Raw genomic sequence first — 72089 nt, 5'->3', positions numbered from 1 at the left:
GTAATGAACTGTACAGTTGAAGAGGGTTTAAAAGATTTGATAGGTACTACTCATATCACGAAGGTGCATCTTCTTTTTTGTAACGCCTCAGATTCGATGATTGTCCTAACTGTAACAAGACGGGTCTTGTGGGGACCCGGACGCTAATCATGTTCTTAATCATCATTGGGACAATTTAAATAATTATAATAAACATGGTCTAATTTTTTTTTTAAAATACAGAATTAATTGCTGAGCGTAATGTAATATATTCGATTACATACATCGAAACCAAAATACAAATCCCGTACCATATACAATTCTTTTAAAACTAAGGTTTAACAGCTATAATTCAAGTGCTCAAACCTATCTAGTTCCAAGTCCGTAGTCTCCACTCTAATCACGATCTCTCTTCATTTCCTTGACCCTGAACCTGTCCCACCTATTGTCCTGCACACATACAAACACGACAACAACCGGATAACTCCGGTTAGAAATAAATCCCAGTATAAATCAACTAAACATTCAATTTTATAAATAATGTAAAAGCATGTAAAGCATGTAACAGATATCAGTAACATGTAACAAAATCGGAAACATAATCAATACAAAATCGCTAATCAAACTCGTGTCTCCACATTTCAGACTAGACTCAATCCTAGTCTAGGGATCCCGGTTTCCAAACGTTGGTATTCCTATATCGAACATCAGTAATAGACGAAACTCCAATTCTATACACTTCGATATAACCAAACATCCGGTGTCTTGACCTATCTGTCACAGACTTTGGCACTATCGCCAATACACTATCTTGTGACAACGTGCAATGTGCCAGTGACGATTCCATCACTATCGGCACTGATTTCACAAGATCACTCGATTAATACCTGCTTTCTATACATTCATAGAATAATCATATCAAATCAAATCAATGAACATAATAATAATAAGTATGTGATTTAGGGAAACTCAAGTATATCATACTCGAGTCGATCTCCCGATACCACATTGACTTATACCTTTGTCTTCTTGATCTGACTAAGTCGAAGTCTCGAAGTCAAATCTGTCCATATCAAATCTGAAATGACAATATCGAATTGACTGTGTCAATGTACAACTCAATTTCAGACATGCTCTGATCAATACTCAAATCAAGACATAATCTGATCAATGTCAACGATACATGATACAATCTCAATCAATAATGAATCTGATTAATATCAATCTACTGATGTTTCGACGACATAACAATACAATCTCAATAATCCGGTCAATCTCAATATCACAGATATAATACCACAACTCATAATCGATATCAATACGAATCATAATCTTTAATAATAACAGGTCATAATCTCAAATTTGTACAATCTCTCAATACCGGCAATACAATCTCAGTATATACGAATCAACAACTCATCTGATCCAAATTTGAATAATATCAATATACCCAGCAATACAGTATCAATCAAATATCAATCTCAACACCTCATAATCGATAACAACATAATTCTGATATCAAATCGGTATAATCACCATCAATTCAACTCTAAAAATTCATAATAATTTCATACGGTATCTATTCTTCGATCCGGTTTTGATTATACTATGTCTGATATCGCAAGAACAACATATATGGATCATATCTGATTCTGGCAGTATCATAATTTCAAATCGTATCAAAACGTAATAAAACTTACGTCCAGTTGTAGTTGTCGACGCTAGGATCACAGTACTGAAGTCGGATTCAAAGTCTGATGGACGGATCAAAATATAAAGGCATAAGAATTTCTGAAATATTTCTTGATTCCTCTCCTTTCTTTTCTCTGCCAAAGGAATGAAGTGTAGCTGTTTATAAATATCCCACGTTGCATGTCTAAGCAACGTGTTAACTTTTCCTCAATTCTGGTTCGCGCTCGGGCGGACATAAATTTCCGCCTAGGCGCGAAACGTTCGGCCCTCGCATTTCATACAGCCGCGCGCGTGCGGAAAAAAACTTCCGCCCGGGCGCGAGGTGTTTGACTTTCTTGCATTATTCAATGGCGCTCGGGAGGTTAAAAACTTCCGCCCAGGCGCCAAACCTTCGGCCCAAAATTTGTACATTTCATATACTTTGTCCAGTCTGGTCTCGGAATGGCCGGCTAGAATTACATCAGCTCATAATCAATAAATCATATCAGATTACAATAATCAAATTCTCGGGCATTACATTTCTCCCCCCCCAAGATCCGATTTCGTCCTCGAAATCATAGGCAATCAAATAATATATCAACGCAGATACCAAAGGAATTATATACAGAAGCCAACAAAAAACTCACCTCAATAAAACAATTTTGGAATCTCTGTCTCATTTCGGATTCTGTCTTCCAAATAGTTTCTTCGATATTCTAACCACTCTATTTCACTTTCAACAGCAGAATAGTCTTCATTCTGAATTATCTTTCTTTTACTGATTTTGATTTCACTCTGGAATAATAATTCAAAAAAATATAATATTATAACATAACTCGGAGTAACTCTGATAAAATCAATCTCAAAATACTGGCTATACAATTTCCGTATATACCACTCAATAGCTCATTACAAATCAACACTATCATCTGCTACTCGGTCTAGCTAATCCCAGTCAATTCAACATTCATTCTTCTGCCTCAAACATAAACGGTCATTGTCTGATGTAGACATCTTTAGTCTGTCGATTCTGAGCTGTCTGTATTTTCTTCTGAATCAGCTTTACTTTCTTTGCCATATATTTGATCATATCAGGTCCAATCTCAAGTGCCTCAGAGATATAATTCTAATAAAGAAGGGAATCTGCATTTCTTGTCGTATAATACTTCAAACAATGTTATTTCAGTACTCGTTTAATAACAGTCGTTGTACGATAATTCTCATAATTACAACGAATCTTGTTAGCTAGTGCTAAAATCAAGCACTACAGCTCTAATCATATCTCCCAATATCTGGATAATCCACTCGGACTGTCCGTCATTCGGTGAATGATATGCAGTACTCAGATATAACTTCCTATCCAACTCTTGCTGTACACTCTGCCAAACGTGCAAAGTCAACCAAAATCACGGTCTGATATAATCAACTCTCGACACTCTATGTAATCTGATCACTTTTCCGACAGAAATCTTAGTAATATAATCATATCTGTACATCTTCATGTACGAGCTAGCACTCGCAGACTGGGTCAGTCTGTCACTCCTAACTCAATCAATGCTCAATTCCGAGAGGAATGCGGTAGCTTCATCACGATATCCCTGGAAATGTAATCCTATTTCCATTCAGGAATCGATAACCTATATAACCAATCTCTTGGTTTATTTCTTTCTGTCTTTATCTGTCGGCAATTCGGACATTTCAGTACAAATTCTGTCATATCTAATCTCATCGGTTTCACCCAAAATCTGTCTTTTCAATCATCATACATCTTTCTATTATCGGAATAAATGTCAAATCAATTATTGTGCACTTCTGACAATACCTGTCATTTCAATCCGAAACATCTGGCAAAACAAATCAGTTATTCACATACCATACAATATCACATACCTGATTTTCTGATCGATACTCTGTTCTGACTGTCGCTATCGAGTTCTGAATATTCTGATCAACTTTCTGAACTGCTTTAATTATCAGAATCAGCTCTGATTCTGCCTGTACAATATAAATTCTCCAGTATCTACTATCTATTTCAAACACGGATTCAAAACAACAGCAATATTCAATCAGATTCAAAACATCACTCATCAATACTGATATGCTAACTCATAAAACTGTAATTTCTGACAATGCTATCGGTTTTAGCCAACTGATCCCAACTTCAACTGTGCTAAAATCAACCGACATACTATCTTTGGATATAACATACCTCGAATAAAACCTGTCTTAATCAAGATTCACAATTCAACAGTTTCTGTATACCACTTTCTAATTCTCAGAATATTCAATACAATACTCAGATATTTAACAAAATCAGTCATATTTTTCAAATTTACCAGAATATCATAGATCAAATAATCAGAAAATCATCAAAATATTCTGAACACAGATTTTATCAATTTACCAACATAGCTGATACATCCTAAAGAGAATCACTCAATCAGATGTAACTCTCGGTTAATATTCTTCTGACTGATCTTTCAATTCTTTCAATTCAATCAGTATCATTCGGCACGAAGTTTTAAAAATATAACAGTGCCTAATATCGAGTCAAGGCTGAAATCAATTTTCCTGATTAAAGGCAAACTCGGAAGCTCATCTGGGACAACTTTAGCAACACTCCTGTCACTGGCAAATCAGTCAATTCTACGCTTCATCTCAGTAAATCAACTGAATACATAAGGAATCACTCCATTCCTTTCGATAATCATCGAGTCATAAACATTACAGATATCAAGGAAATTCTAGATCTAGAATCCTTACCGTACCATGTTTATTCTTCAGCCATTTCAGGTCTGAATCTACCATTTCCTGGAAATAGTCTACGATAGCTATGTACTTGGCCAACACATCAATATCAAGAATGTAGTCACAATCAGACAATACAAGTACATACCAGCTAACCCAGTCTCATTCTCATCTCACTGCAGTATACGTGGTCACGCCTTGTTAGAATACATCTTTTGCAAAAATGTAACAAAAATTGGGCTCTTTAAAAAAAAAGAAAAATAATAAAAACCAAAAGTAAAACTAAAAATTGGATTGCCTCACAATTAGTGCGTCTTTTTATTGTCGTTGGCTCGACTTCATTCTTTCTTGTTGCTCATGGTGGTTCATATATGGTCACTTTTTCCACTTTATTCCACTTGAGTATTTTCATAGCAATTTTCAGCATGTGACTGTTTTCTTTGAATTTCTTGGAAATCCCTAGCCCTGGAATATTTCCTCCTTTTTAATGAGTACATGCTTGGGTCGATCTGGAGGAAGTTTTCGCGCAATTTTAGATGTCTGCGAATTAATGAGAGAAAATATAGTATTAGAATTTTCAACAGGTCTTTCAATAATCTTTTCTAAATCATTCTTATCAACAATTTTTGAATTTTCTTGTGACAAGTGATTAGCGATATTAAAAGTATTAATAGTGCTTTCTCTAACAGGATATTTCATGGTATCATAAATATTAAACTTAGCAATCTCACCATCAAATTTCATAGTAAGGGTACCACTATTAACATTTATGACAGACTTCGAAGTTTTTAAAAATGGTCTTCCCACAAAAATTTGACTGTCTAAATCATCATTTTTCCATGTCAAGCACATAAAAGTCAGCAGGAAAAACCAAATTTTCAACTTTCACAAGAACATCTTCAATTACATCTCTAGGATAAACAGTGGACCTTTCAGCCAATTGGATCACAATGTCGGTTTCAGTCAGAGGTCCAAGTTCCAAATAATTATAAACAGAATCAGGCATGACATTGATAGAATCACCTAAATCCAACATAGCCTTTTCAAGTCTAGTTTAGCCAATAAATAGTAAAAGGGATATAAAACATACCTGGGTCACTGCATTTGATAGGAACAGTTTTTTCAATGACATCAAAAACATGTTCTCATACTTTTTCCTTTTTACACCCTTCAAATTATGTATCTTTTTTGTAGTGCACAATTCTTTTAAAATTTTAGCACAACGAGGTATTGGTTTAATAGCATCTAATGAAGGAATATTTACCTCGCCTCTACAAAGAGTGTCATTCAACTCCTTAATACTTTCGCATTTCCTATTCAATGCAAGAGGGAATGGGGGAATAGGTTTATACTCAAACAGAGGAGAAAACTTACCTTTCGGAGCATCATCTTGATTGATTATTGTATTCTCAACTTTTATCTCATTTTCTTTCTTTTGCTTGGCTGATGCTTGTACCCCAATTTCTTGAACATCCAATTCTTTACAATTTCTCAAAGTAATTGCACTCACATTCTCTCTTGGATTCACCACTGTCTGAGAAGGTATATTACCTAAATTTTTTGCTTCCAACTTGTGAATTGCGGTCGCCAACTGTCCCACTTGAGTGCTCAAATTCTGAATGCTAGCCCTCGTTTCCTGTGGAAATTTTGAGTGTTCTCAGCTAAGGCCTGCACAATTTCATCTAGGGACATACCTGAGTTAGAGGCTTGCACAGGTGATGGATGTTTGTGATAATTTTGTTGTGGATATCCCTGTTGACCTCTGATAAGTGCAAGATTTGCACTTAAATTATATTAGAATCGAATTTGAATTATGCTTGTTTCGAACAGAATTATGCGTTTTTTGGTTTGTTTTTGTTGTCATTTCAGGAATGGTGAAAATCGCAGACACGAAGCCAAGAACCAAGAAAACACCTGTGGACAGCAGCTTGCGCGCCCCAGCGCCACAACTCGCGCCACTGCGCGCATACAGATGCAAGTCGTCAAACCCGAGAGCAGCGCGCGATAGCGCGACTTCACGCGCAGCCGCACGCTCGCAGCATCAACCAGGACAAGAGATAAGCGCGCGCCCGCGCGACATTATGCGCACCCACGCGCACGCATGCACGGCCAGACACAGCAACTAGCGCGCGTCCGCGTGACTTCTCGTGCCACCGCGCGCACGCCGCGTCCAGAAAGAGTATAAAAACGCGATCGCTAGGTCAGATGAAGGGGGGGCCGTTTTTGGACGAAAAAACAGAGAGAAGGCACGGAGCGCATACACGAGACGAAGATTCAGAGGGCGAAAAACAGTCACAAATACGAAGAACGACAGATCTGGAAACAGAGACGACACTTCGGATTTGTTATCTTTTCCTTTGTTTCTTTACTTTATGGTGTGTCGATGCCTAGAACTACAAATATGTCTTGGCTTCTCTTGGATTTCGTGATGAACTAAACTTCCATTCTAGAGAATGACGTAACTCTGTTGATACGATGATTTGACACCGTTGTTTATTTGATTGAAGTCTGCTTTCGTTTAATTGTGTTCTCTGTGTTTACTGTACTGCAATTTACTGGCCATAAATTGTTTGTTGTTTGATTAATCTTATAACTCGGGATAGGGACTAGGATTATAGATCATTAGAGACATGTCGTTAAATGTTTATAGCGTTCGGAAGGCGTATAACTTTAGCGAGGCTTAGTAAGAACATTGTTTGCATTTATCTATGAAACGTAGTTCTAATTAGGAATAATTGAATCGAAGTTGATAGATACACTTTATTCGTCACTTGGGAAAGGGGGAATAAAACAATCTAAGTGTTCTTGGCCATTAATTGATTGGAATTCAGAAATATAAATTAAACTGTGAATAATTATCGTGGAAACTTTGTGAAATCATTTCTCTAGATATTTTCTCTCATTATTATCTCTCAATTCGGTGACTTAATTAATTCATTGTTTTCAGCTAATTCATTCAAACAAACCAACCGTTTATTCAATTTCTCTAAATAAAGTTGAGACTATTTTAATTACAAGAATTGATATAAAATTTTATGCACACTCCTCGTGGGATCGATATCTGTACTCTAACCAATACTAAAACTTGACACCGTACACTTGCGGTAGGAAAACGCGCAACAAGTTTTTGGCGCCTTTGCCGGGGAGTGTCAAATTTGAATTTATATCAGTATTGTTACCAATTAGTCTAGATTTTAATTTAGAGCTTTTATTTTTCTTTTATCTTATATTGATTAAGCGTTTTATTTTTCTTCCTGTTTGACAGTGTGCTAAGATCGCAAAACTCAGACTTGCTTATTTTTTATCCGGAGATCGAAAGAACTGCGAGAAGATTAAGAAAAGCAAGAAGAGAAGAGATCCGAGCAATGGCTGAGAACAGAGAAAATGACAGACGCGACCAACCAGAGGCGATTCCTATAAGAGATCACTTCAGACCAGTGATCAACAATCATTACTCTGGGATTGCAAGAGGGACAATCAACGCCAATAATTTCGAATTGAAGCCCGCTCTAATCAATATGGTTCAGCAAAACCAGTTTGCTGGAACAGCCACATCTGATCCTCATGTTCACCTGAGAACTTTCTTGGAGATAACGGACACGGTAAAGATTAATAATGTTTCTGATGATATTATTAGACTGCGTTTGTTTCCGTTTTCTCTCAGGGATCAAGCACGAGGATGGCTACAATCGCTTCCCTAGGGAAGCATCACGACATGGCATGAGCTAGCCACGAAATTCTTAGCGAAATACTTTCCCCCTGCAAAATCTGCCCAGTTCAAGATTGAGATCAGCACGTTTAGGCAGACTGAATTCGAGCAATTGTATGAAGCATGGGAAAGATACAAGGAGCTGTTGAGAAAGTGCCCAAACCATGGCTTCGAAGACTGGGTGCAGATTGAGTTATTCTACAACGGTCTAAATGGGCAAACAAGAGGAACAGTGGATGCTGCAGCTGGTGGTACGATCTTTGCCAAATCTCCGGAGCAAGCTTATGAATTGCTCGAACAGATGACAATAAATAGCTACCAGTGGCCGTCAGAAAGGGCAGGAGTAAAAAGGACAGCTGGAATTTATGCTGTGGATCCTATTACGTCACTCACTGCTCAGGTATCTGCATTGACCACTCAAATAGCCGCGATGAACAAAGTGAGTACATCTGAAATCGAGGGTCCATCGATGGTTGCTGAAGAACTATCCACCCCTGAAGAAGCACGGTATATCAACAACAGAAATCAGGGTGGATATGGAGGATATAGAGGTAACCCTCCCCCTAACACTTATCATCCTAGATTAAGAAATCACGAAAACTTTTCTTATGAAAACAATAAAAATGTGTTGAATCCTCCACCGGGTTCAATACATCAAAGGGGGAGGGAAAGCCTTCATTTGAAGATTTGGTAGGTACATTCGTTGCTGAGTCTGGAAAAAGGATGGCGAGAACTGAATCTCGTCTTGACAATATGGAGACTCACATGGGAAACATGGGTGCCACAATGAAATCTTTGGAAACGCAAATCGGACAGTTGGCCAATGCTCTAAAAGATCAGAACAAGGGGCAATTTCCCAGTAACACAGAGGTGAACCCAAAAGAGCAGTGCAAGGCAGTCACTTTGAGGAGTGGGAAGGACTTAGAGGTACAGAGTCCCAAAGAGAGAGTGGACAGTGAGAAGACAGTTGAAGAAAGTGAAGTGGAGGGATCCACGGCTGAAATCAAAGTTGAACCACCTCCAGTGTATAAGCCGACTCTACCCTATCCTCAGAGATTCAAGAAGAAGAATTTAGATGATCAGTTTGCAAAGTTCTTGGAAATTTTCAAGAAGATACACATCAACATACCATTTGCGGATGCTTTGGAGCAAATGCCGAATTATGCAAAGTTTATTAAAGATGTGATGTCTAAAAAGAGGAAGCTGCAAGAGTTTGAGACAGTGAAGCTTACTGAGGAGTGCAGTGCCATCCTACAAAAGAAATTACCACAAAAATTGAAATATCCAGGGAGTTTTACTATTCCTTGTTTTATTGGTGGTTCTCATTCTAGTAAAGCTTTATGTGATTTAGGAGCAAGTATTAATTTGATGCCATTTTCTATTTTCAGGAAATTGGAGCTTGGAGAAGTTAAACCAACTACTATCACCCTACAGCTTGCAGACAGAAGTCTCACGTATCCGCGTGGGATCGTCGAGGATGTACTGGTAAAAGTGGATAAGTTTATTTTTCCTGCTGACTTTGTGATTTTAGTTATGGAAGAAGATCATGATGCTCCATTGATCTTTGGGAGACCATTCTTGGCGACTGGAAGGGCATTGATTGATGTTCATAAGGGTGAACTCACCTTGAGAGTTGGTGGAGAAGAAGTTATTTTTAACATCTATCACGCCATGAAGGGATCGAATGAGGTAAGCACTTGTAAAAGCATTAATGTTATAGACTCATGTATGTCTCTTGATTGTGCAGGAATGAGGGATCCCTTGGAGAGCTGTCTGATAGGTGCGGCAGGAACTGTTGATGAAGATAATTGGGAAGTGAAAGAGCAATTGGTGGCTCTTGAAGCACTACAAAAAGAAAAGAGAAAAGATGCACCGCACGAGGAGTTGGATGTAAATGAGAAACTAGAGGCAATACCACCTTCCCCTGAGTTGAAAGAGTTGCCAAGCCACCTGTGTTATGCTTTTTTAGGTGAGAAGTCGACGTATCCGGTAAAACGCAGGTGAAGTCTTTTAATAAGGCGTGATCACGCCTTGTTCGTACACTTCCTCGTATTCCCAATACAGTAGATGTCTTTTGACAAGGCGTGATCATGCGTTGTCCGAAAACATCTTCTGAAAAAATAAAATAAATAAATAAATAAATAAAAGTAAGGGAAAAAAATGGCGTTTACACGCAGATGAAGTCTTTTAATAAGGCGTGATAACGTCTTATTCGTATACTTCCTTTGTAGCCCCATCACAGTAGATGTCTTTCGACAAAGCGTGATCACGCCTTGCCCGAACACATCTTCTGTTTCTATTTTTTTTTAAAAAGAATTTACAAAAAAATTTTCTTTACTTTTTTTTTATCTAACCATAATTGTTCTCACCCCTTTCACATCTTCTCTCGCAAGCTTCGTCAAACCCGCAAGGGAAATAGAAAGCTTTGCTCCACGATGCCCAACAATTTTCTGGGGATTTTTCTAAATTCTTTTGCGTTTTTAATGTCTACATTGTGAATTTAATATTTGTGTCATTGAGGACATTGCCACATATAGGTGTAGGAGGAGGTATATAGCTTTCTTTCTTGTTTCAATTTCTATTTTTTCTATTTTTTTTGCATATTTATTCGGAAAATAAATTATGATAAAAAAGAGGAAATATGTAACACTCGTGACTAAAATGCATAATCAGTTCGGAAGCTTGAAATATAATTTGGAGAAAAGGTGTAATTTTAAAGAAAAAAATTCGGCAGCATCTCCACAAATAGGACATGCCACCTGCCTCAAGAAATACATAAAAACATACAAAAGATTTCCATATCCATCAAATACCATTTAATGCAGTAACTACACATATTTCTAATTCAAATACCAAAACAAGATTTTCAATGTTTCCCAAAATAACCAAAAGCTTAACATATCAAAGTAGCATCCAACCACTATCTCCAAAGTTTGGCATATTTTCTTCTCTCGCTTCGACAAATCAGGGATGATTAGTCTTTCTTACATATTCCTGCATCACATGAACATAATTGGAATAGAGATAAAACCCAGCAAATGGAATCAATACTAACAAGATACATATATATATATATATATATATCATTTTATTGTAAAACATAAAATGGATAGCCTCAATTTCATTTTCTTGAAAATATTATCCATCTCATTTCATAAACGTCGAATCATCATTAATATCATTTGTCAAGAATCATAATACAACAATACATACGATGATATTCATTTCATTGATTAACCGAAGAATTGATAGTTCTTATAAGATAGTTCATTTATTGCTAACCCTCTTCGTAAAAACGAATCTTATAGGAGGGACATGTACCTCTGCATAAAATGCATCTTATAAGAGAGCCCATTTTTTCATCGTTAATTGACCAATTACATTGCGAATTTAGAATTGCTAGAGGCAACACCGCTACTATCACTATCAATCCAATCATTCAATCATATAAAACTATCAAACATATTAGAGGCATCATTTAAATTTGAAATCCTTTCATTAAAAAATGCATATAATTGCACTAGCATATATAAATATTTACATATATATATATATATATATATATATATATATATATATATATATATATTATGAATGGAATTTGAAAGGAGTTAACGTCATAAAATCATCAAAACACATACATATAGGATCATGTGATGCATTGAAGAAATGATTCCACTTACTACACTTGGAGCACTTGGTTTCCTAAACCTTGACGGTGATCCTATAACAATAAATCCAATAACTAACCATCAAAACCCAAATAATAAACTTAAACTACCATTTTATCCAATACATCAATCACAATTATCATCCCCAAACTTCACCATCTATAAATAACTCAAGAACAAGAAGAAAAACCACTTACCTTTGCTCCTTTCCCTAGAAAGACGAAGTTACAACTCCAGATTGAAGTTTATTTGCTTGATTGAAAGAGAGGATAAGAAGAAGATGAAGAACCCTAGCTTAGAATCGATGGAGAAGAGAAATGAAGAGAAGGAAAATGAAGAAAATGAGAGTCTCATTCGATTTTATGCCTTAATTCACCCAAAACACGCTTTTCCACTGTACAGGGCACTGGGGCGATCAAGTTTTACCGCCCTAGTGCAGACCTTACTGTCCGGAACCCAAAAATACAGATCCAGGCGCGCTGGGGCAGTCAAAAATTTCCTCCCTAGCACGTCACCTTCTGTCCCGGCGCATGCTCTGCGCACAGCTTCTCCAAAGAATGCTCCAGATATGCCTCTTCCCTTCATAATTTGAAACAGTGGTAAGCACAAAGGTTGTTGCTCTATGTCTTGGCTTGCATCTCCAATTAGTATCATGTCATTTGAAGGTCTGTGTAAATAGTTATGCTTAATATCCCAACATGTGTCACTGGAGGAACGATGATACACACGACACACTTTGGGGCGCTTTTGGCTTGTCTTCCACAATGATTTGAATAAAACTCAAAACATGAAATTTTAGCCTTATGTCCTATCTTTCTAGTGAAAGTGGCCTCACATTATTCAGATCAATATATAAAATATTATGCTAAAACCCACAACTATTGTCACAGTTTCTTACCGTTTCAGCACTTCCATTACTTATTTGGCTAAAGATCAACTTTCTATTCTACTCATACATTCTGTATTTCATTTTATATCATTCAATACCATTCATATTATATCTTGAAGCCATAAACCATCACCATTACATCACATATCACAAACGATCATCATAATAAACCATAAAAGGAATAATGAACATACTTAATCATAATCATTACCTTACATCATAAACATACGAGTGTCTGGTCACTACAAAAGGAGAGTACAACAGAGTGAAATTGTTTGATCCACAAAGAATTTAATGTTTATTCGTTATCTCTCTCATTTGAATCTTGAATGCCTTTGATGCGAGTTTGAAAAAAAAAACTGATGTTTTTTTTTGTGTGCAACTGATTTTGCATTCTTACTGCTACATTTATGGGTAGTTGCTCTTGATGATGTGTTGAAATGACAAGTGTATGAGATCTAGCACACATATTGTTTTCTTTGTGGAGCTTTGAGACTATGAGCAAACATTATATCATGCTCCATTTATTTGATTGTGTGTTGGTCACGCATTGTTGATTTTTCTAGAACTTGCATTGTTATACATGTATTTGTTGACACCTTGTGATGGATTAGAGACATAAACAAAGTAAAGGGCATTAGGTATAAACCGTTTTCTTTCGCATCATCAATGTCGTTCTTTTGAGCCTACCATGATTCATTTACCCCTAGTGAGTCAATTTCGAGCCAGAGCCAATTCATTGGAAAATAACCACATTACAAGCCATGATAAATCTTTCTTTTGGTTATTCCTCTATTTTAACCTTGAATTGGAGAATCATACAAACTTTTCGCATTTAGCATCGCTTTGAGCCAATAAAGTGCAAATTGTTGTGATCGAGTGATTAATGCTCGAAGTCGTTGTCTCAAAAAACTTCTTCTGCAAAAGAAAAAAATAAAAGAAAAAAAAATGAAAAAGAGAAAATGAAAGGCGGAATGAGAAGGAAAATAAGAGCAACGAAGAAGAAAAAAAATCTCTTGGATATTATAATGAGATTGAAGATGTTATTGTTAGCTGGATGCAATTGTCTTTGTGAAAAGTGCGTATGATTTCTTCAATTCCGTAAACCCATTGTGCCTTCTTTCCTACTTGACCTCTAGCCATGGTACAACCCATTTACAGCCCTTGTATGTGCATTTTAATTCATTCATTTGATGGAGGATGTGATATATTTGCAAGTCTATAGTAAAATTTTTCAGTGTTTTGACATAAGAGCTCCTTGATACATACCAAGAGTGGATCCTTTAATATCAACTACTTAAATTAAAATTTGAACAATTGAAAATTACTGATTAAAGATTCAAACAATTAAAAGAAAAACTAAAATAAAAACAAAAACAAAAAGACATTGTAGTGGACTTGTAATTACCTTAGCTTCCCTGTGGATACGATATCTGACTCACCGAATTATACTACATGTGGACAACCTGCTCTTGGGACTGCAACAATCAAAGTCGCAACAAATAACATAAATCATGCATCAATATATATGTAGATTAAATGTGAAATGCATGAACGGGGCTCAATATCAACGCGGTAAATGAGGCCAAACGAATGATACGATCAACAAGAATAATACTTGAGCAACACACGGGAGAGCTACATCATCATGTATCTAAACTGCCCTGCCAAGTATGCTAGGTGTGCAAGGCTTTGCAAATCAACACCCCCAAATCACCCTCCATACAGCTGTAATGATATATAACAAGAATGGCACAAAACAACTGGATGACACAATCCCAGCTCTCACCTCAAAAGGCTGCACTAACCACGAGATTGTTCAATCATAACTACGGTCTCATGTGTATCAATGTATAAAGGTGATGGATCCATTTTGACATATGCGAGGGTGCTTCAAACACAATATTCTCAATGAACTACAATAGCTCGTGTTCTAAGAATGTAAATACCGATAAATTAAATCGAGTTTGGTTTTAAACCAAGTGGAAAATACTCTAAGTAATCATTCGTTAAGAAAGCTAATCAGAAAGCTTTTAGTTTGTGTAAACAGATTAACAGATATAAGGGGATCAGTTCCTGCATATATCGGTTCAGTTGCGGTGAAAACTGAACTGATTCAATCTCGAACTGATCAAATAAGTTTGAAAACAATAGTTAAACAGTTAAGTACACAAGATATATTTATGGATGTTCGTAGACTTCAACTGCTCTTACATCATTCCTTCTACCACCTTGGGTAGGCTCCACTAGAAGACTTTGATTTATAGAATGCCTTGTATAAACCCTGTAAAGGCCTCTAATTTCGTACTTGAAAATATGCGGAAAAATTTGAAAATTTCTTTTAAAATAAGTAACATGCCTCATTCATAAATTAAACTAATAAAAAGGTTTAACGTTCAACATAGCAGCGGAAGTAAATGTCTGTTTTGAAACAACAATTAAAAAAAACAATAATGAAAAAAATGTTTGAGTATCAAAATGGTAAATGAACTGAAGCATGAGGTCCTCGGGTTCCTACTACTGCCCACCCAAGAGGGCTCACTGGTCCCCGCCCTCTGTCCCGACCTCATGAGTACCTACAACAATCAAGTTTAGTGAGTCTAAAGACTCAGCATGCATATATCGTAGATAACAAGTAATAATAATAAAATTTCATGCAAGGTAAAAATATCAGGAGCCTGGCATAACGTAAAATATCATGACATGAGTAATTACAATACGTACATAACTAAACTGAAAATCATAAGTGAAATGTTTGCTCCGTAGAGCCCTGTCATGAAATAACATGTAATAATTTTTCTGTTGAGAATATGTTCTAAGCCAGTGGCCCATGAACTGAACTTGAACTGAATCGTCTCATCAGACAAATACCACAGTATACTGGGCGGTAGAGATCATCACAGCCCTTGGACTGGATATCCGTACCAATAAATGAACTGAACTGAACCCGTAAGGGACCACCGTGTGAAGTAATAATCTCCTGATAAGCTGCTATCCCATGAAGTCAAGTGACCACAAGCAATATCGCATATAACTCAAAAATAAACTTTTATATTTTTTTTTGCACGTAATATAATTAAATAACATAATTAAATATTCTGTATTATTTTACCAAATGGGTTGGAATGTTCCCAGGCTCACTGCGATCAAATCTAACATGAGAAACATGCAAATGATTTAGCTTGACCAAACTTCGTAGTTGAATCAAAAAACGAGACAATTACGCCCAATGACTTAGTATTTAATCATGACTTCTTACCAACCCGAACCAACATCGAACCATCATTTAGTCATGATTAAAATACGCCTAAAATGATGAAATAATGCTCCTAAAATTTCAGTACTTCAAAATTTGGCGAATGGAGGCCAAAACATGAAAACTCTTTCGAGAGTAACTTTGGCACATCACACCGTAAATTCTCGTACGACCTATAAACCTAACCGAATCACAAACGGCAAAAAACAAGACCTTTCTAACTCAATGATACACTGTCCAGTCCAAGGCCATAGGGTAAAAGCCAATCAAGAACTCGAAACACACCTCTGAACCGTAGCACAACTTGCTGTCAAAAAATGCAGCAGATGTGTTAGCGTTTCCTTGCATCTTTTGCGAGGCTAATGGTCTTTGGGGCTTGAACCACCAACTAGAGCCACTTCCCAACATCCTAAGGGTTGGCTTGGGCCATGGCTAAGGGCCCTAGGACAGCCACAATCCAAACCACCCCATGAATCATCCGAAACTCCCACCCGAGAGGCCAACCTGCACGCGTGGGGGGGGGGGGGGGGGGTTTGCTTCGTTTGCTGTCATGGACCTTTCCAGTGACCATTTGATTGACCATGGAATAATCTAGACATCATGAGGTATGGTTTGAATCGTGGCTAAGGGCTAAAAAGCCAACCAAGATACACACCAACACCACAAAGCCGAAACTACACATGCACAAAAATGAAGGGCCGAAGGGCTGTTCTTGTTTTGTGTTTGAAAACCGATGCAACCATGGACCATGCCTTGAAATGCCGACTTGATTACTTCTTTGACATAACAAGGAGATGTTCTAACCATGGATATAGCCCCTAGGTCAGCCAAGATCAGAAACATCACCCTTGACAGCAAAACCGAAAAATCGAAGCACAATATGACACTAGGGAGGAGTTGCTGCCATTTTCCTTTTCCTTGCACGTATGGGGCTTGAATGAATGGACCAAAATGGTCCTAATACACCCTAGTATATGCCTAGGTGCAGGCTTGGGAGCCTGGACACGAGCCAACCAATTGAAACAACACAAACTTGGAACCCATGAAGCATGAAAGAAACCAGAAAATTCTGTACATGCATTTTCGAATGGTGCTGAAAATATTTTCTGTTTTGGTGATTAAAATCATGAACATGTGATGTAAAAATTTCAGTTTATGGCTTTATTGAGGAGTGAATGAAAATATAAACATTCTTGGAATTGTTTTGAACGAAAAACAATGGAAAACATGACGCGACGCGGAGGAGACTTGGAGTGACTTTGCTTCTTGTTCTTCCCTCTTGTTTTCTCACAAATTTTCTCTTGTTTTCTCTCGGTTTTTCTCATGATTTTTTCTCTGATATTGCTCTGAATTTCGGTGAAAGGGAGAGAGGAAATTAGTCTAGGAGATGAAGGAAAGGTTGCAAGATAAAGGAAGGAAATAATCTTTCTATCTTCTAGTTTGTGAGATAAGGAAATGGTTTAATATCAAAAAATTTTGAGGGAAAATTCTAGGGTGCACTTGGTCGATATTTAGGCCTAGGAACAATGGAGAAATATTTCTTTATTAATTATTTGTTGGTGATTTTAACGTGGGGAAAATATTTACCTAGAAAAGATTAAGAAAAGATAACAAGGAATGAGTTGTCAAAATAATTTAAATCTTTGAAATCAAATCGCCGAAAATTCATCTTCAAAAACGGTATTATATTGTTTAATTATTATTTATTGAAGATTAAATGGTGATGGAATTATCTCCCAAGAGAAGGTTGGGGAAAGAATTAAAGATGGAGAGTTGACAATATTTTTAAATATCCTAATGGGGTGGCCGATTTTTATCACTTAAAAAGAAGAGAAATATGGCTAGCTAAACATGGTAGAATATTGCTTAAATATTAATTAGCAGTGAATAAAATTTAGGGAATTATCTATCATTAAAAGGGTAAGGAAAGATATCAAAGAAATGGGTTCTCAAATATTTTTAACTCAAATAATGAGGGCCAAAAATTGAATAAAATAAAGGGGAAAATATTTCTTACTTATTAAATTTTAAATCTCTAGTGTTTTATCTATCCATTAAATATTTTAGTGAATTAAGAAATTAATTATTGAACTTTATTTACTACTTATCTCAACATTCTTTTACATTAAATTTAACTTATTATTTATCTTAAATAAATTCTAGGAATGTTTTCTTAATATTAAATTTTATCTTCATGCTCTAACTCCAGTCCGACATAACTTATTTAACTGAAAAGGTAACAATTAAATTACTGCATAAAATAATCAAATGTAAAGAAAAGAATTTAAATACTCATGCAATAAAAATCATTTTAATTTAAATGCTAGAAATTATGCATGGCTTATACGTAGTCTGATTTACGGGTTCTACAACTTTCCCCCCCTTAAAAGAAATTTCGTCCTCGAAATTAACACTTACCGAATAACTCGGGGTAATGACTCCTCATCTCTGGCTCAGACTCCCACGTAGCTTCCTCCTCCGAATGATTAAGCAACTTGACCTTCACTAGCTTTACCAGTTTGGTCCGAAGCTTCTTTTCCTGTCTGTCTAAGATCTACACTGGTCTTTCCTCATAAGACATGTTCGGAGTAAGCTGCAATGGCTCAAAGTTCAAGACGTGCGAAGGATTCGCCATATACTTCCTCAGCATAGAGACGTTGAACACATTGTGTACTCCGGCCAGATTCGGCGGAAGATCAACACGATAAGCTAGCGTCCCAACCCTGTCGAGGATCTCAAATGGTCCAATGAATCTCGGACCAAGCTTCCCTTTCTTCCCAAATCGCATGACGCCTTTCATAGGTGCTACCTTCACAAAAACATGGTCGCCCACGGCAAACTCTAAATCTCTCATCCTCTGATCCGCATAACTCTTCTGCCGACTCTGAGCAGTCCTCATCCTATCACGGATTTTGACTAGTAAATCGGCAGCCTGCTGAATAATCTCTGGACCCAACTCTGATCTCTCCCCGACTTCATCCAATGAACAGGAGATATGCACTTACGACCATACAGTGCTTCAAACGGAGCCATACCAATAGATGTCTGGAAACTGTTGTTATAGGTGAAATCTACCAATGGAGAATTCGACTCCCAACTCCCTGAAAATTCGATGACACAAGCACGGAGAAGATCCTCCAAAATCTGGATAACTCTCTCTAACTGCCCATCTGTCTGATGGTGGAAAGCTGTACTAAATAACAACTTCGTACCCACTGTTGAATGCAGACTCTTCCAAAATGCAGAAGTGAATCTATGATCTCTGTCAGACACTATAGAAATGGGGATACCATGAAGTCTGACTATCTCTCGGATATACAACTCTGCATACTGAATCATGGTGATAGTCGTCTTAATAGGCAAGAAGTGTGCTGATTTGGTAAGATGATCAACAATCACCAATATAGCATTTGATCCTCTGGCTGACTTCGGAAAACCGGTCACGAAGTCCATGGTAACATTCTCCCACTTCCACTCGGGAATTGGTAGAGGCTTGAGCAAGCCTGCTGGTCTTTGATGCTCTGTTTTCACAAGCTGACTCGTCAGACACTCGGATACAAAAAGTCTGATATCCTTCTTCATTCCGGGCCACCAATACAATAACTGCAGATCTCTGTACATCTTCGTACACCCTGAATGAATAGAGTACGGCGACATATGGGCCTCAGATAGAACCACTGTTAGGAACCCACATCCTGTCTCGGTATCTCACAATACCGTCGCTGACTGTATACAAGACACTGCCCTTGGCCTCATCCCTCTGCTTCCACTTTGCCAACTGCTCATCTGCTGACTGACCACTGCGAATACGTTCTAGAAGAGAGGACTGAATAGTCAAGGTAGATAGACGAGGATCTCTACCTCGAGGATAAGTCTCTAGATCAAACCTCTGCATGTCAGACTGAAGAGGTCTCGAAATCGCTAGGTGAGCCATAACTGCGACTTTCCCGCTCAGTGCATCTGCAACTACATTAGCCTTACCCGAGTGGTAGCTAATGTCATAGTCATAGTCCTTCACTAGCTCTAACCAATGCCTCTGACGCATATTCAGCTATTTCTGAGTAAAGAAGTACTTGAGGCTCTTGTGGTCGGTAAAGATCTGGAACTTCTCCCCTACAAATAATGCCTCCAAATCTTCAAGGCAAATACTACGGGTGCCAACTCTAGATCATGGGTAGGGTAATTCTTCTCATGGATTTTCAACTGCCGAGAAGCATATGCTATCACCTTTCCATGATGCATCAATACTGCGCCTAAACCGAGCTTCGAAGCATCGGTATACAAAACAAAGTCTCCGGGACCTGACGGCATGGCCAATACTGGTGTTGAGATAAGAGCTTGCTTCAAAGTATCGAAGCTCTTCTGACACTCATCGCTCCACACGAATTTAACTTTCTTCTTCGTCAATGATGTGAGTGGAACTGCAATGGAAGAGAATCCTTGAATAAACTTCCAGTAGTATCCTGCTAGCCCAAGGAAACTACAGATCTCTGATGCATTCTGTGGCACAACCCAATCTCTGACTGCTGCAACTTTCGCTGGGTCTACCTCAATACCGCTGCTATAAACGATGTGGCCTAAGAACACCACCTTCTCTAACCAGAAATCGCACTTACTGAACTTGGCGAATAATTTGTGCTTCTGCAAGGTCTGCAACACTGTGGTCAGATGTCTGCTGTGATCCTCCTGAATCTTAGAGTAGACGAGAATGTCGCCTATGAATACTATCACAAACTGATCGAGATACGGCTGAAATACGCGATTCATGAGATCCATGAAGATCGCTGGCACATTCGTCAAACCGAAAGGCATCAAGGAACTCGTAGTGGCCATAACGAGTCCTAAAAGCAGTCTTGGAAAAATCGGCATCTTTCACCCTCAATTGGTGATAACCGGAACGCAGATCAATCTTTGAGAATACCGAAGCTCCCTGCAACTGATCAAATAAATCTTCAATCCTCGGAAGTGGGTTTTGCTCTTCACTGTAACCTTGTTCAACTCTCGGCAATCAATACAGAGCCTCATAGAACCATCCTTCTTCTTCACAAATAAGACTGGCGCGCCCCATGGAGAAAAACTCAAGCAGATTAACTCCTTGTCAAGAAGTTCCTGAATCTGCTTCTTAAGTTCTACCATCTCTGTCGGTGCTGATCGGTACGGAGCTTTTGAGATCGGAACCGTACCTGGCATAAGCTCAATGGAAAACTCCACTTCTTGCTCGGGTGGCATACCGGAGACGTCCTCAGGAAAAGCATCTAGGAAATCGCTAACAATCGGAACGTCAGAGGCTGACTGACTGGGTGCCTTGGGGAAAGATATAAAAATCGCCAAAACGCTCGACATCCTCTATGCATGAGCTTCCTAGCCTGGACGCAAGATATCAAACGCGGTAAATGAAAGTACTTGTCTGGCTCGAATAAGAACTGCTCCATCCCAGGCGGTCGGACTAGAACATATCTCCACTGGAAGTCGATAAAACTCTGTTCCTCAATAGCCAGTCCATCCCCAGAATGATGTCAAACTCTGGCATCGGCAATACAATCAGATTCCTAATAAACAAGGTTGTCATGAAGCTCGAGGTCTATGTCTCGGATCACATTAGTGGCTGCCATCTCCTCGCCAGACGGCAATACTACTGAGTAAGCTGTATCTAGACCAATGGTCTTGACCTTGAGAAAGTAAGCAAAGGTCTCCGAAATGAATGAATGAGTAGCCCCTGAATCTATCAAGGCTTTCGTAGCTGACCCAGCTATAAAAATTCTCCCTGTCATAAGCATGGTCTCCGAGTTCGTCTCTGTCGCATGAAGGGCAAAAAATCTGCCTTGGGTAGGCAGACTCCCACGAGGGCACTGCTGCAGCAAGTGGTCTCGGCTACCACACTTATAACACTTCCCTGAGCCATACATACATGCTCCAGGATGGTGGCGTGTGCAATTGGGACAGACTGGGTGCTCAAAGGTCCTCGGGACTGCGCGACCCTGATGCTGCTGTCCTTTGTTTCTGGGTGGGCCATGGAAAGGTCTCTTGTTCTGATGCTGCTGCTGAGGAGGAGGGCGGTGTGGCAATGGGACTGGTCGCTTGCCCTGGCGATCCCTCTCAATGTCAATCTGATCTTGATCTGCAGCAAGAGCTCTGGCAACAGCGACTTCAAAGGTAGTAGGGCTAGCCACCCTAACATCGCGGCGTAAGATCGCCCGCAGGCCATCTAGAAAGTGCCTCAGCTTGGCACCGGCATGGTTCGCAATCTGGGGCACGAAATGGAAACCCCTCTCAAACTTACGGATGAACTCCGTAACAGTCATATCTCCCTGCCTCATGGTCATGAACTCCCTAGTCAATCTAGAACGCACTTTGTCAGTAAAATATTTGGAGTAAAATACCTCCGTGAAGCGTGTCCAGCTCAGCGTAGCCAAGTTCAAAGCTACTGACGCTCCTTCCCACCATAAGCGGGCATCTCCTCCAAAACGATAGGTGGCACAACAAACTCTGTCCGCATCTCCAAGCTCCATAAACTCAAAGATAACCTCAAGGGACTTGATCCAGCCCTCGGCAATCATAGGATCGGAGGTCCCTGAGAACTCCTTCGGCCTCATCTTCATGAACCGCTCATAGGTAGCCTCGGGCCCTGTCGGCCTGGCTGTCACAGCACTGTTCCCCGCAAACTTTGCAAAGAACTGAGTCATCCCAGCTAACATCTGGGCATTCATGTCAGGTGGAGGGGGTGGAGGTACATTCCTGTAGTGACCCGTTCCAGAATCACCTACTAATCAGAACTTAAGCATGCAAAATTTAACATTTAAACTGAATCAGGTAAACAGCGGAAAAACAGTAATACAACCCAATCGAATCTGTAAGTACAAAAATACTTAAACAACCAGATCGAACTAAATTCAAGAACAAATACCGACAACTACAAGTCAACCTCTGCCAGCTCCCTGTCCACTCCCTCCTGGACCGTCCAACCTGAGACCTGCCCCATCGAATAGGGTGTCCAAAACAGAGATAAACCGAGGACGTGAGCATAAAACGCTCAGCACCGAAAGCATGAGTATACAAGACTATGACATGCATGTATGCAAAATGTACTGGATACCAGGATCTGGGTATAACGAAATGCTGCTCAGGTAAATGACGTCAAGGTATGTAGCACTCTGCGCCGTCGCACCAGGAGGTGGCTCCCATACCAAAATAAACCTGTGGATATACCGGTGACCTGACCACCGTCGGCCAACGGGGTCCAACCATCCACAACAAACGAGGGCTGAGCACCCTCTCAACAGGCTATCTCAAAGATAATCAGGCTCAACATGATTATGCAAATACCGCATAATAAACCATGCATCATATGACAGATAATAATGCAACATATAAACATGCAACACATAGTAAAGCATACTCAATCCTGCTATCTCGGATAGTACTTTCGTACCTCAAATCAGTAGATCCTAGCAATCAGCCCTAGAATCAAGCCTGCGTCCGTAGTCAGCCCACTGATGCCGCTAGCTCCCAACTAGAGCACAGCTCCGCTACAAGACTAGTAGCTCCCCGCTAGTGCCTAAACCTTGGGAAAAGACTAGAAACCCATCAGAAACGACTAAAACGCTCTGGAACACTCGGAATTGGCGAGTAAAAAGTGAAACCTCGCGCCTCTATTTATAGACAACGATCGGAAGATCCGATCCACTTCGGAAGATCCGATCCGGCACACTTCGGACGATCCGAACTCTGATCGGACGATCCGAACCTTGCATGTCTTCCACGTGTCCAGACACCTGTCTTCGGACGATCCGAACCCTGATCGGACGATCCGAACCTTGCATGTCTTCCACGTGTCCAGCCACCTGTCTTCGGACGATCCGAACCCTGATCGGACGATCCGAACCCTCTTCAGACGATCCGAACCCGGTTCGGTCCTTCCGATCCCAACGAAATATAATTAATCCAATAATTAACTCAAATTAGGCATCGGGATACTACATTCTCCCCCCTAAAAAGGATTTCGTCCGCGAAATCGAGTCTGAAGAATGACAATTCTGAACAACAATACATTCAACTTAAGAATGAATTACAACTGAAAGCACAACTGAAATTACAATCATAACTGAAAATACTACAACTAGAACAACTCTGGATGCTCTGACCGCATGCGACTCTCTAGTTCCCAAGTAGCTTCTTCAGTACCTCGGCGCTGCCACTGCACTAAGACAAGAGAAATAGTCTTATTCCGCAGTACCTTATCCTTCCGGTCTAAGATCGAAACCGGTCTTTCCACAAAAGACAAATCCGGATTCAGCTGAACTTCTGTCGGATGCAAAACATGAGACTCATCCGCTACGTATCGTCTCAACAAGGACACATGAAACACATTGTGAACACTAGACAGATACGGTGGCAAAGCTAATCTGTAGGCCAAATCTCCCACACATTCTAAGATCTCAAAAGGACCAATGAATCTCGGAGATAGCTTACCCTTGAGTCCAAATCTCAGAATCCTCCGAAAAGGTGATACCTTGAGAAACACTTTCTCGCCTGCATCAAAATGAAGAGGTCTGCGCTTGGTGTTCGCATAACTCGCTTGTCGATCCTGAGCAGTCTTAATCCGCTGTTTGATCACAAGAACTTTGTCCATGGCCTGCTGAATCAATTCTGGACCCTCGACCTGTCGTTCTCCGACTTCCTCCCAGAACAGAGGAGTACGACAACGTCGACCATACAATGCTTCAAACGGAGACATACCAATACTCCTATGAAAACTGTTGTTGTATGCAAACTCTATCAGTGGCAGATGATCCTGCCAAGCTGGCCCGAAATCCATCACACAAGATCTCAACATATCCTCAAGAGTACGAATAGTCCTCTCTGACTGACCGTCAGTCTCTGGGTGATATGCAGTACTCAAACTCAAGGTAGTGCCCAAAGCTTGCTGAAAGCTGCCCCAAAATCTAGATGTAAATCGAGGATCTCTGTCACTAACGATACTCACGGGCACACCATGAAACCGTACAATCTCCTGAATGTACAACCGTGCCATTCGATCGAAAGTGAAATCTCTGTTATACGGAAGAAAATGGGCAGAATTAGTAAGTCGATCCACTACCACCCAGATAGCATCTCTATTCCCCACAGACATAGGCAAGTGAGTCACGAAGTCCATCGTGATATGCTCCCACTTCCACTCCGGAATAGGAAGATTCTGTAACAAACCTCCGGGTCGTCGATACTCAGCCTTCACCTGCTGACAGACTAGGCACTTGGAGACATACTGATAAACATTACGTTTCATACCCTTCCACCAAAATCGAGTCCTCAAATCCTTATACATCTTGTTGCTCCCCGGATGAACACTCAACTTGCTACGATGAGCCTGGGACAAAATCTCCTCCCTCAAAGTGTCATCTTCCGGTACAACAACACGACCAGATAAGCACAAAAGACCCTCGGACTGATAGTGGAATCCAGAAGTATTATCTCTATCAGCCAACCGAGCTAATTTCTGAACCTTAGAATCAGACATCTGAGCATCTCTAATCCGAGAATACAAAACTGGCTCGGACAAAATAGTAGCTATACGGATACTCTCTGTTCTCTTCCGATGCTTACAATTGAATCCCATCGAACAGAAATCCTGAATAATCCCAGATACAGCACAAGTCTGAAGAGCAGATAACCTCACCTTGCGACTAAGAGCATCGGCCGTGAGATTCGCAGATCCTGGATGATACTTGATCTCACAATCGTAATCTTTGAGTAGATCCATCCAACGACGCTGACGCATGTTCAACTCAGCCTGAGTGAACAGATTCTTCAAACTCTTATGATCGGTGAACATCTCAAATCGCTCACCATACAGATAATGGCGCCAGATTTTCAAAGCAAAAACGATCGCTGCTAATTCCAGATCATGAACAGGATAGTTTTCCTCATGAGGCTTCAACTGTCTCGATGCATAAGCAATCACATGCTCATTCTGCATCAGAACACACCCTAGTCCCTGCAAGGAGGCATCGGTGTAAACACTGAAACCACCAGATCCAGACGGTAAAGCCAAAACAGGCGCAGATGTCAAACGTCTGCGAAGTTCCAAGAAACTCTCTTCGCACTCTGATGTCCACTCAAATGAAACATCTTTCCGAGTGAGCTGAGTGAGTGGCTTAGCAATCTGAGAGAAGTTGACAATGAAACGGCGATAATACCCAGCCAATCCCAGAAAACTGCGGATCTCGGCTACTGTCGTCGGACGCGACCAGTTCAATACCGCTTCCACCTTGCTTGGGTCAACTGAAACTCCCTCGCTAGAAATGACATGACCAAGGAATACAACCCTGTCAATCCAAAACTCACATTTACTCAACTTCGCATAAAGCTGATTCTCGCGAAGTGTCTGTAAAATAATCCTTAAGTGTTGTACGTGTTCTTGCTGATCATGCGAATAGATTAAGATATCATCTATAAACACCACAACAAACTTATCCAAGAAATCCCGAAATACCCGATTCATCAGGTCCATAAAAACTGCTGGTGCATTCGTCACCCCAAAAGGCATAACCAGAAACTCATAATGCCCATACCGGGTCCTGAATGCAGTCTTCGATATATCTCCCTGATGAACTCGAAGCTGATGATAACCAGACCTTAAATCAATCTAGGAATACACAGAGGTACCTTGCAGTTGATCAAATAAATCATCAATCCGTGGCAACGGATACTTATTCTTTATCGTCGCACGATTCAACTGCCGATAATCTATGCAGAGCCGCATAGAACCATCCTTCTTTTTGACAAAAAGAACTGGTGCTCCCCACGGGGACACACTGGGTCGAATATACCCCTTGTCAAGAAGATCCTGCAACTGCTGTTTCAATTCTTGCATCTCCGATGGAGCTAAACGATAAGGAGCTCTAGAGATTGGTGCCGTGCCTGGCACTAAATCAATGCCGAAATCCACTTCCCGAACGGGAGGAAAACCAGGAATCTCCTCGGGAAAAACATCCGGAAAATCGCAAACCACTGGAATGTCACTGATACCGACACTATCTGCGGACGAATCAATAGCATAGATAAGGTAGCCTTCCCCGCCCGACTCTAAAGCACGACAGGCTTTCAGAGCAGAAACCACAGGCATCGGGGGTCGCGCTCCCTCTCCATAGAAAAACCAACTGTCGCCCTCAACTGGACGAAACTGCACAAACTTCTGATAACAGTCCACAGTAGCTCTAAACACAGTCAGCACATCTATTCCCAGAATGCAATCAAAATCCTCCATCACAAGAATCATCAAATTAGCAGTTAAAACATTACCCTCAAACTCTAGAGGACAACCCAAAACTAGACGTTTAGCTAGCACCGAATGACCCATCGGCGTGGAAACAGATACCACAACGTCCAAAGAAGTGAAAGGTAACTTATGACGCTTAGCAAATCTCGCAGATATGAATGAATGTGATGCACCAGTATCAATGAGAACGTAAGCAGGTAATCCACATAATAAAAACACACCTGCGATAACTCTCTCGTTCTCCTCAGCCGCCTGATCCTGGTTAAGAGCAAAGACCTGCCCTTGAGTACGCGGTCGGAGGTTAGAACCCTGAGTAGACTGTCCCTGCTGTGGCCTCTGATGAACTGAAGCCTGAGAACCAGATCCTGATCCTCCGCCCGTCTGTGGACAATCTCTCTTCATGTGGCCCATCTCACCGCACTTGTAACAAGCACCCGCAACCTTGCGACAACGCTCCGTCGGATGATCCTTCCCGCAATGCTGACACGGGCCCTTCTTCTTCCCAAAATGGTGAATTCCTCCAGATCCAAAGGAAGAAGAAGTAGATCCAGCCTTCTTGAATGCTTGGGCGCGGGGACCCAAAGAACTAGTAGGACGAGCAGACTGCATGGCTCGACCTCTCAGCAAACTGCCCTCAGCCTGGCGACAACGATTCACAAGGCCCTCATACGATGTCGGATCATCGCAGACAACAACCCGATCATAAATCTCCTGATTGAGGCCCTGAAGAAAATGGTTATACTTGGCACTAGCATTGTCACTGACATGTGGAACATACGGAAGCAACTCAAAGAACTTCTGCTGATACTCATCAACAGACAAACTTCCCTGTTTTAGATTGATCAACTCAATCGCCTTGGTCTGCAGAAGAGCTGGCGGAAAGTAAAGCAGCATGAAAGCGGCTCGGAAATCGGCCCAAGAACTCGACCCTGTCGCTGAACTATCGGTGCAGAGGTAGACCTCCACCACTTACGCGCACCACCCTCCAGCAAGAAATCAAGGGTATCAATCTGCTGCTCCGCCGAGCACTGAAAAGTCTTGAAGCAGCTCTCCATCCTCTCGAGCCAGTTCTCCGCAACATCCGGAGTCTCACCGCCCGAAAGAGGTTTCGGCCCCATCTGCAAGAACCGATGCATACTAAAACTCCGAGGCTCATCACGACGGTGTTGACGACGTTCTCGATGCTCGCGGCGACGCTCCCGATCGTCGCGGTCTCCCCAGCGTCCAATGCTGCCATGACTACTAGCATCGTCGTCAAAACCAGACATCGCTAGCTACAAAAGTTACTAGAGATTAAACCCAAAAGAACAGCTCCTAATCCCAAAATCTTAATGCATGCTCTGATACCATAAATGTAGTGACCCGTTCCAGAATCACCTACTAATCAGAACTTAAGCATGCAAAATTTAACATTTAAACTGAATCAGGTAAACAGCGGAAAAACAGTAATACAACCCAATCGAATCTGTAAGTACAAAAATACTTAAACAACCAGATCGAACTAAATTCAAGAACAAATACCGACAACTACAAGTCAACCTCTGCCAGCTCCCTGTCCACTCCCTCCTGGACCGTCCAACCTGAGACCTGCCCCATCGAATAGGGTGTCCAAAACAGAGATAAACCGAGGACGTGAGCATAAAACGCTCAGCACCGAAAGCATGAGTATACAAGACTATGACATGCATGTATGCAAAATGTACTGGATACCAGGATCTGGGTATAACGAAATGCTGCTCAGGTAAATGACGTCAAGGTATGTAGCACTCTGCGCCGTCGCACCAGGAGGTGGCTCCCATACCAAAATAAACCTGTGGATATACCGGTGACCTGACCACCGTCGGCCAACGGGGTCCAACCATCCACAACAAACGAGGGCTGAGCACCCTCTCAACAGGCTATCTCAAAGATAATCAGGCTCAACATGATTATGCAAATGCCGCATAATAAACCATGCATCATATGACAGATAATAATGCAACATATAAACATGCAACACATAGTAAAGCATACTCAATCCTGCTATCTCGGATAGTACTTTCGTACCTCAAATCAGTAGATCCTAGCAATCAGCCCTAGAATCAAGCCTGCGTCCGTAGTCAGCCCACTGATGCCGCTAGCTCCCAACTAGAGCACAGCTCCGCTACAAGACTAGTAGCTCCCCGCTAGTGCCTAAACCTTGGGAAAAGACTAGAAACCCATCAGAAACGACTAAAACGCTCTGGAACACTCGGAATTGGCGAGTAAAAAGTGAAACCTCGCGCCTCTATTTATAGACAACGATCGGAAGATCCGATCCACTTCGGAAGATCCGATCCGGCACACTTCGGACGATCCGAACTCTGATCGGACGATCCGAACCTTGCATGTCTTCCACGTGTCCAGACACCTGTCTTCGGACGATCCGAACCCTGATCGGACGATCCGAACCTTGCATGTCTTCCACGTGTCCAGCCACCTGTCTTCGGACGATCCGAACCCTGATCGGACGATCCGAACCCTCTTCAGACGATCCGAACCCGGTTCGGTCCTTCCGATCCCAACGAAATATAATTAATCCAATAATTAACTCAAATTAGGCATCGGGATACTACAATTCCTCTCCTGCCTCAGATCCTCCCTGTCCTCCTGGCGAGGCTCATCATCTCTCGTATGCTCAAGAATGCCTCTAGGAGGCATATTGTTCCATACATAACCCATACGTAACCAACATGCATAATTCCATAATTTATTTAAATTTAAATAAATACAGAACAATTGAAATCTGAACGTAAAAATATTTCATGGGAACATGCAGTTAAAATAATTCATGCTTTAAAAGAAATGCGTAAAAGTAAAACTTACAGACCAAAGACGTGACTTCGTGAGCTTCTCGAGGTCAGTAGTAGTACAACCCTTTACAAGAACATAGGCTCTGATACCAGCTGTAAAGGCCTCTAATTTCGTACTTTAAAATTTGCAGGAAAATTTGAAATTTTCTTTAAAAATAAGTAACATGCCTCATTCATAAATTAAACTAATAAAAAGGTTTAACGCTCAACATAGTAGCGGAAGTAAATGTCTATTTTGAAACAACAATTAAAATAACAATTACTAAAAAAATGTTTGAGTATCAAAATGGTAAATGAACTGAAGTATGAGGTCCTCAGGTTCCTACTACTGCCGACCCAAGATGGCTCACTAGTCCCCGTCCTCGGTCCCGACCTCATCAGTACCTACAACAATCAAGTCTAGTGAGTCTAAAGACTCAGCATGAATATATCGTAGATAACAAGTAATAATAATAAAATTTCATGCAAGGTAAAAATATCACGAGTCTGGCGTAACATAAAAATATCATGACATGAGTAATTACAATACGTGCATAAATGAACTGAAATTCATAAGTGAAATGTTTAATTCGTAGAGGCTTGTCAAGAAATAACATGTAATAATTTTTCTGTTGAGAATATGTTCTACACTAGTGGCCCATGAACTGAACTTGGACTGAATCGTCATCAGACTAATACCACAGTATACTGGGCGGTAGAGATCATCACAGCCCTTGGACTAGATATCCGTACCAATAAATGAACTGAACTGAACCGGTAAGTGACCACCGGGTGAAGTAATAATCCCATGATAAGCTGCTATCCCATAAAGTCAAGTGGCCACAAGCAATATCGCATATAACTCAAAAATCAACTTTTATATATTTTTTTGCACGTAATATAATTAAATATCCTGTATTATTTTAGCAAATGGGTTGGATAGTTCCCAAGCTCGCTGCGACCTAAATCTAACATGAGAAACATGAAAATGATTTAACTTGACCAAACTTCATAGTTGAATCCAAAAACGAGACAATTACGCCCAATGACTTAGTATTTAATCATGACTTCTTACCAACCCGAACCAACATCAAACCATCATTTAGTCATGATTAAAATAGGCCTAAAATGATGAAATAATGATCCTAAAATTTCAGTACTTCGAAATTTGGCGAATGGAGGCCAAAACATGAAACGCTCTTTCGAGAGTCACTTTGGCACATCGCATCGTAAATTCTCGTAGGACCTCTAAACCTAATTGAATCACAAACGGCCAAAAACATGACCTTCCTAACTCGATGAGGCACTGTACAGTCAAGACCATAGGCTAAAAGCCTACAAAGAACTCGAAACACACCTCTGAACCTTGGCACAACTTGCTGTCAAAAAAAATTCAGCAGTTGTGTTAGCGTTTCCTTGCGTCTTTTGCGAGGCTAATGGTCATTGGGGCTTGAACCACCGACCAGAGCCTCTTCCTAACATCCTAAGGGTTGGCTTGGGCCATGGCTAAGGGCCCTAGGCCAGCCACATCCAAACCACCCCATGAATCATCTGAAACTCCCACCCGAGAGGCCAACCAGCGTGCGTGGGGGGGGGGGGGGAGGTTTGCTTCGTTTGCATTCATGGACCTTTCCAGTGGCCATTTGATTGACCATGGCATGATCTAGACATCATGAGGTATGGTATGAACCGTGGCTAAGGGCTAAAATGCCAACCAAGATCCACACCAACACCACAAAGCTGAAACTACACATGCAGAAAAATGAAGGGCCGAAGGGCTGTTCTTGTTTTGTGTTTGAAAACCGATTCAAAAATGGACAAAGCCTTGAAAGGTCGACTTGGTCACTTCTTAGACATAACAAGCAGATGTTATAACCATGGCTATAGCCCTTAGGGCAGCCAAGAACAGAAACATCATCCTTGACAGCAAAGCCAAAAAATCGAAGCACAATATGACACTAGGGAGGAGTTGCTGCCATTTTCCTTTTCCTTGCGCGTATGGGGCTTGAACTAATGGACCAAAATGGTCCTAATACACCCTAGTACATGCCTAGGTGCAGCCTTGGGAGCCTGGACACGAGCCATCCACCTGAAACAACACAAACTTGGAACCCGTGAAGCATGTAAGAAACCAAAAAATTCTGTACATGCATTTTCGAATGGTGCTGAAACGATTTTCTGTTTTGGTGATTAAATTCATGAACATGTGATGTAAAAATTTCAGTATATTACTTGATTGAGGAGTGAATGAAAATTTAAACAAGCCTGGAATTGTTTTGAACGAAAAACAATTTAAAACACGACGCGGCGCGGAGGAGACGGAGTGACTCTGCTTCTTGTTCTTCCCTCTTGTTTTCTCACAAATTTTCTCTTTTTTTCTCTCGGTTTTTCTCACGATTTTTGCACTGATATTGCTCTGACTTTCGGTGAAAGGAAGAGGGGAAATGAGTCTAGGAAGGAAATAATGTTTCTATCTTCTTGTTTGTGAGACAAGGAAATGGTTTGATATCAAAAGTTTTTGAGGGAAAATTCTCGGGTGCACTTGGTCGATATTTAGGTCTAGGAACAATGGAGAAATATTGCTTAATTAATTATTTGTTGGTGATTTAAAAGTGGAGAAAATATCTACCTAGAAAAGATTAAGGAAAGATAACAAGGAATGAGTTGTCAAAATAATTTAAATCATTTAAATGAAATGGCCGAAAATTGATGTTCAAAAAGGGTAAAATATTGTTTAATTATTATTTATTGAAGATAAAATGGTGAGGGAATTATCTCCCTACAAAAGGTTGGGGAAAGAATTAAAGATGGAGAGTTGACAATATTTTTAAATATCCTAATGTGGTTGCCGATTTTTATCACTTAAAAAGAAGAGAAATATGGCTAGATAAACATGGTAGAATATTGCTTAAATATTAATTAGTGGTGAATAAAATTTAGGGAATTATCTATCATGAAAAGGGTAAAGAAAGATATCAAAGAAATGGGTTGTCAAATATTTTTAACTCAAATAAGGAGGGGCCCAAAATTGAATAAAATAAAGGGAAAAATATTTCTTAATTATTAAATTTTAAATCTCTATTGTTTGATCTACCCATTAAATATTTTAGTGAATTAAGAAATTAATTATTGAACTTTATTTACTACTTATCTCAAATTATTTAAATAATTTCTTAAACATTCTTTTACATTAAATTTAAATTATTATTTATCTTAAATAAATTCTAGGAATGTTTTCTTAATATTAAATTTTATCTTCATACTCCAACTCCAGTCCGGCCTCACTTATTTAACTGAAAACGTAAAAATTAAACTACTGCATAAAATAATCAAATTTAAAGAAAAGAATTTAAATACTCATGCAATAAAAATCATTTTAATTTAAATGCTAGAAATTATGCATAGCTTATACGTTGTCTGATTTATGGGTTCTACAAACCCACTTAGCTTAGGATTTATCTTAGTGCTTATGTAACACTCACGACTAAAATGCATAATTAGTGCGGAAGCTGTAAAATATAATTTGGAGAAAATATGTAAATTAAAAAAAAAATTGGACAACATCTCCTTGTAAATAGGACATGCCACCTGTCTCAAGCAACACATAAAATACAAGCAAAAGATTTTCATATTCTTCAGATACCATTTAATATAGTATGTACACATATTTCTAATTCAAATACCAAAACAAGATTTTCAAGGTTTCCCAAAACAACCAAAAGCTTAACATATCAAAATAGCATCCAACCACTATCTCCAAAGTTTGGCATATTCCCTTCTCTAGCTTCGACAACTCAGGGATGATCAGTCTTTCTAACCTGTTCCTGCATCACATTAACATAACTGGAATTAGTATAAAACTCAGCAAATGGAATCAATACTAACAAGATACATACATATATATATATATATATATATATATATATATATATATATATATATATCATTTTATTGTAAAACATAAAATGGATAGCCTCAATTTCATTTTCTTGAAAACATTATCCATCTCATTTCATAAACGTCGAATCATCCGTAAAGAATCATAATACAACAATACATACAGATGATATTCATTTCATTGATTAACTGAAGAATTGATATTTTTTATAAGATAGTTCATTCATTGCTAACCCTCTTCGTAAAAACGAATCTTGTAAGAGGGACATGTACCTCTGCATAACATGCATCTTATAAGAGAGCACATGTTTTCATCGTTATTTTGCCAATTACATCGCGGATTTAGAATTGCTAGAGGCAACACCGCTACTATCACTATCAATGCATTCATATAAAACTTCATTCAGACATTTTATCGAACATCTTTGAGGCATCATATATATTTTAACTCATTTCATTCAAAAATACATATAATTGCACTACCATATATACATATTTACATATATATATATATATATATATGTATGTATATATGTCTTGAATAGAATTTGAAAGGAGTTAACTTCATAAAATCATCAAAACACATACATATAGGATCATGTGATTCATTGAAGAAATGATTCCACTTACAACACTTGGAGCACTTGGTTTCCTAAAACTTGACGGTGATCCTACAATGATCAAGCAAAACTTGTACTATGGAATCCTCAATAAAAATATGATTTTGTATGCTCAAATTAATCGCAAGTGCTCGATGTCAAGTAATTGTATAATGTATATGAGTACGAGTATCGTTCCACTGAGGACTGTGTTTAACAATTATTCTTTTCAGTTATGAGATCTTCAGCAACGAAAATTCGATTGAGTGATTAATACTACTATGCTCAAAGAAAGATGCAAATAAAATGATTTAATAAGTAATGAATGAGAATTAATATTTAAAATGTTGAGTAAAATTCAATGAGAAATGAATTTGTTGGGAATTTCGGTTCACCTACCCCTTGTTAATTAATTAATTTATTCGATAATGATTGTATGCTTCCGACATGATTTCCTATTCAATTGAACACACTCTCTCGAGCTATGCCAAACTAATTCGACTCAATGAAGTAATTAAATGTCTTTAATTATTTATCAAGAGTGACTCGAATGTCGATTTATGAAACCCCCTAGTTTTCGATTCTAAGGACTATGACTATCGGCGCGTATCCAATTTCATATGTCTATGTAAATTGTAGATCCACGGATTATACTACTCGTTCCTATCACAAGTTATTCTCTCGAACTCACTCGCAATATAAAAACGTTGTTAAAGTTAGCCACGATCTAACAACACGAAGAAAAACAATAGTATATTCAAGAACAAATCAGAAATCGAGATGCAAATTAGTTATATCAAAGTTTGGGGTAGGATCCCCTTAAATTCCAACAAATATTAAAGTTTAGCTACTAATATTCATAAGTGAAATCAGCAAAACAATGTTTAAAAGATGAAAACTAAATCAGAAATACTAGAATTGACGAAAAACGCGAAGAACGGTGCCTGGAAATCCTTGAATCTTCAATCCAAACGCAAAAGTTCCTCCCAAGCTCCGAGCCGTCTTTTTTGAAGTCTCAATGCCTCCCCAAATTCGTGCCTCCTTCCTTTCCATATCTTCACTCCTCCAAAATAAGGTAGAAGATTGGACAAGAAATCTTGCCAAAATTAGGTGGTGCTCGGGCCGTAAAGAATTACCGCTCGAGCGCCACACTCTCTGTAAAACACTTGGGGTATGCGGCTTCTCGCGCTCGGGCGGTATGGAATTACCGCTCGTTCACCAATTCTTCTGTAACTTTTCTCTTCTTGGATTTTGGGTCGCGCTCGAGCGGTTGAAAACAACCGCTCGAGCGCCGACCTCTCTGGAATTCTCCTTGGCCTTTAACCTCTCGTGCTCGAGCGGTACAATTTCACCGCATGAGAACCAACTCTTCTGCACCTTATTTTATTGACTTGGCACTTGGCTCCGATTTTTGTTTTTCCGGTCATTTTTCCTGCAATTTCGTCACATCCAAGTGAGACACGATCACATGAAAATGTTGACTCTAAAATGAACAAAATGTAAACAAAATGTATGCATGCACAATGCAAACACACGCAAATTAATGTAATAAAACACGTAAAAATCACACATATCAACCCCCTCATACTAACCTTTTGCTTGCCCTCAAGCAAAATAGGTTATAGACCACAATCAAAATACGAAACAAACACAAAGGGGAGGTTATTGAAACAACTAAAATGATGGTGAAGTAGCGAACCTGTATATCCTGCCTCAGCGGGTGTTTGAACCACATCCAATTAGTCACATCCCAACATTCATAAATACCCCTTTTCGAGCACCTTATAGCATTTTGATTTGACCAGAAAGTGTGGTCGTGTGTGTGTGCTGTGGGTTTCACTAGCTTGTGCTTCAGAGAGTTTTGTTCGCGAATCATGCGAGTCACCAAATCGACAGTTCAATGCAAGTTACTCTATCCTGAGTTCTGTTTCCATTTGTGACCAACAAGTAGACACAAAACGGTAAAGTTATTTGGGTGTGCAACAGGAATTTGGGAGTCAACATCCATGAGTTTTTAAAAGGATAAAAAAGATGGGGAGTACACTGATCATTTTCATTATGCATTTGTCCGAATTTTTTCTGACATTCCTCAACGCCTTACATCTCCATCTTTTTAGCCTCGGGATAGGATTTCATCCCTTTTTGGCTCTCCCACACCTTACATCCCATTTTTATTTATTTATTTTTTATTATTATTATTATTATTATTATTATTATTATTTTTTTTTTTGTAGTGCATAATTTTCTCATGTGTACTCCCTAGGTTCTGAATATAAGGTGTTTGCTTTCAGATGGCCTATGGATGGATTTTTAGGTTCTATGCACGATTGGGAACAAGAGGATTTGAGGTACTCTTTGATTATCTACTCGAGTTAATGCTACCGGTTGGTCACTCCTATCAACCAAAATTCATTCAAGTGCAACTCGCATATCATGTTTCTATCAGTTTCTCCCACAGATATTTTAAACTCGACTGTCATTCACACCACCACCAAAACCCACTTTTATGTGCATATGAAAACTTACAAAACCGGGGTATTCATAACGAGGGATAAGACTAAGCAACATGCAGTTCATTTATCTCACAATCATCATTGGCTACCAATTTACTAGTTTCACCATCACTGACACTCATGAAAGACAAATACGAATGCAAACAAATAAGAATACGTAAAACGACCCCCTCATACTAAAAGTGTGCAATTTCCCCATTGTACGAAAGACTCAAAACACAGAAATTCAAACAAAACTGCAGACTCCTAAACATGAAAGCTAAAAACATGCTAGACTGAAACAACGATAAGAAAGAAAACAGAAAGCGGTAAAGAAAGAAAAGTGCAAGGAAGGGGAAACAGTGAACTCCCCTGATCAAGGCTCCTCGTCGTCGTGCTCCGGCGGTGGCACTCCTGCCGCATCCCCCTGATGAAGGTAGTCGTACTGAAATTGGTAGGGAAGAATGAACGGCGATGCCCCCGTGGATGAGCATGGTTCGCATCATGGAGTCTAAATGAGTGAATTGTGACTGAAAATTGATGTTGACCTGCTGTTGATGAGCCATGTAGGCAAAACTCTCGTCCATTTTGTCGGTCTGAGTGCATCTGCGGGGCTGTGGGTGACGAGAGACAGCAGCGCTAGATCCACCGACTTCCTCCGCCTGAGTGGGGAAGTCCACCCGTCGTTTCGCCCTTTTTCGCTGTTCATCCTCCTGATAAATTGGCTTCATCGGTTGAAGCCACTCCTCGTCGTCCCGGAAATGTACCCCAGCCCGTGCACACAGTTCGGATATGATCGTTGGAAAGAAAAGCCCGATGTGGCTGTTGTGAGCACTCAACATGATCTGAGAAGCTATAAGTCTGCCCACATTTATGTCGTATCCTTGGGTCAAAGCAAAAAGTAGCACAGCTCTTTCCTTTTGCACCTCGCTCTTATGCGAGACCACATGGCAGCTTCAGTTTTCAAGTATTCCTCTTCAAAACAGCTTGGCGGTCCGCCTTACGGTTTTCACATCGCACCCAGATAGCATAGAGTCTTGATAATCAAAGTGTAGTTGGGATCAGCCACCAACGCCTGGAAGTTGGGGTCGTCAACCTCCGCTGTTTCTAATAGGCGTTAATCATAGCTGAATCAAATGGCACAAGCTTGCCTCTAACAAACGCCCTACCATCAGTTCGCTCACAAGCATTCGTATAGAATTCCATGACTACCGAGACCACTGCCTCTTGAGGTTGCTCACTAAATTTTCCCCATCCCCTTCGATCCAAGTCCACAATGGGCTCTAAATACCTATCCTCAAATTGGCGACAAAATCCCCTTTCGGGAATGGGGTTTCTGTGAATCTTTGCATGATTATATCTATCCCGAGCCATCGCACTTACAAAGTGTGTTATATCAAACGAAGAAGAGGAAGTAGAGGAGCCAGGGTTACCTCTTTGTTTCTTGGGAGCCATGGTAGTTGAAGATGGAGATGGTGCCTGGGATCGGAGAAGATGACCGGAGTGATGAAGATTCTAGCTTCCCTAAGAAGATTGTCCCACTTTGCCGGAAATTGGAGTAGGGATTGGAGCTCCTGCACAAGAAAATCGAAAAGGGGGTGAGGTAGAGTTAGGGATTTGGGGGGAAAGATTTTCGCATAATGAAAAAAAAGGGAGGGGATTCGTGATTTTAACAGCAGGCGCGCTCGAGCGGTGGAAAAGTACCGCTCGAGCGCCATGTTCTCGGGTTTTTTTCTTTTCGACTTAAGTGGTGGCGCTCGAGCGGTAAAAAAATACAGCCCGAGCGCCGAGCTTTCGGGAAAATTCAATATTAATCAATTTTTTTTGTTTTTTTTATAAAGACAAAACAATAGTAAAAGACTTGACAAGAAAGAAAATCAAATTAAATGCAAGAGAAAGTAAAGAAAGGTAGTTATCAATTTAAAGTCGAGAGCTAGACTGTCGGCCGGTCTCAGTTTGAATTGTCTTGGAACTGGGTGATTCCAAGTTGCGGCTCAATTGTGTCACCCATGTAGTGCTTCAGTCGCTGGGCATTGACCGTAAATGTCTCATCCTTTCCAACTTTCAATTCTATAGCTCCCGATGGGTATACTTTCGAAATCACGAATGTACCGGACCATCGCGACTTCAGTTTTCCTGGAAACAGACTCAACCGGGAGTTATAGAGCAGAACATTTTCGCCTTCTTGGAATTCCCTTTCGTTGATTCGCCTGTCATGAGACCTCTTTGTCTTTTCTTTGTAGGACAGCGCGAGATCATATGCCAGATTTCGGTTAGTTGAAGCAAACGTCGTTCACCTGCACCAGTAAAGTTAAAGTTTAGTGCTTTTGTTGCCCAATATGCCCGATGCTCTAACTCTACAGGTAAGTGACTTGCTTTACCAAAAAATAACCTGTACGGTGTTGTGCCTATAGGTGTTTTGAAAGCAGTCCTATATGCCCAAAGAGCATCATCTAACCTCACCGACTAATCTTTCCTACTGACACCCACCACCTTCTCCAGAATTCGCTTGACTTCTCGATTAGAGACCTCAACTTGAACACTTGTCTGGGGGTGATAAGGGGTAGAGATCTTATGTGTGACACCGTATTTTCTCAAGAGTTTTTCAAATAGTTTGTTGCAAAAATGCGTGCCACCATCACTGATGATTGCTCGTGGTGTTCCGAATCTGTTAAAAATATTTTTCTTTAAAAATTTTAAGACCACCTGAGCATCATTAGTAGCATATGCTTCTGCTTCTACCCACTTAGACACATAGTCAACCGCAACCAAAATATATTTTTTCGTGAATGAACTGGGAAACGGTCCCATGAAGTCTATCCCCCACACATCAAAAAGCTCACACTCAATGATGTTATTCAATGGCATTTCATGACGGTTAGAGATGTTACCTGTCCGCTGGCATTTATCACATGCTAGCACATAAGAACGAGCATATTTAAAGAGGGTTGGTCAATAAAAGCCACATTCAAGTACCTTGGATGCCGTCCTTGTTGGTCCAAAATGACCACCTACCTCACGGTCATGGCAATGGTTGAGGATTTGACCAAAATCCTCCTTTGCAACACACCTTCTTATCATGGAATCTGCACATATTTTGAACAAGAAGGGTTCCTCCCAAAAATAATATTTCACGTCCGAAAAGAATTTCTTTCTTCGGTGAAATGTTAAATTTGGGGGGGGGGGGGGGGAGGGTGAGCCCATAACAAGGAAATTTGCATACCATGGACAATTTTTCACCTCAAACAGTTGCTCATCAGGGAACCAATCATTAATAGCATCATTCACACAATCATCACTGATCAATTCTAATTAAGACAAGTGATCTGCTACCACATTTTCAACACCTTTCTTTATCTTTGATTTCTAAATCAAATTCTTGAAACAGTAAAATCCACCTAAGTAGGCGTGGTTTTGCATCCTTTTTAGCAAGTAAATACTTCAATACTGAGTGGTCTGTGTAAACAATGACTTTAGACAAAACAAGGTATGAATGAAATTTATCAAGTGCAAACACTACTGCAAGTAACTCTTTTTCAGTGGTGGCATAATTTAATTGTGCTTCATCTAGAGTCTTACTTGCATAGTATATAGTGTGGAAGACCTTGTTCCGTCTTTGGCCGAGGACAACACCAACCGCAGTATCACTGGCATCGCACATGACCTCGAAGGGCAGATCCCAATCCGGTGCCACCAAGACAGGAGCCGTCACCAAGCGCTCCTTTAAATCCTCGTATGCCTGCAAACAGTTAGAATTAAAATCAAATGGCATATCTTTCATAAGTAGAGAAAATAGAGGTTTGGCGACTTTAGAAAAATATTTGATAAACCGCCGATAGAAACCGACGTGGCCTAGAAAACTTCTAACTCCCTTTATTGAAGATGGTGGTGGCAGGTTCTTGATGACTTCTACTTTCGCCTTGTCCACCTCAATCCCTTGTTCCAAAATCTTGTGTCCTAGGACAATTCCTTCTTGTACCATGAAGTGGCATTTTTCCCAATTCAGCACAAAATTTGTCTCCTCGCATCGCATCAACACCACCTTCAAATTCTGCAAACAACTATCAAAAGAAGAGCCAAATTACGAGAAGTCCTCCATAAATATCTCAAGGAAAGTTTCTATCATGTCATGAAATATAGCAGTCATGCATCGCTGAAACGTGGCAGGGGCATTACATAGACCAAAGGGCATCCGTCTAAAAGCAAAAGTGCCATAAGGACAAGTGAAAGTGGTTCTGTTGGTCCTCGGGCGCAATCATGATTTGGTTATACCCTGAATACCCATCCAAAAAACAATAAAACTCATGACCCGCTAACCTCTCAAGCATTTGATCAATGAAGGGCAGTGGAAAGTGATCTTTACAGGTAGCATCATTTAATTTCCTATAATCAATGCACACACGCCATCCCGGAATAGTTCTAGTGGGTATTAATTCGTTATTTTCATTCGTGATCACCGTAATCCCACCTTTTTTCGGCACACACTGAACAGGACTTACCCATGCACTATCAGATATAGGATAGATAATACCTGCATCAAGGAGTTTGATAGTTTCTGTCTTTACTACCTCTTGCATCTTTGGATTCAATCTTCTCTGAGGTTGCACGAGAGGTGAGTACTTTTCTTCCATCAATATCTTGTGCATGCAGACTAATGGATTGATCCCTTTAATATCCGCCACTTTCCACGCAAATGCACTCTTGTGCGCTTTCAAGACGTTCAACAGTTTGTCCTCCATCACATCTGTCAAAGCAGCTGAAATAATGACAGGTAAAGTGTTATTCTCACCTAGGTACACGTATTTTAGGTGCGAAGGCAATGGTTTGAGCTCAAGCGTCGGTGGGTCCTCGATGCTTGGCTTGGGAGGGGTCAAATCTCTTCGATCCCCCAGATCTTCCAGTCGCATCCTCATTGGCTTTCTCCATGAATGGTTGGCATTAAAGTATGCCACTATTTCAGCTTTTTCTTCGTCCAATTCCTCTTCTCCCAATTCAGTAGTGATAATGGTCTCCAAAGAGTCCCTCAGAGCATCCTGCACATAGTTAGACACAAGCGGATCAAAGGCATCAATTCTAAAACAACTATCAGAATGCAGAGTGTGTTTAAGTGCATTAAAAACATCAAAAGTAATCTCGTCCTCGCCCACTCTCAATCTCAACTTCCATTCTTGAACATCAATCAAGGCCTTGCCAGTCGCAAGGAACGGTCTCCCCAAAATCAAGGGCATCTCCATATCCTCCTCCATGTCGAGCACCACGAAATCAGTAGGAAAAATAAACTTATCTACTTTCACTTGCACATCCTCGATAACTCCCCGTGGATACTTGACAGATCTGTCTGCCAGTTGTAAAACATCCTCGTCGGCTTAGGTTCCCCCAATCCAAGTTTCCTAAATACAGATAAAGGCATAAGATTAATACTTGCACCAAGATCACACAAAGCTTTGCGAAAAACAATATCACCAATCGTGAAAGGAATAGAAAAACTCACTGGGTCTTTTAGTTTCGGTGGGATTTTGTTTTGCACCAAAGCAGAGCAATTTTCAGTTAAGTTCACTGTCATGTGCTCCTACAACTTCCTCTTATTGGCCAATATATCTTTCAAGAATTTAGCATAACTAGGCATTTGCATCAAAGCATCGGCAAAAGGAATATTGATATGCAATTTTTTGAATAACTCAAGAAACTTACCGAATTGTGCATCTAGTTTTGCTTTTTTCAATGCTGTAGGAAAAGGAGGAGGTATAACAATTTTAGGTTGTGCAAAAGGTGCTGGTGTAGAGTTAGAAGACTTACCTTTGGATGTCTCAGTCTGTTCATCCGGCACTTGAATTTTTTTCTTTTTCCTTTGACTCTAAAATTTTTCCACTCTTCAACTAAATGGCCTTCACTTGCTCTTTTGGATTAGTCTCGGTGTTACTTGGCAAGGTGTCGGGCTCTCTACTTGCTATCATCTTCGCTAACTGCCCAATCTGATTTTCAAGCCCCTTTATCGATGCATCCTGATTCTGTAGTCTAGTCTCGGTAGACAAGATGAACTTAGACATCATTTGCTCCAGGTTGGATTTTTCTTCTCTAGGAGGATCTGATCTGTACATCGGTTGTTTCCCATATGGTTGTCCTACTTGCGGTCGATTCTGACTATTTTGACCGCCCCATGAGAAGTTTGGATGTTGCCTCCATCCAGGAATGTATGTGTTTGAATATGGATCGTTCCTTGGACGGTTTTGGACCCCTACTTGATTTATTCTTGCCCCTTCTTGCACATAAAATGGATTGTCATCTTGACAGTCTTTCACATAGTGTTCCCCTCCACACTTTTCACAAAATATCTCTTGAAGACGCCTAGCCGTGCGACCCACATTCAAGCTGTCTAGTTTCCTGTTCAAAACATCAAGTTGTGCAGTAATAGCAGAAAGGTCAGTTACCTGGTGAACTCCTGCACTTTTCCGCTGGTTGTTCCTTTCAGATTGAGGATGATAACTGCTCGCAGCCATTTCCTCCAACAACTCATATCCTTATTCCGCAGTTTTTCTCAATAAATTCCCACACGCAGCAGCATCTATCATAGTACGGTTAGGAGTAAGCAAACTATAATAAAATGTTTGAATGACTAACCCAAGTGGTAATTCGTGATGTGGGCATCTTCGTAGTAGATCCTTGAAGCTTTCCCATGCCTCATATAAATACTCCTGATCGAATTGAGCAAATGTTGTGATGTCTGCCCGAAGTTTCATGGTCTTAGATGGAGGAAAATATTTGATGAGAAATGCTTTTGCCATATCCTCCCATGTGGTGATTGAACCTACAGGCAAACAATTCAACCAAGCTTTAGCTTTATCACGCAAGGAGAAAGGAAAAAAACGCAATCTAACAGCATCATCAGAAACTCCATTGAATTTAAACGTATTGCAAATTTCAAGAAATTATGCGATGTGTGTGTTTGGGTCATCTACTGCAAATCCTCCAAACTGGACTGTGTTCTGAATCATCTGAATTATAGCTGGTTTGATTTCGAACTGGTTTGCCCGCACCATAGGCCTCACAATGCTTGGGCGTGCACCCTCCAAAGAAGGTTGGGCATACTCCAGCATTGGTATGTGGCGCGGCATCTCCACATGTCTATCTTCACGACGTTCCTCCTCTTGATCATTCAACTACCTCTCCATCAGTTCTTTTAGTTTCTGCTGCTGTCTTCTTTTGCGGAAAGTTCTTTCAATTTCAGGATCGAATTCAAGCTCCACGTCAAGTGACTTTGGCATGCACTAGACAAGATTTCTAGAATAAAATATGGAGTGTTAGCTCAAGAAAAGTAAAATAATGCTAAAGAAAATAACTAAAATAAAATTGTAGATTAACAAACCCCGGCAACGGCGCCAAAAACTTGATCGAGCAAAACTTGAACTATGGAATCCTCAATAAAAATATGATTTTGTATGCTCAAAATTAATCGCAAGTGCACGATGTCAAGTAATAGTATAATGTATATGAGTACGAGTATCGTTCCACTGAGGACTGTGTTTAACAATTATTCTTTTCAGTTATGAGATCTTTAGCAACGAAAATTCGATTGAGTGATTAATACTACTATGCTCAAAGAAAGATGCAAATAAAATGGTTTAATAAGTAATGAATGAGAATTAATATCTAAAATGTTGAGTAAAATTCAATGAGAAATGAATTTGTTGGGAATTTCGGTTCACCTACCCCTCGTTAATTAATTAATTTATTCGATAATGATTGTATGCTTCCGACAGGATTTCCTATTCAATTGAACACACTCTCTCGAGCTATGCCAAACTAATTCGACTCAATGAAGTAATTAAATGTCTTTAATTATTTATAAAGTGTGAATCGCATGTCGATTTATGAAACCCCCTAGTTTTCGACCCTAAAGACTATGACTATCGGCGCGTATCCAATTTCATATGTCTATGTAAATTGTAGATCCACGGATTATACTACTCGTTCCTATCACAAGTTATTCTCTCGAACTCACTCGCAATATAAAAACATTGTTAAAGTTAGCTACGCTCTAACAACACGAAGAAAAACAATAGTATAATCAAGAACAAATCAGAAATCGAGATGCAAATTAATTATATAAGAGTTTGGGGTAGGATCCCCTTAATCCCAACAAATATTAAAGTTTAGCAGCTAATATTCATAAGTGAAATCAGCAAAACAATGTTTAAAAGATGAAAACTAAATCAGAAATACTAGAATTGACGAAAAACACGAAGAACGGTGCCCGGAAATCCTCGAATCTTCAATCCAAGCACATAAGTTCCTCCCAAGCTCCGAGCCGTCTTTTTTGAAGTCTCAATGCCTCCCCCAATTCTTGCCTCCTTCCTTTCCATATCTTCCCTCCTCCAAAATAAGGTAAAAGATCGGACAAGAAATCTTGCCAAAATTAGGTGGCGCTCGGGCGGTAAAGAATTACTGCTCGAGCGCCACACTCTCTGTAAAACACTTGGGGTATGCGGCTTCTCGCGCTCGGGCGGTATGGAATTACCGCTCAAGCACCAATTCTTCTGTAACTTTTTCTTCTTGGATCCTCGGTCGCGCTCGAGCGATAGAAAACAACCGCTCGAGCGCCGACCTCTCTGGAATTCTCCTTGGCCTTTAACCTCTCGCGCTGGAGCGGTACAATTTCACCGCCTGAGCGCCAACTCTTTTGCACCTTATTTTCTTGACTTGGCACTTGGCTCCGATTTTTGTTTTTCCGGTCATTTTTCCTGCAATTTCGTCACATCCAAGTGAGACACGATCACATGCAAATGTTGACTCTAAAATGAACAAAATGTAAACGAAATGTATGCATGCACAATGCAAACACACACAAATTAATGTAATAAAACACATAAAAATCACACATATCATACAACAATAAACCCAATAACTAACCATCAACACCCAAATAATAACATTAGATGACCATTTATCGCAATACATCTATCACAACTATCATCCCTAACTCCACTGTCTTCAATAACTCAAGAACAAGAAGAAAAACCACTTACTTTGTCCTTTTCACTAAAAAGATGAAGTTCCAACTCCGGATTGAAAATTAATTGCTTGATTGAATGAGTGAAGAAGAAGATGAAGAAGAACCCTAGCTTAGAATCGATGGATAAGAGAAGGAAAGAGAAAGGAAATGAAGAAAATGAGAGTCTCATTCAATTTTATGCCTTAATTCACCCAAAAACACGCTTTTGTACTGTGCTGGGCACTCGGCGGTCATAAATTACCGCCCTAGCGCGGACGTTTCTGTCCAAAACCCAAAATTCCAGAAGCAGTGGCGCTCGGGCAGTAATTTCTTATCGCTCGGGCGCCGCTCTTCACACAGCCACATGAAAGATCGCCTCCGAAACGCCTCTTCCCTTCATAAGTTGGAAAAGTAGTAAACATGAAAGTTGTAGCCCTATGGCTTGGCATGAATCTCCAATTGACCTCATGTCATTTGAAGGTCTGAGTAAAGAGTTATGCTCAATCTCCAAACATGTGTCACTGGAGGAACGACGATACACATTACACATGTCGGGGCGCTTTTGGCTTGTTTTCCGCAATGATTTGAACAAAACTTAAAACACGAAATTATAGCCTTATGTCTTATCTTTCTAATGAAAGTGGCCTCATATCATTTAGATCAATATACAAAATATTATGCTAAAAACCACTACTGCTGCCACAGTTTCATACCTTTTTAGCACTTCCATTACTTATTTGGCTAAAGATCAACTTTCTATTCTACCCATTCATTCTCTGGTTCATTCTATATCATTCAATACCATTCATATCATATTTTGAAGCCATAAACCATCAACATTAAATCACATATCCCAAACGATCATCTTAACAAACCATAAAAGGAATAATGACCATACTTAATCATAATCATTACCTTACATCATATGCATACGAATGTCTGGGCGTTAAAATTCTCCACTCCTTAAGAAATTTGGTCCTCGAAATTGCCATTACCGTTCAAATAACGTAGGATATTGCAGTTTCATTTCTTCCTCAGGCTCCCACGTTACTTCTTCAACCAACTGATTACACCAAAGAATCTTAATAATGCCGATCTCCTTATTCCTGATTACTTTAACCTTGCGATCTAAAATCTGGATTGGTACTTCTTGATAAGTCAAGTTCGGCATCAGATCCAACGCTTCATGTCTGAGAACATGGGAAGAGTTTGAGATGTACTTCCTGAGCATTGAGACGTGAAATACATTGTGGACTCTATCCAAGTCCGGCGGTAAGGCTAGATGATTTGCTCTTTCTCCAATCCTGTCCAGAATTTCAAATGGGCCGATAAATCATGGTCTCAGCTTTCCTTTCCTACCAAATCTCATAATGCCTTTGAGACGAGCAATTTTGACAAATACATCATTTCCAACTTCAAACTCCAAAGGCCTTCTTCGGTTATCGGCATAAATTTTCTGTCTGGTTGTGCCGTCTTCATTCTGTCCTGGATTAAAGTAATCACATCAGCTGTCTGTTGGACCAATTTTGGTCCTAACATCTTTCTTTCACCGACTTCATCCCAGTTCAATGGTGACCTACATTTCCTGCCGTACAATGCCTCGTATGGTGCCATGCCAATCTTCGCCTGATAACTATTGTTATATGTAAATTCCGCAAGTGGAAATTTAGAATCCCAACTACCAGGAAAATCAATCGTGCAAGATCGTAGCATATCTTCAAGAATTTGAATCACCCTCTCTGACTACCCGTCACTCTGAGGATGATATGATGTGCTAAAAGTCAACCTGGTGCCCAAGGCTCTGTGCAAGCTCTTCCAGAATTCAAAAGTAAACTTTGGGTCACGATCAGATACCACAGATACCATGAAGTCTCACAATCTCAGCTACATAAAATTAAGAATATTGGTTCATTGTAAACGTCGTCTTGACTGGAAGAAAATGAGCCGAATTGGTTAACCTGTTAACAATCACCCAGATGGAGTTGTTACCCTTTGATGTTCTTGGAAGTCCCGTTACGAAGTCCATGGTGATGTGCTCCCACTTCCACTGAGGTATTGGGAGGGATTGCAAAATTCCAGCAGATCTTTGATACTCAATATTTACCTGCTGACATTTTAGACATTCAGATATAACTTTGCGGTATCACTTTTCATACTTGGCCACCAGTATAGAACGTCGGAGATCCTGATACATATTGGTGCTACCTGGATGTATCGAGTATGGCGCGGTATGAGCTTCTATCAAAACAACAAGTCGAACGTCATCACCACTGGAACACATATCCGACCTCTAAACGTTAACAAATCATCAATGTTCACCGCAAACTCTGTATTTCCTTTCTTATCAGCTTTGGATCGCAATTCCATCAATTGATTGTCATTAGGCTGCTCCTGTCATATCCTATCTGTCAACGTAGGTCGAATAACAAAAGCTGAAAGTCTAGCGATGGTCCCTTGGTCTACCATAGAGATCTCGCTCCTCTGAAGATCCAATAACAACGGCTTCTGAATCAATGGGCTCAAAGAAGAAACTGACTTGCGACTCAAAGCATCTGCAACAACATTTGCTTTACCTGGGTGGTAGCTAATGGTCACATCAAAATCTTTAACAAGTTCTAACCACCTCCTTTACCGCATGTTGAGTTCGTTCTGTGAGAAAAGATATTTCAAGCTCTTGTGGTCTGTGAAAACTTCACATTTCTCGCCATATAAATAATGCCTCCATATTTTCAACACGAAGACCACAGCCGCCAATTCAAGATCGTGGGTGGGATAATTCTTATTGTATTTCTTCAACTGACTAGAAGCATAAGCGATTACTTTCCCACGCTGCATCAGTACAGCTCCAAGTCCCATCTTTGACGCATCAGTGTATATAATAAAATCTTCAGTACCGCACGGAAGTGCTAGGATAGGGGCTGATGTCAACTTGTCAAGTCCCATCTTTGACGCATCAGTGTATATAATAAAATCTTTAGTACCACACGGAAGTGCTAGGATAGGGGCTGATGTCAACTTGTCTTTCAACACTTGAAATCCATGTTGACATTCGTTTGTCCACTCAAACTTCACCGCTTTCCTTGTCACACTGCAAGAAAAATGATTTTCCGCAGCACATCATCAACAACATGCATTAAACGCACGCTGCGAATACTACTTTTCGCGGCGTGCACCCATATGTGCGCCATTAATAGTGTTGCACTTGATACTATTAACGGCGTGCATTAAAAAAACGCTGCGGATATTACTACTGAAGGCGTGCATTAAAAGCACGCTGGGATAGTAACTTGATACTATTAACGGCGTGCATTAAAAGCGCGCTGCGGATATTATTATTGACGGCGTCCATTAAAGCACACTACGGATAGTAATATCCGCAGCATGCATTTATGTGTGCTGTTAATAAATTATATAAATGACAGCGCACCATAAAAGCACGCCGTTAATAGTATTATTAACGACGTGCAAGTTTATGTGTGCTGCAAAAAGTAAATCATTTTTTTTAAAAAAAATCGTATTAAAAAATTAACGACGTACATTAATCGTACGCCGTCAATATTATTATTCACGGCATGCATATTATAAGCACGCCGCGGAAAATGAGTTCGAATCTTAAATTAGCTACGGTCTGAAAGAAACCGTCGCTGATTTAAATACACAATTAGCGACGGTTTAAATGTAACCGTCGCCGATTCAAATCGGCGACGGTTAATTGAAAACCGTCGTGAATAGATGTACATCGGCGACTAATTAGTCACAAACCGTCGCTAAAAAATCGTAAATTCTCTATTTATTACCCATCTCCGTTGCATTTTTTTTCACAACACTTAAAATTTTCTCTACTAACATGATTTAAGTTTCGATTTAAGTTTCTGTTTTTATTCAATTTTTGGTAAATTATTTAATTGTTAATTAAGATCATGAGTATTTTTTAATTGTTAATTCAGATTATGAGTATATTATTATAGTTGCATTGTAGTTTTATAAAAATTAATTAAATTATAAAGTAATTTTTTTTTCAAATGGACGCAAAATTTAGCGACGGTGTTTGAACTGTCGCGAAATAATAAGTTCGTCGCTTCATTTAAAGACCGTCGCTAAATTAGCAACGGTTTTAAACCGTCGCAATTTTGCGACGGTTTGCCGTAAACCGTCGCTAAGGTTTTTCTGTTTTATAACTATTAACGGCGTATATGTGCACGTCGTAGAATGTTGTATTAACAGCGTACATATGCACGCTGTCAATAGTTTAACTATCAACAGCATACTCTGCACGCCGTTAATAGACTAAACCGCAGCGTAAATTGCACGCCGCCAATAGTGTCAAACTTAAGACGGCTTTCAACTTTACAGCGTGCATCGCAGCGTGCATTATACCTTTCCGCGGCGCATATTGCACGCTGCGGAAACCCACTTTTCTTGTAGTGTCAGATTGGTTAATGGTAAGGCTATTTTGGAGAAATCGACAATAAAATGTCGATAATAACCTGCCAAACCAAGAAAACTACGCACCTCGGACACTCTCATAGGAATAGGCCATTGTTTAATCGCTTCAATCTTCATAGGATCCACTGCAATGCCGTCTCTCGAAACAATATGACCCAGAAATGATACTTTCTCCAAAACAGAATTCATACTTTTTAAACTTGCGTATAATTGCTTTTCCCTCAATAACTTCAATACAGTTCTGAGTTGCTCGACATGAAGTTCCCGAATCTTGGAATAAATCAGGATATCGTCAATGAAAACGATAACAAAGCTATCCAAATATGGCTTGAAGACTCGGTTCATTAGATCCATGAAGACAGACGGAGCATTCGTCAACCCGAATGACATGACTAAGAACTCATAATGGCCATACCTGGTTTTGAATGCAGTTTTAGGGAAGTCGGCTTCCCTAACTTTCAGCTGATAATAACTATAACGCAGGTCGATCTTTGAAAACACTGTCGCTCCCTGTAGCTGATCAAAGAGATAGTCAATCCTTGGCAATGGATATTTATTCTTGATCGTGACTTTGTCGATCTCTCTATAATAAATGCACAACCGCAAAGATCCATCTTTCTTTTTGACAAATAAAAACCGGAGCTCCCCACGGAGAAGAACTCGGACGAATAAAGCCTTTGTTTAATAGATCCTGCAACTGATTCTTCAGCTCCTTCATTTCAGTCGGGCCCATTCGGTAAGGAGCTTTTGAAATCGGAGAAGTACCTGGAACCACGTCAATCAAAAACTCAACTTCACGGTCAGGTGGCAATCCAGGCACATCATCTGCAAATACATCAGGAAAATCCCATACTACCTCAATCTCATTCAATTTATTCATCATCTCAGTATTCACATCTACCACAGCAGCTAAAAACCCATGACACCCCTTTGATAACAATTCCTGAGCTTTGATACAAGAAATATAATGAGTGCCAAGCGAAATACCTGAACTCTCGAAAATCCCGCTATCGTCATCTTCTGCAGGAAATCGAACCATTTTATCCACCCAGTCAATAACTGTACGATATGACGATAGCTAGTCCATTCCCAAAATAAAATCAAACGCCACAATGGGAATAATAATAAGATCAGTAAAATACATTTTCTCCTTTACTTGCACTGTAAAACCTTTAAGAATAGTGGAAGGCCATAATTCGTCTCCCGATGGCAGCAAAATACTATAATGGAGGGGTTCAAAAGATGGAACAACATTCAAAGATCGCAAGAAAATTTCACACATAAAGGAATGCGTAGCACCAGTGTCAATCAATGTAATAGTGGCCTTGCCTGAAATTAAGATAGTACCTGATATAACAGAAGAATCAGGATTTGCGCCTTCTTTGGTCATTGTGAAGATTCTGCCTTGAACGCTATCCTTCCCTTTCTCACCCTTCACTGGACAATTTTCTATAACATGTCCAACACCTCCACAACGAAATCATCGATTACTTCCAACCAAGCACTCACCTGTATGCATTTTGCCACATTTTAGACATACAGGTCGATCATATGTAGGCGGTGGCATAGGAGCTTTGGGTCGATGCTCCTCTTTTTCTTTGCCTCTGAACTTGCCCTTACCTTCCCATCCGGATCCTTGTCCTTTAGTAGAAAAAATTTGGCGCTTCAACTGTCTTTCTCTTTCAATTTCCTTCTCGTCATGCTTGGCCATCCTTGATTTTTCAAAAATCTCTTTATATGAAGCAGCTTTAGACATTCGAACGTCTCTTTTAATTTCAGCCCGAATACCTCAGAGAAAATGCTCGCCCTTTTCGATGTCATTGCTGGCCCGATATGGGGCAAATTGACACCCTTGTTCGAATTTGAGAATATACTCTTGCATTGTCATATTTCCTTGGATCAATTCTAGGAATTCCTTCACTTTCTGACTTCGAACATCTCGAGGAAAATATTTGTCATAGAATAAATCTTTAAACTCCTGCCACTTGAATGCCGAGACATTAACTGATACCATGGTGGCTTCCCACCAAATCCTTTTCGTCTTGGTCAGTAGAAAAATGGCACAACTGACTCGATCATTATCGTCAAACTGTAGATAATCATAAATTTCCTCCACAGCTTTGACCCATTCCAAGGCAACCATGGGATCAGTGCTACCATCAAATTCGGGTGGCTTCATATTACGAAATCTTTCGTATGCGTCTTCACTACTGGGATTTGGCCTCACCTGCTCTCAATCTCTCCCTCGCTCTGCATTCTGCATTCGTAAGAGTTGCTGGATTTGCTCGCCTTGTACTTTGGCCTGATTTTTCAAAAACTTGCTAAATTCATCCACAACTCTAGATGATGAACTATCCTCCCCTTCTGATGCTTTACGCTTAGGCGGCATGATCCTATGATACATATTAGTTTATAACCATTTCCATACATAACATATCATAATTATTGAGGCTACACATCCATATTATGTCAAATGATGCAGGTACATACATACCAAATTGTCGACAGCAGAGGAAGTCATATGCCAAATCATTGTTCCGAAAATCTCGGCTCTGATACAACTAAATGTAACACTCGCGACTAAAATGCATAATTAGTGCGGAAGCTTTAAAATATAATTTGGAGAAACTGTGTAAATTTAAAAAAAATTTGGGCAGCATCTCCCCATAAATAGGACATGCCACCTGTCTCAAGCAACACATAAAATTCATGCAAAAGATTTTCATATTCATCAGATACCATTTAATATAGTATCTACTTTCATCATATATAGTTTAACTCCTTTCATTCAAAAATTCATATGATTGCACTACCATATATATACATATTTACATATATATATATATATATATATATATATATATATATATATATATATATATATATATATATATCATGAATGGAATTCGAAAGGAGTTAACGTCATAAAATCATCAAAACTCATACATATAGGATCATGTGATGCATTGAAGAAATGATTCCACTTACAACACTTGGAGCACTTGGTTTCCTAAAACTTGACGGTGATCCTACAACAATAAACCCAATAACTAACCATCAACACCCAAATAATAACATTAGATGACCATTTATCCCAATACATCTATCACAACTATCATCCCCTAACCCCACCATTTTCAATAACACAAGAACAAGAAGAAAAACCAATTACCTTTGTCCCTTTCACTAAAAAAGATGAAGTTCCAACTCCGGATTGAAGATTAATTGCGTGATTGACGAGAGAAGAAGAAGAAGATGTAGAACCCTAGCTTAGAATCGATGGATAAGAGAAGGAAAGAGAAAGGAAATGAAGAAAATGAGAGTCTCATTCAATTTTATGCCTTAATTCACCCAAAAACACGCTTTTGTACTGTGCTGGGCACTCGGCGGTCATAAATTACCGCCCTAGCGCGGACGTTTCTGTCCAAAACCCAATATTCCAGAAGCAGTGGCGCTCGGGCAGTAATTTCTTATCGCTCGGGCGCCGCTCTTCACACAGCCACATGAAAGATCGACTCCGAAACGCCTCTTCCCTTCATAAGTTGGAAAAGTAGTAAACATGAAAGTTGTAGCCCTATGGCTTGGCATGAATCTCCAATTGACCTCATGTCATTTGAAGGTCTGAGTAAAGAGTTATGCTCAATCTCCAAACATGTGTCACTGGAGGAACGACGATACATATTACACACGTCGGGGCGCTTTTGGCTTGTTTTCCGCAATGATTTGAACAAAACTTAAAACACGAAATTATAGCCTTATGTCTTATCTTTCTAATGAAAGTGGCCTCATATCATTTAGATCAATATACAAAATATTATGCTAAAAACCACAACTGCTGCCACAGTTTCATACCTTTTTAGCACTTCCATTACTTATTTGGCTAAAGATCAACTTTCTACTCTACCCATACATTCTTTGTTTCATTCTATATCATTCAATACCATTCATATCATATTTTGAAGCCATAAACCATCACCATTACATCACATATCCCGAACGATCATCATAACAAACCATAAAAGGAATAATGACCATACTTAATCATAATCATTACCTTACATCATATGCATACGAATGTTTGGGCATTAGAATTCTCCACTCCTTAAGAAATTTGGTCATCGAAATTGCCATTACCGTGCAAATAACTCAGGATATCGCAGTTTCATTTCTTCCTCAGGCTACCACGTCGCTTCTTCAACCAACTGATTACGCCAAAGAATCTTAATAATGCCGATCTCCTTATTCCTGATTACTTTAACCTTGCGATCTAAAATCTGGATTGGTACTTCTTGATAAGTCAAGTTCGGCATCAGATCAAATGCTTCATGTCTGAGAACATGGGAAGAGTTTGAGATGTACTTCCTGAGCATTGAGACGTGAAATACATTGTGGACTCTATCAAAGTCTGGCGGTAAGGCTAGACGATATGCTCTTTCTCCAATCCTGTCCAGAATTCGAAATGTGCTGATAAATCTTAGGCTCGCCTTTCCTTTCCTAACAAATCTCATAATACCTTTGAGAGGAGCAATTTTGACAAATACATGATTTCCAACTTCAAACTCCAAAGGCCGTCTTCGGTTATCGGCATAACTTTTCTGTCTGATTTGTGCCGTCTTCATTCTGTCTTGGATTAAATTAATCACATCAGCTGTCTGTTGGACCAATTTTGGTCCTAACATCTTTCTTTCACCGACTTCATCCCAGTTCAATGGTGACCTACATTTCTTGCCGTACAATGCCTCATATGGTGCCATGCCAATCGTCGTCTGATAACTGTTGTTATATGTAAATTCCGCAAGTGGCAATTTAGAATCCCAGCTACCAGTAAAATCAATCGTCCAGGCTCGTAGCATATCTTCAAGAATCTGAATCACCCTCTCTGACTACCCATCACTCTGAGGATAATATGCTGTGCTAAAAGCCAACCTGGTGCCCAAGGCTCTGTGCAAGCTCTTCTAGAATTCAAAAGTAAACCTTGGGTCACGATCAAATAAAATTGACACAGGGATACCATGAAGTCTCACAATCTCAACTAATCTCAACTACATAAACTTAAGAATACTGGTTCATTGTAAACGTCGTCTTGACTGGAATAAAATGAGTCGACTTGGTTAACCTATCAACAATCACCTAGATGGAGTTGTAACCCTTTGGTGTTCTTGGAAGGCCTTTACAAAGTCCATGGTGATGTGCTCCCACTTCCACTAAGGTATTGGGAGGGATTGCAAAGTTCCCGCAGGTCTTTGATACTCAATCTTTACCTGCTGAAATTTTAGACATTCGGATATAAACTTTGCGATATCACTTTTCATAACTGGCCACCAGTATAGACGTCGGAGATCCTAATACATCTTGGTGCTACCTGGATGTATCGAGTATGGCGCGGTATGAGCTTCTATCAAAACATCCCGTCGAATGTCATCACCACTGGGAACACATATCCGACCTCTAACTGTTAACAAATCATAAGTGTTCACCGCAAACTCTGTATTTCCTTTCTGATCAGCTTTGGATCGCAATTCCATCAACTTATTGTCATTAGGCTGCTCCTGGCGTATCTTATCTGTCAACGTAGGTCGAATAACCAAAGCTGAAAGTGTAGCGATGATCCCTTGCTCTACCATAGAGATCTCGCTCCTCTGAAGATCCAATAACAACGGCTTCTGAATGAATGAGCTCAAAGAAGAAACCGACTTGTTGCTCAAAGCATCTGCAACAACATTTGCTTTACCTGGATGGTAGCTAATAGTCACATCATAATCTTTAGCAAGTTCTAACCACCTCCTCTACCGCATGTTGAGTTCCTTATATGAGAATAGATATTTCAAGCTCTTGTGGTATGTGAAAACTTAACATTTCTCGCCATACAGATAATGTAATGCCCGGTTACTCGTACAAATGATAATAATGTGTTTGTTGTTTATTATGTAGTTATTTAGCTAATTAGATTTCACGTGATGATTGAAGTATCAATATTGTGATTGAACATGACTTCTATATTGCCCATGGTATATTGAGAATGAATATGTGTTAAAATAGTGATAGTAAGATGTGTAGGTGATGATAGTGTAATGGAAGTTGGTAGGAAATGAGATGTAGATATGGTAGTTTTTACGGGTTTTAGCATAATGATTTGAATATTGATCCAAATTGTGTGAGGCCATAACCATTAGAAAGCTAAGACATAATGCTACAACTTTCACGTTTTGGGTTTTGTCCAAATCATTGTGGAGGACAAGCCAAAAGCGCCCCGAAGTGTGTCGTGTATACCGTCATTCCTTCACTGACACATGTTAGGAGAATGGGCATAACTTTTTACTCAGACCTCCAAATGACCTGAAACCAGTGGGAGATTCAAGCCAAGATATAGGGCTACAACTTTGTAGTTTACCATTTTTTCAGATTATGAGCGGAAGAACCATTTCCGGAGCAATCTTTGAAGAGTCAGTGCGCAGAGGCAGCACAGGTGGCGCCCGAGCGGTAAGATTCTACCGCCCGAGCGCCGGTACACTAAGGGTTCACGAAATTTACAGAACATATGGCGCTCGAGCGGTAGAAAATGACCGCCCGAGCGCCAGTGCACGAAAACTGCACCTTTTGGACAGAACATTCCGCGCTCGGGCGGTAGAAAATGACCGCCCGAGCGCCGCCTTACATATAAGAAGATAAGTACGGGTTTCTAAACCATTCCATCAGCTCCTCTTCCCCTTTTTCACAGAAAACTCGAAGGAAACATTTAGAAAACTTCTCCAAAGAGCTTCTTTCTTCATTTCCTTCATCATTTTGAAGATAGATCTTAGTACTCCACCTCAAGAACATCATATAGGTGTAAGTTTTCTTCCTTTTTAGTTATCCTACATGTATAGGAGTGATTTTCAGCTAGTTTATACAATAGTGACTGAATTATTGGTATATTTGACAGTATAGGAGCGTGAAACACCGTCTCAAACCAGTGTTCTTAAGCTTGGACTGTAAGTTGGCATGTTCTTGAAGTAATACATGAGTAATATTATGATTTCAAATACTTCTCATTGATTATTGTTATATGTACATTGTTAGTATCTTATTGATGAAAACATAGCACCATATTTCATTGTTATGTATTAAATATGTAAGAAACTCATGAATATTGATGATGGGTGCTATGTTATGAACATGAACATGAACATTGAAAGAAAAAGGACTGATTTTACATGATATAAAGCTTGTTGACATCATGGGTGGTTTTAAGTCCACCAAAGCTATTGGCCAATATATGTTCATGGGGCGTGGGGTTGCCAAAGGTTGCTCCCTGACGTCCAACACAGTAGTAGCTATATAATAAAGCAAGCACAGTAGTACAGGTCAACTAATGAGGCTCAAGTACAAAAATGAACATTGAATATATGCTACGGTATGACATGTTTTTAAGATTCATTATTGATCACGACTTGATATGTATGTTCCTTCGAAGCATATTGATACGTACAAGTGCCAACTTATTGAGTTTTATAAACTCACGTAGCTCATGTATTACAGGATCAGGTAGTGAAGATGCATAGGATGCCGGTTCGCCAATGGATGCTTGTGACGTGCCCCACCTCGACAAGAACCGGGCTTCTTATTGTATAGCTTCCGCATATGTATTATAATGGAATTAATGTCAGGGTTTGAAACAAGTTCTATGATATATGTGATGGTACAATGTACGTTTGTATATGAAATATGTTTTTATGTATATATGAATGTTGTTGCTTGAGGTTTGGTTTAAACAAAATGTAGGGACATCATGCCAAAAATTTTACAAACCGTCAAAGTGATGCCTCTTGTTTGATTGGCTTCATATTATAGTTATATCATTCAAACCTTATTTTGATTATGGTAATTATGCTAAGTATAGAGTAAGGGTGTGACATTTTTAATGGTATCAGAGCCCACGGTTCTTTGACAGGGAAGACACTGCACTTCATCCATATGGAGAACTTGGCAAGTAAGTATCTTTGTATTCCATAGTTTATGTTAAGTTATGTGTTTCTACGTGACCTACATGTAGGTTAAGATAAGCAACGATGCCACCGAAACGTAAAGTACATGAGGGAGAGTCATCTAAGGGCAAGGCCTCAGCAGTCGAAGGTGAAGGTAGTGCGCCACGACCTGTAGATGACTTCGCCCAATTACTCCAACAACAAGCAAAGGTCCATGGTGAACAAATCCAGCAGCTACTGGAGATGCAACGGACTACTCATGAACAGGCACAAGCTCAAGCCATAGTACACAGACATGTGCCTGTTCAAACAGACGTATATGACCGTTTTAGACGTTTGAATCCTCCGGAATTCATGGGAAGCACCGATCCAGCAGTAGCAGAAGAGTGGATTAAGTCATTGGAGTCCATCTTCTCCTACCTTCATATGGATGATGCTGACCAAGTGACTTGTGCCATCTTTCTCTTAACAAAACATGCAAGAATATGGTGGGAAAGTGCAAAAGTGGCATTACCGGTTGGACCACTGACATGGGGAACTTTCAAAACCGTGTTTTACAACAAGTATTTCAGTAAAGACGTACGAGCTAAGAAAGCCAGCGACTTCCTTAACTTGAAGCAAGGAACTATGGCAATGACGGAATACATACAACAATTGAGGCATCGAGATGAAGAAAAAGGAAATTTGAACTTTGAATTGGATGGGGAAGGAATATGGACATATCAAGGGAGATTGTGTGTGCCAAAGCAAGGAACGATCAGAACCGACATTATTATTGATGCTCATGCTACTCCCTATTCGATCCATCCAGGAGGCACAAAAATGTACAAGGATTTGAAACCATTATTTTGGTGGCCAGGTATGAAAAGGGACATTGCTCAATTTGTTGCGCAATGTCTAACTTGTCAACAGGTCAAAACTGAACATCAAAGACCAGCAGGACTTCTGAAACCGCTACCCATTCCTGAGTGGAAATGGGAACATATCACAATGGATTTCATCCTTGGTTTGCCAAGAACACAAAGAGGATTCAATGCTATATGGGTTATTGTCGATCGACTTACAAAATCAGCTCACTTTCTTCCGGTGAAGACCACATACACGATGAATCAATATGCCGAAGAATACATCAAGGAGATAGTGAGGCTTCATGGCATCCCAGTGTCCATTGTATCTGATAGAGATCCCAAATTTACATCTGCATTTTGGAAAAGCTTGCATCATGCTATGGGAACTCGATTGTCATTCAGCACAGCATTCCACCCTCAAATTGATGGACAATCAGAACGAGTGAATCAGATCTTAGAAGATATGTTGAGGGCATGCACTATTGACTTCCCAGGTAGTTGGGACAGTAAATTACCGTTGGCTGAGTTTACATATAACAATAGCTATCAGTCAAGCATTGGAATGGCACCATATACTGCATTATATGGTAGAAAATGTCGATCTCCAGTACATTGGGATGAAATAGGAGAAAGGAAATTGTTAGGCCCTGAATTGGTACAACAGACAGCTGAATTGGTAACCAAGATTAGAGAAAGAATGCACACTGCTCAGAGTCGACAGAAAAGTTATGCTGATGTGCGACGTCGTCATTTGGAATTTCAGGGTGGTGACAATGTATTTGTAAAGATATCACCATTGAAGGGCATTTTGCGTTTTGGTAAGAAGGGAAAATTGAGTCCAAGATATATCGGTCCATTTGAAATCTTGGAAAGAATAGGAGACAGAGCCTACCGAGTTGCTTTACCTCCGAACTTGTCAAATGTTCACAATGTTTTTCACGTTTCCTTGCTACGAAAGTATTTGGCCAATCCTTCTCACGTTCTTCATTACGAACCATTGGAGCTAGCTTCGAATCTCTCATATGAAGAACGACCGGTCCAAATCCTCGATAGGAAATCAAAAGTGTTACGAGGCAAGGAAATACCCTTGGTGAAACTGTTATGGCGAAATCATGCAATCGAAGAAGCAACTTGGGAACGAGAAGACGAGATTCAACAGAGATATCCCGAACTATATGGTACGTCAAATTTCGAGGACGAAATTCTTTGAAGGAGGGGAGAATTGTAATGCCCGGTTACTCGTACAAATGATAATAATGTGTTTATGTTGTTTATTATGTAGTTATTTAGCTAATTAGATTTCACGTGATGATTGAAGTATCAATATTGTGATTGAACATGACTTCTATATTGCCCATGGTATATTGAGAATGAATATGTGTTAAAATAGTGATAGTAAGATGTGTAGGTGATGATAGTGTAATGGAAGTTGGTAGGAAATGAGATGTAGATATGGTAGTTTTTACGGGTTTTAGCATAATGATTTGAATATTGATCCAAATTGTGTGAGGCCATAACCATTAGAAAGCTAAGACATAATGCTACAACTTTCACGTTTTGGGTTTTGTCCAAATCATTGTGGAGGACAAGCCAAAAGCGCCCCGAAGTGTGTCGTGTATACCGTCATTCCTTCACTGACACATGTTAGGAGAATGGGCATAACTTTTTACTCAGACCTCCAAATGACCTGAAACCAGTGGGAGATTCAAGCCAAGACATAGGGCTACAACTTTGTAGTTTACCATTTTTTCAGATTATGAGCGGAAGAACCATTTCCGGAGCAATCTTTGAAGAGTCAGTGCGCAGAGGCAGCACAGGTGGCGCCCGAGCGGTAAGATTCTACCGCCCGAGCGCCGGTACACTAAGGGTTCACGAAATTTACAGAACATATGGCGCTCGAGCGGTAGAAAATGACCGCCCGAGCGCCAGTGCACGAAAACTGCACCTTTTGGACAGAACATTCCGCGCTCGGGCGGTAGAAAATGACCGCCCGAGCGCCGCCTTACATATAAGAAGATAAGTACGGGTTTCTAAACCATTCCATCAGCTCCTCTTCCCCTTTTTCACAGAAAACTCGAAGGAAACATTTAGAAAACTTCTCCAAAGAGCTTCTTTCTTCATTTCCTTCATCATTTTGAAGATAGATCTTAGTACTCCACCTCAAGAACATCATATAGGTGTAAGTTTTCTTCCTTTTTAGTTATCCTACATGTATAGGAGTGATTTTCAGCTAGTTTATACAATAGTGACTGAATTATTGGTATATTTGACAGTATAGGAGCGTGAAACACCGTCTCAAACCAGTGTTCTTAAGCTTGGACTGTAAGTTGGCATGTTCTTGAAGTAATACATGAGTAATATTATGATTTCAAATACTTCTCATTGATTATTGTTATATGTACATTGTTAATATCTTATTGATGAAAACATAGCACCATATTTCATTGTTATGTATTAAATATGTAAGAAACTCATGAATATTGATGATGGGTGCTATGTTATGAACATGAACATGAACATTGAAAGAAAAAGGACTGATTTTACATGATATAGAGCTTGTTGACATCATGGGTGGTTTTAAGTCCACCAAAGCTATTGGCCAATATATGTTCATGGGGCGTGGTGTTGCCAAAGGTTGCTCCCTGACGTCCAACACAGTAGTAGCTATATAATAAAGCAAGCACAGTAGTACAGGTCAACTAATGTGGCTCAAGTACAAAAATGAACATTGAATATATGCTACGGTATGACATGTTTTTAAGATTCATTATTGATCACGACTTGATATGTATGTTCCTTCGAAGCATATTGATACGTACAAGTGCCAACTTATTGAGTTTTATAAACTCACGTAGCTCATGTATTACAGGATCAGGTAGTGAAGATGCATAGGATGCCGGTTCGCCAATGGATGCTTGTGACGTGCCCCACCTCGACAAGAACCGGGCTTCTTATTGTATAGCTTCCGCATATGTATTATAATGGAATTAATGTCAGGGTTTGAAACAAGTTCTATGATATATGTGATGGTACAATGTACGTTTGTATATGAAATATGTTTTTATGTATATATGAATGTTGTTGCTTGAGGTTTGGTTTAAACAAAATGTAGGGACATCATGCCAAAAATTTTATAAACCGTCAAAGTGATGCCTCTTGTTTGATTGTCTTCATATTATAGTTATATCATTCAAACCTTATTTTGATTATGGTAATTATGCTAAGTATAGAGTAAGGGTGTGACAAATAATGCATCCATATTTTCAATGCGAAGACCACAGCCGCCAATTCAAGATCGTGGGTGGGATAATTCTTATTGTAGTCCTTCAATTGACGAGAAGCATAAACGATTACTTTCTCACGCTACATCAGTAAATCTCCAAGTCCCATCTCTGACGCATCAATGTATATAATAAAATCTTCAGTACCGCACGGAAGTGCTAGGATAGGTGCTTATGTCAACTTGTCTTCCAACACTTGAAATCCATGTTGGCATTCATTTTTCAACTCAAACTTCACCGCTATCCTTGTCAGATTGGTTAATGATAGGGCTATTTTGGAGAAATTGACAATAAAATGTCGATAATAACATGCCAAACCAAGAAAACTACGCACCTCGGAGACTCTCATAGGAATAGGCCATTGTTTAATCGCTTCAAACTTCATATGATCCATTGCAATGCCGTCTCTCGAAACAATATGGCCCAGAAATGATACTTGCTCTAACCAGAATTCACACTTTTTAAACTTTGCGTATACTGCTTTTCTCTCAATAACTGCAATACAGTTCTGAGATGCTCGGCATGAAATTCCCGAGTCTTGGAATAAATCAGGATATCGTCAATGAAAACGATAACAAAGCTATCCAAATATGTCTTGAAAACTCGGTTCATTAGATCCATGAAGACAGACGGAGCGTTCGTCAACCCGAATACCCTGACTAAGAACTCATAATGTCCATACCTGGTTTTGAATGCAGTTTTAGGGACGTCGGCTTCCCTAACTTTCAGCTGATAATAACCATAATGCAGGTCGATCTTTGAAAACACTGTCGCTCCCTGTAGCTGATCAAAGAGATCGTCAATCCTCGGCAATGGATATTTATTCTTGATCATGACTTTGTCGATCTCTCTATAATCAATGTACAACCGCAAAGATCCATCTTTATTTTTGACAAATAAAACCGAAGCTCCCCACGGAGAAGAACTCAGACGAATAAAGCCTTTGTCTAATAGATCCTGCAACTGATTCTTCAGCTCCTTCATTTCAGTCGGGGCCATTTGGTAAGGAGCTTTTGAAATCGGAGCAGTAATTGGAACCACGTCAATCAAAAACTCAACTTCACGGCAGGTGGCAATCCAGGCACATCATCTGCAAATATGTACGTCAGGAAAATCCCGTACTACCTGAATCTCATTCAATTTCATCGTTATCTCACTATTCACATCTACCACAGCAGCTAAAAACCCCGACACCCCTTTGATAACAATTCCTGAGCTTTGATACAAGAAATTTAAGGAGTGCCAAGAGAAATACCTGAACTCTGGAAAATCCCACTATCGTCATCTTCTGCAGGAAATCACAAAGTTTTATCCACGCAGTCAATAACTGTACGATATGACAATTGCCAGTCCATTCCCAAAAAGACATCGAACGCCACCATGAGAATAATAATAAGATCATCAAAATAGCTTTTCTCATTTGTCGTGGAATAAATCTTCAAACTCCTGCCACTTGAGTGCCGAGACATTAACTGATACCTTGGTGGCATCCCACCAAATCCTCGCCGTCTTGGTCAGTAGAAAAATGGCACAACTTACTAGATCTTTAATATCAAACTCTAGATAATCATAAATAGCCTCCACAGCTTTTACCCATTCCAAGGCAACCATGGGATCAGTGCTACCATCAAATTCGGGTGGCTTCATCTTACGAAATCTTTCGTATGCGCTTCACTACTGGGCTCGGGCCTCACCTGCTCTCTCTCTCTCCCCCTTGCCCTGCATTATGCATTCGTAAGAGTTGCTGGATTTGCTCGCCGTGTACTTTGGCCTGTTCTTTCAATAACTTGCTAAATTCATCCACAACTCTAGATGATGAACTATTCTCCCCTTCTGATGCTTTACGCTTAGGCGGCATGATCATATGATACATATTAGTTTATAAACATTTCCATACATAACATATCATAATTATTGAGGCTACACATCCATATTATATTAAATGATGCAGGTACATACATACCGAGTTGTCGACAGCAGAGGATGTCATATGCCAAATCATTGGTCCGAAAATGTCGGCTCTGATACCGCTAAATGTAACACTCGCGACTAAAATGCAAAAATTAGTGCGATCTTTCAAACATAATTTGGAGAAAATGTGTAATTAAAAAAAAATTGGGCAGCATCTCCCCGTAAATAGGACATGCCAGCTGTCCCAAGCAACACATAAAATACATGCAAAAGATTTTCATATTCATCAGATACCATTTAATATAGTATCTACACATATTTCTAATTCAAATACTAAAACAAGATTTTCAAGGTTTTCCGAAATAACCAAAAGCTTAACATATCAAAATAGCATCCAACTACTATCTCCAAAGTTTGGCATATTCCCTTTGTAGAACCTGTTAAACCAGACTACGTATAAGCCATGCATAATTACTATTATTTAAATTAAAATGATCTTTTTATGCATGAGGATTTATATTCATTCTTATAAAATTGGTTGAGTCATGATCATTTGTTTCAAATCGTAGAAGTTTAGTTTTTGTCTTTTCGGTTATATAAGCGAGGCCGGATCGGAGTTGGAGTATTGAGATAAAATTTAATGATAAGAAAATATTCCTAGAATTTATTTAAGATAGAGAATAATTTATTTTAATGAAAAAGAATGTGTAGGGATTTAATTAATTAATTGGAGTTAAGTAGTAAATAAGTTCCTTTATATCCAATAATTTAATTAAAAGCCTAAATTAAAATGTGTGACCAATTGAGATAAGTTAACATAGGCTTATTTATTTAAGAAATTGTAACTTAACATGTTAGTAATTTATTTTAAAGAATTTCCAATGCATGCAAGAAAATTACCACCCTAAATTAATTTATTAATTCACTAAAATACATAATTTATGTTTAAAACTTTAAAGAGTTAAAATTAATAATTTAATCAATATTTTACCCCATTTTATTAAGCATAATTTTGGCCCTTCCTTTAATCAAACAAATCATGCTTGTTTTGGCAACTTTATATTGATACATTTCCTTAATCCTTTCATGGCATAGTTAATTTCCTCATTTTAAATCCTCAATAATTAATAATTAAGCAATTTCTTACACTTAATTAAACCAATAATTTAGCCATCTATCCCTCATCCTCGAGCAACTAGAATGGTAGGAAATAATTTCCTTGTGCCATTCCATCTCTTGAATTGAAACTTCCATCTAATGCATTCTTGACACCTTTATTTTCCTAGCAGCCTTCCCTTCATTCCATAGCACCTCCTTCACCCCCTCACCTTCGAAAATTAAGAAGAGAACTCAGCAAAAATTGTGACTTGAACCTAGAGAAAACAAGAGAGAAAACAAGAAAAGAAACTCCGTATCCACCGCGCCGCGTTCGTCGTTTTGGTTTGTTCTTTCAAAAAAATCAAATTCCAGGCATGTTTATATTGTTGTTCACTCTTCAATCGAGTCATATAAATATTTTAAAACATTACATGATCATGATTTCCATGGCAAAACCGAATTTGGACAGCAACTTTCAAAGAAAATCTGCACAGAATTTCGGCCCTTCTTGTTACTTCATGGTTTTGATTGTTTTGATGATTTCAGGGACTGGCTCGATTCCAGGCACTAAAGGCAGCATCTAGGCATGTACTAGGGTGAGTTAGGATCATGTTGGTCCATTATTTTAAGCCCCCAACCGCTGGATTCAAGACTTAACAGCAACTCCACCATAGTTGCAAGTTTGAGTCTCAATTTTCTGGTTTGGTTGTCTAAGTTGAGGTTGAATCTTGGTTGGCTTTTGGACCTGTAACCATGGTTAAGACCCTTTCTTAGCATGTCTAGAACGTGACCAAGATGACCTTTCATGGCTTGGTTAATGGTCCCATCGATTTTAAAACAAAACAAGACAAGAGCTCCACGGTTTCATATTTCTGTTTCTTTCGTGTGAGTGAGTTTCAAATTGTTTGAGGTTTGGTGTGGATCTTGGTTGGATTTTTTGCCCTTATCCATGGTTTACACCATGCCTCATGATGTCTAGATCATGCCATGGTCGATCACATGGCCACTGGAATGATCCATGACAGCAAAACAAGCAACACCCCCATGCGTGCCATGTGTGTTCTCGGGTGAAGCTTGGGATCGTCGTAGGTGTTGGCTTGGATTGTGGTTCAGGTGAAGCTTTACGATATGATATCTTTACACGACATGAAATTTTATGATATATTTACTTATTATTCACGATATATGCATGTTGAGTCTTTAGACTCATTAGAATTGATTGTTGTAGGTACTGATGAGGTCGAGACTGAGGGCGGGGACCAATGAGCCATCTTGGGTCGGCAGTAGTAGGAACCCGAGGACCTCATGCTTCAGTTTATTTATCATTTTATACTCAAACTTATTTTGTTACGATGAATTATTTTAAGTTGTTGTTTTGAAAAACAGTATTTACTTCCGCTGCTACTTTAAACATTTATACTTTTTATCAGTTTATTTTATGAATGAGGCAAGTTATTTACTTTTAAAGAAAATTTTTAAATAATTCCGCAAATTTACAAATACGAAATACAGGCCTCTAGAGTTGGTATCAGAGCCTATGTTCTTGTAAATGGTTGTACTACTACTGATCTCGAGAAGCTCACGAAGTCACGCCTTCGGTCTGTAAGTTTTACGTTTACGCATTTTTTTTAAAGCATGAAATATTTTGACAGCATGATTTCATGAAATATTTTATGATCAGATTATGATTATAGAGTATTTATTTGAATTTAAAGAAATAATGGAATTATGCATGTTGGTTACGTATAGGTTGTATATATGGAACAGTATGCCTTGTAGACGCATTCTTGAGCGCACGAGAGATGATGAGCCTCGCCAGGAGGACGACGAGAATCAGAGGCAGGAGGGGAATGTACCTCCACCCACTCCATCGGATATGAACGCCCGGATGTTAGCTGGGATGACGCAGTTCTTCGCCTAGTTTGCGTGGAATAACACTGTGGTAGTCAGGCCTGCGGGGCCTGAGGCGACCTATGAGCAATTCATGAAGATGAGACCTAAGGAGTTCTCAGGGACGGCATATCCTGTGATTGCCGAGGGCTGGATTAAGTCCCTCGAGGTTATTTTCGAATTCATGGAGCTCGGAGATGAAGATAGGGTTCGTTGTGCAACCTATCTATTTAGAGGAAACGCCCGCTTATGGTGGGAAGGAGCTGGACACGCTTTACAGAGGTATTCTACTCTAAATATTTTACTAACGAGGTGCGCTCCAGGTTGACCAGGGAGTTCATGACCCTGAGGTAAGGAGATATGACTGTTACGGAGTCATCCGTAAATTTGAGAGGGGTTGCCATTTCGTACCCCTGATTGCGAATGATGCTGGAGCAAAACTGAGGCATTTTCTAGATGGTCTGTGGCTGATCTTGCGCCGTGATGTTAGGATGGCTGGCCCTACTAATTATGACGTTGCTGTCTCCAGAGCTCTTGCTGCAGAGCAGGACCAGAATGATATAGAGAGAGACCGCCAGGGCAAGCGATCAGTCCAAGTGCCGCACCGCCCTCCTCCTCAGCAGCAGCATCAGAGTAATAGGCCTTTCCACGGCCCACCCAGAAACAGAGGACATCAGCAGCAGGGACGTACAGTCCCGGGGACTTTAGAGCATCCAGTCTGTTCTAGGTGCGCCCGCTGCCATGCTGGAGCGTGTATGTATGGCTCAGGGAACTCTGGCCTTCGCATGTCTATAATTTTAGTTCTTGTAACTATTGGGTTCAACTTAGTGTTCCAATCTTTTAGGGAGAATTTTTATAGCTGGTTCACCTACGAAAGCCTTGATAGATTCAGGGGCTATTCATTCGTTCATTTCGGAGACCTTTGCTAGTTTTCTCAAGGTCAAGATCATTGGGCTAGATATAGCCTATTCAGTAGTAATGCCTTCTGGAGAGGAGCTGGCAGCTGCTAATGTGATCCGAGACATAGACCTCGAGCTTCATGGCAATCTTGTTTATGAGGATCTTATCGTTTTGCCGATGCCAGAGTTTAATATCATTCTGGGTATGGTCTGGCTACTAAGGAACATAGTTTTAATCAACTTTAAGCGGATATCCATTCTAGTTCGACCTCCTGGGATGGAGCAGTTCTTATTCGAACCAGACATGTACTTTCATTTACCGCGTTTGACATCTTATGTCCAGGCTAGGAAGCTCATGCATAGAGGGTGTCGAGCGTTTTTGGCAACTTTTATATCCATTCCCAAGGCACCCAGTCAGTCAGCCTCCGATGTCCCAATTGTTAGAGATTTTCTAGACGTATTTCCTGAGGACATCTCTAGTATGCCACCCAAGCGAGAGGTGGAGTTTTCTATTGAGCTTATGCCAGGTACGGAACCGATCTCGAAAGCACCGCACCGATTAGCACCGACAAAGACGGCAGAACTTAAGAAGCAGATTCAGGAACTTCTCGACAAGGAGTTCATTCGTCCGAGTTTTTCCCCATGGGGCGCGCCAGTCTTGTTTGTGAAGAAGAAGGATGGTGCGTTGAGGCTCAGTATTGATTACCGGGAGTTGAACATGGTTACAGTGAAGAAAAAATACCGACTTCCGCGGATTGAAGATTTATTAGATTAGTTACAATGTTGACTTCAGTATTCATGTATTCTCTAAAAAATACCGCACCGATTGGAGCTTCAGTATTCTCTAAGATCGATCTGCGTTTTGGCTACGTGGGGACCCGGACGCTAATCATCTTCTTAATCATCTTTGGGGCTTAATTATCAGTTAAGATAAACAGGGTATAAAAATTTTTCTTTTAAAATGCGGAAGGTAATGGAATCAATCTATTATACAAACTAGTATAATAATACAAATCTTGTATAACATGCCTCTAATTTAAAATTAGGTTCAACTACTACATTCAAGTAATAAACCTATCTACATCCAAGTCCGTGATCACCACTCTAATCTCGATCTCTCCTCATCTTCTGGACCCTGATACTGCCCCACCTGTTGTCATGCACACATACAAAACAAGACAACAGCCGGATAACTCCGGTGAGAATAAATCCCAGTATAAGACATGGTAAGCATGTATATACACAAAGTAAATCATGAGACGTTCTATCATGAATAAAATTAAATATAATAGATTTCATAATCTATGAAATCAAATCAAAATAAGCATGCAGCTCCAATCAGGTAAATATGCAATTCAAATCACATCATATAAACATGCTATCATACTGAAAGCAATAAACATGGGTTTCATAGTCTATGAAACCACATCTCTAAACACATGCAGTTCTAGTCAAATCATGTCTAGACTCGACTCAACTATAACTCTAGGGATCCCGGTGTGAATAAGACGTCAATGGCTGTCACCTACCCTCCCTTTCGGGGTGACTGTACGTTTTATTCCTAGACTTCGGTCTGAGCTGTATCGAGTAATCTACAATAGGAGGGTGTCTGCTCCTACGTACGATACACCGAACGTCTAGAAGTCTGACTATCTGTCAAACTTTCCTATCTCAAATGCAATGTATAACAATCTGTAAACAAATCATGCTCATTTCAAAAGATTTGAATATAAAGTCTATAAACAAATCATAATCATATCAGAAGATAAACAATAATCAAGTATGTGATTTTATTGGGAAACTCAAATGAAATCTGATTTGAGTTGTATCTTCCCAGATATCACATGAATTATACCTTTGTCGTCCCTGTCTGACGAAGACGAAGTCTGGTATTCAACTTTGTCCATATCAAATCTGAAATGACAATATCGAATACGCTGTGTTAGTGAATAACTCAATACACAATATGTTTTGATCAGTACTCAACTCAGTACCTAATCTGATGAATATCTGAACTAGATACAATTCAATCCATGTCATCGATATCACAATACAATCTGAATCATATCTGAATCTAATTAATCTAAATCAATACTGAATCCGATTAATCTAAATCAACTGATGTTTCGACGGCATAATAATACAATCTGAATAACCCCGTCAATCTGAACATCACAAATATAATACTGGAACTCATAATCTGTGTCAACATAATTCATACTCTGAATATTAACACAATTCTGATATACAATCTCAGTCAATATCTTTCAAAAATCATAACAATTACAGAAACGGTCTGTTCTTTTATCTGACTTCAATTCTATAATGTCTACGGTAGCAGAAACGCCATATCTGAATCATATCCAATTCTGAAAATATCATAAATTCAAATCTTGTCTAAACGTAACAAAACTTACGTCCAGTTATAGCGGTTGATGCCAGGATCACTGCACCGTGTTCAGATTCGAATTCGGATCAACAGATCTTATAAAATTAAGCATATAACACACGATGAAGCTTAAGGATTTTCAGGAAAGGAACTCTCGGTTTATGCCTTTGAGAAATGAAGATGCATATATATATATTGCATGCAAGATTTCGTACGTGGCATCCATACAATTTTCGCCCAACTTCTTGCAAAATTACGAAAATGCCATCCACTATTTACGAAAATGCCATTGACCTCCCATAATTACGAAAATGCCATTTTCCTCAAATAATTACGAAAATGCCATCCGAAAATCACAAAAATGCCATTCAATAATTTAAATCAATTATTTAATTTTCGGGTTCTCACAAAAATGATGACATCTCGGGCCTTACAGGCTATCACCAGTTGAGGGTGAAAGATGCCGATGTTCTCAAAACTACTTTTAGGACTCTTTTATGGCCACTTCGGGTTCTTTGTGATGCCGTTTGGTTTGACGAATGCGCCAGCGATCTTCATGGATCTCATGTATCGCGTATTTCAGCCGTATCTTGATCAGTTTGTGATAGTATTCATAGACGGCATTCTCGTCTACTCAAAGAATCAAGAGGATCACAGCAGACATCTGACCGCAGTTTTGCTGACCCTACAGAAGCATAAGCTATTCACGAAGTTCAGTAAATGCAAATTTTGGTTAGAGAAGGTGGCGTTCTTAGGCCACATCGTTTCTAGCAGCGGGATTGAGGTAGACCTAGTGAAAGTTGCAGCAGTTAGAGATTGGGTTGTGCCGCAGAATGCATCAGAGATCCGTAGTTTCCTTGGGCTAGCAGGATACTATCGGAAGTTTATTCAGGGATTCTCCTCTATCGCAGTTCCACTCACGTCGTTGACAAAGAAGAATGTTAAATTTGTGTGGAGCGATGAGTGTCAGAGGAGCTTCGATACTTTGAATCAAGCTCTTATATCAGCGCCAGTATTGGCCATGCCGTCAGGGCCCGGAGACTTTGTTTTTATACCGATGATTCCAAGCTCGGTTTAGGCGCAGTGTTGATGTAGCATGGGAAGGTGATATTGTTTGCTTCTTGTCAGATGAAAACCCATGAGAAGAATTACCCTACCCATTATCTAGAGCTGGCAGCCGTAGTTTTTGCCTTCAGGATTTGGAGGAATTATTTGTACGGAGAGAAGTGCGAGATCTTTACCGACCATAAGAGCCTTAAGTACTTCTTTACGCAGAAAGAGCTGAATATGCGTCATAGGCGTTGGTTGGAGCTAGTGAAAGACTATGACTATGACATTAGCTACCACCCTGGCAAAGCTAATGTAATTGCGGATGCAT

At 39.7% G+C, this 72089-nt stretch overlaps 3 protein-coding genes and 1 non-coding gene across 4 annotated transcripts; 1 reads left to right on the top strand and 3 right to left on the bottom strand.

The window, feature by feature from the left end:
- Window positions 1–5227: 5227 nt before the first annotated feature.
- On the bottom strand, window positions 5228–6501 carry LOC140805493 (uncharacterized). The gene is made up of 4 exons (XM_073161763.1): window positions 6492–6501; window positions 6093–6160; window positions 5489–6034; window positions 5228–5437 (listed from the first exon to the last, which is right to left on the bottom strand). The coding sequence occupies exons 1-4, from the start codon at window positions 6499–6501 to the stop codon at window positions 5228–5230; spliced, it is 834 nt and encodes a 277-aa protein (XP_073017864.1).
- A 37122-nt stretch (window positions 6502–43623) lies between these two features.
- On the top strand, window positions 43624–43729 carry LOC140806499 (small nucleolar RNA R71). The gene has a single exon (XR_012112570.1). It is a non-coding gene; the product is annotated as a small nucleolar RNA R71 (small nucleolar RNA).
- An 8491-nt stretch (window positions 43730–52220) lies between these two features.
- LOC140805491 (uncharacterized) lies at window positions 52221–52610 on the bottom strand. Its single transcript, XM_073161762.1, has one exon. It carries the CDS (start codon window positions 52608–52610, stop codon window positions 52221–52223), a length of 390 nt encoding a protein of 129 aa, XP_073017863.1.
- Window positions 52611–54609: 1999 nt separating this feature from the next.
- LOC140805490 (uncharacterized) lies at window positions 54610–55185 on the bottom strand. Its single transcript, XM_073161761.1, has one exon. The coding sequence runs from the start codon at window positions 55183–55185 to the stop codon at window positions 54610–54612; it is 576 nt and encodes a 191-aa protein (XP_073017862.1).
- Between the last annotated feature and the right edge of the window lie 16904 nt (window positions 55186–72089).

The sequence above is a fragment of the Primulina eburnea genome, chromosome 11 (genome assembly GCF_022965805.1).
Source record: "Primulina eburnea isolate SZY01 chromosome 11, ASM2296580v1, whole genome shotgun sequence".
Lineage (NCBI taxonomy): Eukaryota > Viridiplantae > Streptophyta > Magnoliopsida > Lamiales > Gesneriaceae > Primulina > Primulina eburnea.
The sequence above is the reverse complement of the archived record's forward strand: the minus strand, read 5'-3'. Positions and strand labels throughout refer to the sequence as shown.

Coding starts and splice junctions, on each gene's coding strand:
- LOC140805493 (XM_073161763.1), bottom strand. Junction 6,035..6,092: donor TGTGCAAGCCTCTAACTCAG/GTATGTCCCTAG, acceptor AAATTTCCACAG/GAAACGAGGGCTAGCATTCA. Junction 5,438..5,488: donor TATCAAATGCAGTGACCCAG/GTATGTTTTATA, acceptor AGACTTGAAAAG/GCTATGTTGGATTTAGGTGA.
- LOC140805491 (XM_073161762.1), bottom strand. CDS start 52,610: ATGAAGCCACCCGAATTTGATGGTAGCACTGATCCCATGGTTGCCTTG.
- LOC140805490 (XM_073161761.1), bottom strand. CDS start 55,185: ATGGCACCATATGAGGCATTGTACGGCAAGAAATGTAGGTCACCATTG.